The sequence below is a fragment of the Lotus japonicus genome, chromosome 2 (assembly GCF_012489685.1).
Source record: "Lotus japonicus ecotype B-129 chromosome 2, LjGifu_v1.2".
Lineage (NCBI taxonomy): Eukaryota > Viridiplantae > Streptophyta > Magnoliopsida > Fabales > Fabaceae > Lotus > Lotus japonicus.
Window position 1 is genome coordinate 27,182,227 of NC_080042.1, and position 72,089 is coordinate 27,254,315.

General features: G+C 39.0%; 1 protein-coding gene, 1 long non-coding RNA gene and 1 other non-coding gene across 5 annotated transcripts; 2 read left to right on the forward strand and 1 right to left on the reverse strand.

The window, feature by feature from the left end:
- Positions 1-16,199: 16,199 nt before the first annotated feature.
- Positions 16,200-16,662, reverse strand: LOC130736284 (uncharacterized). Its single transcript, XM_057588125.1, has 2 exons — positions 16,571-16,662; positions 16,200-16,451 (listed from the first exon to the last, which is right to left on the reverse strand). The coding sequence occupies exons 1-2, from the start codon at positions 16,660-16,662 to the stop codon at positions 16,349-16,351; spliced, it is 195 nt and encodes a 64-aa protein (XP_057444108.1). The 3' UTR covers positions 16,200-16,348.
- Positions 16,663-26,730: 10,068 nt separating this feature from the next.
- On the forward strand, positions 26,731-38,200 carry LOC130737860 (uncharacterized). 3 transcript variants are annotated; one of them, XR_009018988.1, is made up of 3 exons: positions 26,754-27,075; positions 27,900-28,021; positions 35,589-38,200. It is a non-coding gene; the product is annotated as an uncharacterized LOC130737860 (long non-coding RNA). The 3 variants fall into 3 exon arrangements; XR_009018987.1 differs by lacking the exon at positions 35,589-38,200 and adding an exon at positions 29,466-33,325 and having other exon boundaries at positions 26,755-27,075; XR_009018985.1 differs by lacking the exon at positions 35,589-38,200 and having other exon boundaries at positions 26,731-27,075; positions 27,900-33,325.
- TRNAM-CAU (transfer RNA methionine (anticodon CAU)) lies at positions 31,930-32,003 on the forward strand. The gene has a single exon. It is a non-coding gene; the product is annotated as a tRNA-Met (tRNA).
- Positions 38,201-72,089: the final 33,889 nt, after the last annotated feature.

Below are 72,089 nucleotides of genomic sequence, written 5' to 3' on the forward strand. Positions count from 1 at the left end.
GCTCCAGTCTCGCAAGCAAAGGCTCCTTCACTCAATTGCTTTGAAGTTCCTAAAGTTCCTTCAACTGAACCTCGGAGAAAACAAAGCAGAATCCAAACAAAATCGATTAGTTCGATCGCAGTACAATACATAAACGATAGACAAAGCATTAAAGCTTCAGAATACGACATCCGGGTACGAAAAGACAAGTTTTCAAAAACGAAAAACTCCCCCCCTAAAGGAATAGCCCACGGCCCTTAAGGAAAAAGGGCTTCGGCTCTTTTTCTTCGATCAAATCAATTCACAAGGTAGTTTTAGGGTAAAACTAAGGCAAAGAAACTGTCAGAACAATTTTCGGACAATCGGGTCGAAATACGACTATCCAGGGGCATTTTGGTCCAAAATAAAGGCTCAAAACTCCAAAGTTATCAGTTCTGAAAACAAATTCGACAGCATTGATCCTTATGACATCCGTGACAACAAATCCTAAAGGCACGAAGTCAGATTATAGCTTTTCGACAATAAAGTTTCGAAATGTGAGACAAAAAGGATTTTGAATCAGTTTTTCAGATCCTTATCTACTGGATCACAATCAGCGTTTACTGACAGAGGTTTTAGGCTCTTGGGAACCTAGAGAACATAACCCAACCAAGAAATCGAAGAAATCGGACCATTTTAGAAAAAGCTCAAAACTGTGAGCACATAAACGACTTCAGAAACGCAACAGAAACAGTAATCAGAGGTAGGATTCATGCTAGTTACCTCGATACCTAGAAAATCTCCTTCTCCCCCAAGCTCCTCAAACTCGCGGCTCCAATGGTGGGTTTTGGTGAGATATTTTGCTTTTTCGCCTATTTATAGGCGGGTGAAATCGCGAGAAAATGAAAATTTTGCGATTCCGATTTTTGCAGCACGTTCACCGAGGAATTCTAAGAGAGATTCTGGCGTCAGAATTCCCGAACTCAAAACAAATATCTATGATTTGGGAAAAACGATATCTAAAATCCCAAAGGCGGTGTAAGTTAATCTGTCCCGAAAAACTACTTTTTGCTGTGATGCTCAAACGACAAAACTTCCTTCTGAAGAAAGATTGGAAATGTCGAAACAAATCTGGCAGCGCGGATGGAAACTTTGTTAGAAGTCCCGAATAGAAAAAGTCTTCATTCATCGCTCGAAACTAGGGTTTCGAAGCAAAGAAATTAGCGTCGTCGGACTTCTGAAAAGTAAATACTATCATGCGTACAGTCCAGAGTTCCGAAATGAAACGCTGGTCGAAGGAAAAATAAAGTGAAACTTTAAATTTTCCAAGGATTCGAAATCTCACTTAAAACGTTACTCTAAAGCGAAATTAGCCTATTCCGTACACGCTCGCCTTAAGGCAGGTGTGCAGACGAATTTCCCTAACTCCGAAAGCAACTACGCCACATTCCTCAAGCAATCCCTGAACTTTCTTCTTCATTAATCTTTCTCAAATATCAAACTCCTGTCACGCTTACACTGATTCTACGCGTGAGCCGGAACTTAACTTGTTCTGAAAATCCAGGTCTTACACTGATGCCAGAACCGTGTAGATCATCATCCTTGTGATGAACACCATGAACATCAAGGAAGTGAAAATCAATTTCCCTTCCCCTGACTCCTAGCTCCATTTCTGTACCCAGAAGGCTTATAAAGCTACCCAAGAATGATTCTAATAGTTCAGAACCGAACTTATGCTGTCCTAGTGCCTTAGAATTGTCAAAATGTGCAGGTTTGAACTTTACTTAATCCAATTCGAAATTAGCTTACCTAGTGCCTAAAACTATGCTTTTCATGTCCTAAATGCTAAAATAGAGCTTAAAAATACGTCGGGGAAGGTCAGAACGAACCAGAATGGAGTTTCACGATTTTTCCGGCGAGAAGGCTCGCCGGAGAAGGTGACCGGAGCTTCGTTTTTCTCAGATTTTGAGGCATAAAATGACAGGGGCAGATGCGTCTCGTTTCCAGGAAGAGAATGGTGGTGGTTTCGTGGCGTGGGTCGATCGGAGGAGGAAGAAAAGAGCATTTACAGGTCGCTAACCCTCGCCGGAATCTGGGCAGGTTCGCCGGAGGAATTGCAGCTTCTTGTTCTTCGCGATTTCTTGACCAAAACTTCTCGAATTTTGCTCAGAATCAATCTATGATCTTTCAGAAACAGAATGGGACAGGTTTGGAGTGATTTGGATGAGAGGAAAGGGAGATTCGAAGATTTGAAGTTTGGAGCTTCAATCTTGAGCTAGAGAGGGGATGAGAGCTTCTCATTGATTCTCTCTTGCTTCTGAGCTTAAGTTTAATGTCCTAGGACCCCTGGAGCTTCAGAATTCACGAATATATAGGGCTGGAGTGATTAGGGAAGAAATCATGGTTATTTCCTTAAGCATGTTGCTTCACCAATGGAGTTACATGCAAGATCATTAGCATTAAGTGCTTGGGAATGGTGAATTCAGGTGGTGGAGAGGTGATATGCGTGGCACAAGCTTCAGAAGAGAATTTTAAATGATTTTCATGATGTATGGTCATGCACTTTGCATCATGATGCATGGATGTGGTGATGTCATCTTTTGTTGGTTTGTGAAAGTAATGATGAGGAGAATTAAATGCATGTTCAGAATTTTATGGTGAGAAAGAGGGGCTGGGCGTATGGCATAAGGCTTGGAGAAGGCTTGAATGAGTATTTTGGGGTATTAGACTACACACATGTGATACCAAGTCCCAAGAGTGTACAAATGAGGTTGGATGGTGATGTCATGGTCTTTTGGCCTTATTTGCATGTCAAAATGGTAATTAAATAGATGGTCACATGCATTGAGGAAGTTTGAATAAGACCATTTACCATGGTTGTTGAAAATGGGTGTTGAAAATGGTTGAAGATTGTTGATAGGTTGTAATGATTGTTGAAGATTGTTGAGGGTGATGAGAGAGAGGAGAAATGTTGAAAACTTTCAACATTGTTGGATTACCTGCGGTGTGCCACGTGGCGCGAGGCCAGTGGCCACCGACAGGCGCGTGCATGACACGCGCAGACAAGGCGCGTGACGCGCCTTGTCTGCAGGAGAGAGAGTGCTTTTTTTTTTGCTTTAACACGTGTCAAATTCTGACTGGCTCGCCGGATTTATTTTACCCTTATCTTTTGAACTCAATTATTTCATAAAAAAAAAATATTTTCTGAAAAGAAAAATTATACCAAAATTCATGATTTTTTTTTTCTCTATAAATAGAGACTTGGTTCGTTTGATTTGGACACAGAAAAAAAAAACCAAGTTTTTCACCATCTTATTATCTCTCTCACTATCTTATTATCTTTCAATTAGTCTTTGTTTTGAAATGGATCCCAACAATCACCATTACAACACCCAGAATTCTTCTAACTACCCAAATAACTACCAAAATCTCAACAATTATCCAGATCCAAATCATTTTCCCAACCAACGTCATCAAAATCTCAACGATTATCAAGATTCAAATCAATATTTCTACTCACGTCCTCAAAATCGCAACAATTATGAAGATCCAAATCAATTTTCCTACCCACGTCCTTAAAATCCCAACAATTATCAAGATTCAAGTCAATTTTCCTACCCACGTCCTCAAAATCCCAACAATTTTGCTTCAAATTCCAACCAGTCATCCTTTCATCCCTCTATGAGATATCCATCTCAAACACCCTCGTCTAGTGGTTATATGGCAATGGTGAATGAAAATTTTCCAAGTGTTGATGCACCTGAATTTCCCGAATTTTCAACACAAATGACTCTTGGTGGCATGACAGCTGCTAATCAATTCACTTCAAATCAAGAGGATACAACTCCTAAGAGCAAGAAAACCCACTCACCAGCATGGAGCACTGCACAAAATTTGGTGCTAATTAGTGGGTGGATTAACTGTGGAACAAGCAGTGTTGTGGGGAAAAACCAGAAAGGAGAAACATTTTGGAGAGATATTGTTGAGTACTGTAATGAGCATTGCTCATTCGATCCTCCGCGTGATGGAATTGCATGCTGAAACCGCTGGAATTATATGAACAAAATACTGGGTAAATGGATTGGCGCTTATGATGCCGCTAAGCGTCAGCAAGCAAGCGGTTGGTCGGAAAATGATGTTTTGGCAAAAGCGCGGGAATTATTCGCCTGTGGGAAGAATGTTCAATTTACTTTGATGGAAGAATAGATACAACTCCGTGATCTGCCACGTTTTTGTAGTCAAGTAGGAGGAAATAGTGGCTCAGCAAGTAGTGGATCTAAGAGATCTCACGACAGTGATGCATGTGGCTCAACCTCTATAGGATCAATTCCTCGTCCAATCGGTAGGGAGGCAGCTAAAAGAAAGAATAAAAAGAAAAGTTGAGAAGATCCCCTGGAGGAGGACAAAGGTTGGGGTTGGGATAAATACGAAAATATGAAGGAGAAAGATGTTGTACGATTGGAGAAGATAGCATCGGTGCAAGAAGAGACTAACCAATTGATGAAAACCAATTTGTATCTAAGGCTAACTTCCGAAGAGAACCTCGATGAACATAAGAAAGAGCTGTTGAAGAAGTTGTCCCAAGAGCTATTTGGGAATTAATTTCAATCGAGTATTTGTCTGTATTCGGTCAAATTTGTCAGTGGTGGCAAGTCTGTAGTGTTTGCTTTAATAACTTGTCAGGGGTGTCGAGTCTGTAGTATTTGCTTTAATAATTTGTCAGTGGTGTCAAGTATGTAGTGTTTGGCTTTAATGTATGGATTATTGTGTTTGAATATGTTCCACTCAATTCGAATCTTGTCCTTTTCCGATTATTAACACACGAAATGATAACTTATTTCGAATCCGCCAGTGGTGTCAAGTCTGTAGTGCTTGGCTTTAATGTATGGGTTATTGTGTTTGAATATGTTCCACTCAATTCGAATCTTGTCCTTTTCCGATTATTAACTCTAGTTGATAACTTATTTCGAATCCGCCAGTGGTGTCAAGTCTGTAGTGCTTGGCTTTAATGTATGGGTTATTGTGTTTGAATATGTTCCACTCAAATCGAATCTTGTCCTTTTCCGATTATTAACTATAGTTGATAACTTATTTCGAATCCGCCAGTGGTGTCAAGTCTGTAGTGCTTGGCTTTAATGTATGGGTTATTGTGTTTGAATATGTTCCACTCAATTCGAATCTTGTCCTTTTCCGATTATTAACTCTAGTTGATAACTTATTTCGAATCCGCCAGTGTCCACCATTCAATGTACTTATATATATGGATTCATAGATCCATTGATGTACCAATATCCCAAATCTCTTCCAGTCTACTTCGAATTCTTGTGAAAATCACAACAACCAATATCCCAAATATCTTCCAATTTCAAAACAAATGGATCCTTTTGAAAATCCAGTTCAAAATCCTTTTGATATGGCAACATACCTTCAAAATTCTGAACTTGAAGAAGCTTTTATACTCAACCAAGTTAGGGAGCGTCGAAACAAAATATTGGAAGATAGGGCACCTCGTAGCAGAAAATATGTCAGTAGAGATCATGCAGTGGCAAACCGAAGGCTAATTGGGGTCTACTTTGCCAATGAACCTACATATGACGATGCAATGTTTCGTCGTCGGTATCGGATGCAAAAACATGTTTTCCTTCGAATCGTTGCGGACCTTTCAAGTAGTGATAACTACTTCACCCAGTGAGTTTATGCAGCCTATGAAGAAGGAATATCACCCTTGGCAAAATGTACCACATCAATGCGAATGTTAGCATATGGTGTGGCAGCAGATGCAGTCGATGAGTACATCAAAATCGGAGATACTACAACACTGGAGTGTTTACGTAGATTATGTAAAGGAATCTTACGATTGTATGAGCACGAGTACCTTATAGCACCAACCGAAGATGACCTGCAAAAAATACTACATGTTAGTGAAATGCGGGGGTTCCCAGGCATGATCGGGAGTATTGACTGCATGCACTAGGAGTGGAATGGGAAGGTCAATTTACTAGAGGGGATAAGGGAACCACAACGGTTATTCTTGAAGCAGTTGCATCTCATGATCTATGGATCTGATATGCCTTTTTTGGATGTCCGGGAACGTTGAACGACATAAACGTTCTAGATCGGTCACCAGTGTTTGATGACGTGGAACAGGGAAAGGCTCCAAATGTGAATTTCTTTGTGAATCAACGTCCCTATAATATGGCATACTATCTAGCAGATGGTATCTACCCTTCTTATCCAACTTTCGTCAAATCGATTAGACTTCCTCAAGGTGAACCCGATAAGTTGTTTGCACAAGTTCAGGAGGGATGTCGGAAGGACATCGAACGTGCATTTGGAGTGCTTCAAGCTCGTTTTAAAATCATCCGTGAACCAACTCGTGTGTGGGACATAGCTGATTTGGGTATCATTATGAGGTCATGCATCATATTACATAATATGATTGTTGAGGATGAACGAGATTCATATGCTGAACGTTGGACCGATTTTGAGCAATCTGGGGAAGGTGGATCTAGTACACCGCAACCATACTCGACCGAGGTGTTACCCGCTTTTGCAAATCATGTGGGTGCTAGATCCGAGTTGCGTGATTCGAACGTTCATCACGAACTGCAAGCAGATCTAGTGAAACACATATGGACAAAGTTTGCAAATGCTTCGTGATGGAAGATGATTTGTATCGTACTAATTACGTTATTTGTGTGTTGTGTGCTTAGTTTGTTGTCTTGCATTTGAAGTTAAGAAAATAAAATAAATTATTGTGTGCTTAGTTTGTCGTCTTCCATTTTTAAGTTAAGGAAATAAAATAAATTATTATCTATATTAAAAGAAAAATTAATTTGTTAAGTGTTTATTGTTTAATTTAATTTAAAACAATAATTGTAATTTAATATAAATAATAAAAACAAAAATATAAAATTAAATAAAAATATGAAATAAAAAAGTGGTGGGGTAGGGTGAGTGGTGGGGTAGGGTGTTGAGAGAGAAAACCATTGGAGTGGGTAATTGTTGAGAGCTGAGTGTGTTGAATTGGAGAGAGAAGATGATGTGGAGTGTTGGGAAGAGAAAAAGTGGGGTTGAGAAGGGGTAAACAAAACATTTTTTGTTGAACCATTGCTCATGGTCTAAATATGCTATTGAAAAGTGGTGGAAGTGATGATGGGTTATCACTTAAGTAGTAACATTTTTGGCCATATGTGTTCTCCATTGGGTTATAAGGTAGAATGAGTCTATAATAGTGAATTTGGAAGGGAAAGATTCGTGCATGGGCTGCGCTTAGTGAGAAGTCAAGGTAAAAGTCTATATAGGCACTAGTTTCGACGATATAGAATTCCACTCGCTCGATCGACACCAAAATTTCCATGAGGATACCATATCGTAGTAGGGATTATTTTAAGGTCGATGAGGTAGTTGGAGAGGATATTGGATCACTTAAAATCAATTTAAGCGATTGTAAGACCCAAGATTTTAAGCTTAGAATAAGTGGAAGAGATTTCCATTTACGATTAGGCTTGATGTAATGTGAAGGGAAACCTGAACGAAAGTTTATTAAATGAAATATACTTATGAAGGAGAAAGTTCAGGAAAAGTTCAAGGATTGCATTATGATCGATAAAAGTTATAGCACGAACGTTTTACGCTTAAACCTAGGTCAGAAACCCTAGTATATAGCTAATTTTCACTTTCAGGCACGACGGAAGTTAATTCCAAAAATCTTCAGAGAAATGTTAGAACTTCTCTTTTTCCATATATCAAAATCGTTTCGAGGCGAAACTCTAGGATCTACGAACGTCCGATTCCAATCATCGGAAGTTTGCCGAAACCGGATCCCTGGTATTTCAAAACCCTAGAATTTCTCGACAATGAAGACTTTATCTATTCAGAGCATCAAATGAATATTCCACACGCGTACACCCATTTCTCTTGATGATTTCAATCTTTCTTCCGAAGGAAGTTTTCTATTCCGACATTCGGTGCAAAAAGCAACTTATCGGGTAAAATAGTTTTACACCGACTATGCATTTGTTGCCAAAAATATAAGGAGACCTCATCTTAGTTTTGGAATTCTTTCGCCAAAACATATCTTAGAATTCATGAAGAATGACGCCGGAAAAATCAGATTCGCGAAACTTTCATTTCGCCGCGAATTTCCATCTTCTACATATAGCAAGAAAGGTGAGAAAATTTACAAGAACTCCTCCATTTCTCTCCCAAACCCGCGAGCTCCATTGAAGAGGAAGGAAGAAGAGTTTTTCTTCATCTCTTGCTTGATCGTCGATTAATCAGTTGCTGCTTCAAGGCTTCGAGGTATAGTCGCTAATCCTTACCTCTGATCGCTTTTTCCATAGCTTTTCTGTAGACTTTTCTGAGCCGATAGTTTATGGGTTTTTGCAAAACTATCCTGAATCTTTCATTTCTGATTCTAAACCTCTTCTATATGTGCCCAAGATCACTTCTGCCGGATTAGATTTTCCGTTATGTCGCCGGAATTCCGCCGGAATCAATTTTAGCCTTAAATACCCATTTTTGGAGTTTTTGAGGTAAAGCTTCAACCTTTAGGCTAAAAACTATCGCCTTAGCTTAGTGTTAGTAGGATTAGTTGTCATAAACGTCGTTAGTAACGTCCCTGCAAAATTTGGTTTTTGGGATTTCAGTTTTGAAATTTCTAAGTTAAAAATCATGACCAAAATACCCCTGCGACAGTTTTTGATCCGATAATTTTTCCGAGTTCAGAATACCCTTAGTTACGGCTAATGAAAGCATAGGAACCAAGTTTGATCGAAGAAAAATCGAGCCCCACAATTGTGAAAAGTGGCCGAGCCCTATAGAGGAGGAGGGGGAAAATTCCTTTTCCGAAAACTTGTCCTTTCGCGCTAGATTATCGTACCTCGGAGTATGAACTACTTCGTGTAACCTTAGTGAGCATTGATAGCTTAGTTTCCGATAGATTTTGATAGAATTCTGTGGTTTTACTTTAAAGGTTCTTTTGAAGAATTTCCTGAAGATCAAGGAGCTCATTGTGAAGGAACGTTTGAGGAGAACGCTGGAATAACTAGAGGTAAGGGCAACTTACCTTACTAGCTAATGCTTTAGGTGTCGACGCATTCGTCTTGATTTACTGTTTATGCACTTGTTTGTGTATGATTGGGAAAATGTTTTCTGAGGCTTCGGCTGACAATGTAGATGATTCATCTACTTACTGTTTTTGAGATTGAATTATATGCTATGTGCTATGTGGGTAATCTAGGATGTGTGGTGCATGCCTTATATGCTAAGTGCTATGTGGTTATTGCTTATTATGTGGATATATGACATGTTGATTGATGGTGCTGAGTTATTTATGCTTTAGCAATGAAATCTGAGTTTCTGAATAGTGAGAATAGCGGGCAGGTCATGCCGATTTTATTTTGAGAGTTTTGAGAAAGTTCGATAGGACGAATGAGATTCGGGCCTTGTTATGGTGTTTATGGATCGAGACATTCTCTGGAGTCATTTGGGGATTTGGAGATCCCGAGAACTGATAGGATTTGCGATAAGACTAAAAGCATACTATTTTGTAAAGAAAACTCATAAGACATTAAACAACCTCTAAATCTTCAAATAATGATAATAGACTCGTTCGGGGAAGCTTGGGATGCAAATCTTAGTTTTTGGAAAACGAGAAGTGTCGTCGGATCCAAGTGTTGAGGAAGTTGAGAGGTTTTGAGTATGTTGATACTCTTGTGCTCTGGGAGCAGTTGTGTTGTTGGGCTATCTGAGAGATAAGCCGGGAAACGGGTAGTTTCCGAGCATGTTGATGCTCTTTGCTCGTTGAGCAGTGTTGACCATCGAATAGAGATGAGTCGGATGACTTGGAGATCATCATGAGATACCGTTTATGCCTTCGGGTACAGTTTATGCCTTCGGGTACAGTTTATACCTTCGGGTACCGTTTATGCCTTCGGGTACAGTTTATGCCTTCGGGTACAGTTTATACCTTCGGGTACCGTTTATGCCTTCGGGTACAGTTTATGCCTTCGGGTACAGTTTATACCTTCGGGTACAGTTTATACCTTCGGGTACCGTTTATGCCTTCGGGTACAGTTTATACCTTCGGGTACCGTTTATGCCTTCGGGTACAGTTTATACCTTCGGGTACCGTTTATGCCTTCGGGTACAGTTTATGCCTTCGGGTACAGTTTATACCTTCGGGTACAGTTTATACCTTCGGGTACAGTTTATACCTTCGGGTACAGTTTATACCTTCGGGTAATTCGGACATCGACGGGGGATATGATCGACCGTGAGGTTAGGATCGACCTGTTGATTGTCGGGCATAGCGGAGGGAAAAGTCGACCCGCAGGGTTAGGACTGATCCGGCTATGTCAAGGTTGTAAGTGACACTCCGGGGTTATGGTCGACACAATGCCAGTGTTAGGACCAACTCAAACGTGCCCAGCCTATTCTTTCTGGAACCGTCAAGAGTGACGTTGCATTGACATATCATGCACTCTAATTGTATCGTTATGTGTTTTGATGAGTTGATGTTGATAAACATCGTTATGTGTTTTGATGAGTTGATGTTGATAAACATCGTTATGTGTTTTGATGAGTAGATGTTGATAGATATCGTTATGTGCTTTGATGATGGAATTGTACTAGAGATTTGATAACATGCTATGTTTAAACCTTAGGGTAGACAATGCAGAACTTATATGTATGTAGACAACATATATATATATACCCCTTATACTTTATCTGGTGTCTTGTATTCTCTATCCTATATTCCGTAAGTTGACCCTTGCACGTGCTACCTGTGTTTGGGGGGCTATGTATGCCCTTTTTGTCAGATGTCGTTGGTGGATTCTTCCGTGATTCCTCGTCGTTCGGGGAAGACCCGGAGCGAAATGACTACTATTGAGCCTTCGACGTGGACCCGGACTTCATGCATGATCAGATGGGAGTCGATGATGGAAGTATGGGGGATGGGTGATTAGAGTCTATTAAGGTTGGGTGTTAGTGTCCTAGCTCTGACTTATTCTTATTTTTGAGGGCTTGTGTTGCTGACACTTGACCTATCACTTAGGGGATTGTACATTTTGCCTACGGGCGTTACATTTTTCTACTTTCCGTCACTGGAGGTTACTCGTGACGAGGTCGCTACTTACAGCGGGGAATGTTATATGTATTGTGTATTAGTTCTGTTACCTTTCGCATTTGGGTTTTATTCAATTCAGTCTTGTCTTAGTTATTATAAAAAAAAAAAAAAATATTTACGTTTTCCGCATTAAGTTTATTTTGGTTACTAAAGTGACGCCACCGAAATCGGGGTGTTACAGCGATCAAAGAACAAGGCACTTCATTGATATCGAGTCCTATAACTATCGGTTTGGCTTGTCCGCTCGTCGATTACCTATATACGCACTTGTCGTGCATATTTTCTAAGTAGGTTAAAGTGAGGGATGTTACACTCTACCCCCCTTAAATAAAATCTCGTCCTCGAGATTCCATTTTGAGGTTGAGAGCATCGGAGAGGGCATGACTAGCTCACATTGTCCTCGGATCTTACACTTAGACTAAGTTCAAGATCTCTAACCTAATTGTTAGAAGTTCTATACTCTTCCTTGCAATACCTTCCTTCTTACTTACGCTTCCGCTGCGAACTCTAGTACTTTAGTCCTACAATTTCCTCCCCACGACTTTCCCAAAGTCTGGTGGTTCTTCTACGCCTTATTCTCTACTCCAAGTGGCATGAGGCTGCCCTCAATCCTTCCTACATTCTATCCTTCTATTCCAAGGTTTCAGTTCTTGTCGGTACATATCTCTAATCTAAGTCTAAAGGCTTTCCAATCTGTTCCAGGTCTCTAGGGTCCTCTCTAGGGTAGGTTAATCATTCGGGTTGTCGTCTGTGACTTTGTCGAAGAGTCACTAGAAGCGCTTAACGAATCGTGTTCTTGGGATTTTAGAGACAAGAACATCATAAGGATGAGATAATGGTTAAATTGAGTTAGATCATGAGACTTAGATTCAAAATAGCACGATTAAGATTAAGGACATCGTCATTCATCCTTAACGGGGAATTCTTGAGATATCAAGCTTACATAAGCACGAGTAGACAAAAGAGTAAGAGGTACATCTAAAACATACTATGGTTCAAAAACTACTTTTGAAGATCTTTGGGGTCATAAGCTAGATGGCTTAAACCTCTTGGATTTCCCTCATCATCTATAAAGCCTTTCATCCAATTTATGAACCTTCCCAATCAATAAGTAAGATATATGATCGTAGACATGCCGAGAAAAATGCCAAGGCGTTCCAACTTATACTCCATGTCGACATCATAGAGCATCTTGAGGAAAACCATTGCAAGTATGAGAATTATATAGGTGCGCCGGCGATTTATCCACACGGGAAGACGCCTATTTCCCCTTCGCTCTTCTTCTCTTTGAACTTCTTCAATCTCCCGTTGGGGTTCAACAATTCGCTCAAAAGGTGAACTCATGATGACTCTCTCTACTTCAAAATTTTAGGCTCGAACTATCTAAATCACTCTCGCTTCCTACTTGCCTCACTTGTGATATTCCTACTAAGACTCTACGCCCATTTATACTCAAAATCCACTAAGAATGCTTGATGGTGATTGGTCGAGACATTGGAGCACGGATCAAGACAAGGAATGGTTGGGATTTCTCACAAAAAGTGATTTGAAAGGCTAGGATTTGGCCGAATACTACACAATGATCAAGGAAAATTTTGAATTTTCCCTCCTACTTTTCCTCTTTTTCTTTCGCGGCATTCCCTTTTCCACTTTAAGTGGGTTTTCTTTTGGTGTATTGCGTGTATGATAAGCTTCCTATGACGCCAGCTTCTGAGTTTCCTTGAACTTTACGTTTACTGCGTAAGTCCATATCTTGTTTCAGAAGTGTCGGGATTAATAAAGAAAGAGTTTTTTTGGGATTCTGGGCTCCTAGAATAGATCTAAAACGTGAATGAGGGTCGTCTATCTACGCATCCTATTCAGATTTTCTATTCTATCTAACTATATAACGTGCAAAAGATTGTTGCCATAGGGTTGGCAACTCAGAGTCCTAGTTCTACAAAAGATTATGGTAGATTAAGCTAACTAAATGGCATTCTAACACCGCACATTACTCATTATCCTATCATAAGTCGTCTGTCTAGGGTGATATAAAGCATCAACATTCCAGAAATGCACACAAAAATTCACATCAAATTCACAGAACACAGAATCATATTGCAATTCAACACTCATAATCACTTCAAGTGTTAGTATTGATACCTAAAGGTATCTTCAACAGATTGGGGAAAAATCTGTCGAGTGTTAGAGTATTAGTTGTTAGTCATTGTTCCTGTTGGGTTTTGCTACTCCCGTGGTATACCTATCTTAAAAATCAATTCCCTTTAGACCAATTCCCTTAATTGTGAACTCGAATGACCACTTAACTACTAGTAAGTTAAGTAGGTGAAAATGTTTCCTATCAATCCGCCCACTACTTACTGAGACTACTACAAGTTCCTTTGGAAGTGATAAGAAACCTTAAGGATCATAACTTATCCTCAGAGACTCATGATTAATTATCCTATAAACTTTCAGCACCAAGTATAGATCTTTCTTGTCCTAGCAACCTTCTATCCACCAAATCACTGAAAGTTCAACTATCCTCAGAGTATTCAACAGAAACGCACTAAACCCATTTCCCTTGACCCAAAACTTACCTATACTATCCGCAACCTAGGATATTTGGGACTTCATTTTGTCGAATGAGTTACCAGGTTGGCCAGGCCTGCAACCCATACCAGAACAATCAGAAATTACAAATTCCTACTAGTGGTCACAAAATCCTAAGCCATGTACACTAGACTCAACTCTCTCTATATACGGGTCACAGTCCGATTTGAACCGACCGCTCTGATACCACCAATTGTGACACCCCCTTCCCCCTTCCTGAGTAACGTCAACTCAGAGAGTGGAAAGAAGACGTCACGAATTTTTTTTTTTTTTGACTATTAACTCTCTTGACTAACTTCCTTAAGTACATCAAACTTTCAAATCTCAACTCAACTTGTTCTCAGGATTAAGGCGGAATATCATAATCCCTTTTTAAACTTCAAATCAAAGTAGACAACGTCTATGCCTAAACAACCTGAAACCTAATTCTACATCCTTACACTTAACTTTGCTTCTTCACTAGGTCCTATCCTCCTAACCACCGACAGCTACCATGGCTTAACTTTGCTTCTTCACTAGGTCCTATCCTCCTAACCACCGACAGCTACCATGGCTTAATAGCTTCGGCAAACAGCAACCAACTCGATCTAAGCCCATCTCAATCCTTTACCTGAAAATGTTAACCACTGGAAGGAGTGAGCTACCAACAATATAAGAACATGAATGTGTCAGTAGCACCGACTCGAGTCACATGCCGGTCGACCAAACACAATTCATATTCTAGATATATCAATATTATTATATCATAATATCATCACAAACCAATCATCAAACACATACAATATGATGCAGCGTGAGAGTTTACCACCTTATTACCCCTTCCTTCAGTCAGACTTCTCCCTCGTTGATCATGGGAGAAGAAGGTTCCTCGCCTGATCTTTTTAAATTATTTAGGTTGCATATGTGTGTTTTAGGGCCCGAAGCTTTTAGCTTCACAATCTTTGGTAGGTCGTCTCGGGAACATGGACACTCCTTACAGTCCACTCTTTACCGGACAATGATCGCTCAATAGCTTTTCCGACAGAAATACACGACTCAACTCTTTGCCTTAAACTTCTTGCTAGCCCGACCTCAGGGATCCACGTCATAACCGACAACAGAGGTGTACCGCCGTGTAAGTACCATGCCTATTCATCTCTGAACAAGGCCACCTTTGGCGTCTCTGTATTCCCACTCTCTCTAGTGGTAGTGACAGTACATTCCTACTCCTTATTGCTTCTTGTGTTTTCATATGCCATACATACGCCCCCTTATTTCATCTATATTATTCAAGGATATTCATAACTAAGATGAATTCCACAAGGCACACCTTTTGGTGCTAGTCCCCGACTTTATTGTGGCTCATGATGCGTCCCATTCCACATCATGTCCCACTCACGCCGACAACTAGTCCCTAGTACGTGGTAACTTGAGCACTATCCTCGGGGGTCCATCTATGCATTCACTTTTACCTTTACTGAAACCTTTTTGAACCAAAAACGATAACCAAAAGGAGTAAACCTAATCTTAAGGGTTTTATCAAATTGTAAGACCTGGATTTGCAGAACAAGTTAATTTCCGACTCACGCGTAGAATCAGTGTAAGCGTGACAGAAGTTTGATATTTGAGAAAGAGTAATGAAGAAGAAAGTTCAGGAATTGCTTGAGGAATGTTGCGTAGTTGCTTTCGGAGTTAGTGCGATTCGTCTGCACACCTGCCTTATGGCGAGCGTGTCCAGAATAGGTTATTTCGCTTCTAGAGCAACGTTTCAAGTGAGATTTCAAATCTTTGGAAAATTTAAAGATTCTCTTTATTTTTCCTTCGACCAGCGTTTCATTTCGGAACCCTGGAATGTACGCACGATAGTATTCACTTTTCGGAAGTCCGACGACGCTAATTTCTTTGCTTCGAAACCCTAGATTCAAGCGCTGAATGAAGACTTTTTCTATTCGGGACTTCTAACGAAGTTTCCGTCCGTGTTGCCAGATTTGTTTCGACGTTTCCAATCTTTCTTCAGAAGAAAGTTTTCTCATCCGACATCAATTGCAAAAAGTAGTTTTGCGGTATATTTTGAAGCATACTGCGTTCAAGCCATTTTCTCACTTAAATGAACCCGATGCAAGTATCGTCCTTTCTTGGATCGATACTTAGATTAATTGCATAATATGACAACGTCATATTTGTTCTAATTGTTTAACAGTTATTCTTTAGCTCAGTTTTTACTCATTTTCTTGTCGATGGATCGTTTTATTTTGCCCAAAGTGATCCAAATTTATATTTTATCATTTCATAGAGTTCCTCATAATTTTTAATATAGTAATATATCATGCTTATATTTTTCTCTTTAGCTCTATGAGTTAAATCCTACACTACCCATATCTACTCACACCCACAAAACTTGGAATATTCTTTTACCTTGGCTATGCTTACTCCACGTTTCACATTCTGATGATTACCACAAATCCATAGTATATACATTCAGGAAAAGATCTCAGCCCAGTCATCACCTGCATGGCACCTCCTGATTGGTTAATATATGAAAAATTCCTACATGGCATGCATTCCTTCATTCCTATTATCCTACACTTTTTTTTCTTAACCTACACTCACCTCTCTTTAATACCAATAATTAATACCAATTTTTCATTCATCAGCCGTTTCATTCTTAACCTATTCCTTTTTCATTCACCAGCATCTCTTCCTGTTTTTCTTCACCAAGGCCCTCCTCCTCTGAAATTTTCTCCTCCAGGAACGACATTTTCGCCCTCCTCCCCTGGAAGAATTAAGGCTACGGATCTCAGGTGAGATGCGCACATTATCTCTTTGTGAGTTTCTTTTTTCTCTGTAAACACTGATTGAACTCCTACCATTTTCTCTGTGTACTATTTGTTTTCAAATCTGCCCTACCCAATTATATCAGATCCGCGATGCATATGGAATTCAAGATTTGATTCGGAGCTTCCATTCTCAGGTACGAATTTCAGGCTCTTCGGTTTCATGATGTTTACAGTTAATGAGTTTTAGGGTTTTCATTGTTGTGCCGCCTCCTAATTCGTACCTAATTATTTTAATTTTTTGAATCCTGCTGTGCCGCCTCCTAATGGTATTGTTTACTGTCAATGCCGGCAAAGATTTCTGCATCAGAAATCTAGGACATTTCCACAAAAATACATCTTCTTGGTTCACTGTCCAGGTAAAGTTTTACTTCTATGTGTATGTATCATGTCCGGATTTTCCTTTTTCTAATGGTGCCCTGTCTGTGAAATCCTCCCTGCTGCAAATTTAAAATCTGTTGCAGCAGTCCCAATTCTTTTCATCAATTTTGGGAGGTATATTTTAAAACTTAATTTTTAAACTAAAACTGATGAAATCATCTAACATTTGTGCAGTCAAGCATGGTATTTATCATCTAGAGTCTAGAGGATTGGATGTTTGTCATATCTCGGCATTCAACTCATTACAAGGAGGATTGGTAAGCTATTTTCCTATTAAACTACTAATTGATTTATATTTTCTCCTTCACTTTTCATAAGTTTATTTGGTTTCTTGATCATTGTTTGATCATTATATTTTCTCCTTCACTGTTTGATTACATTTGAGTTTTTTTATAAGGGGAAATTATTCCCCTTTAATTTCTCCCCCCATTAAAGCTTCAAATTAGTGAAAATTTCTCATCGCCATCTCAGGTATGTTAAAAAAATTGGTGATTAATTAGTTATGTATTCGATGTTGTAACTGTTGATTAGTTGCCTTATCTCAGATCCTAGCCTTGATCCCTTTTTTTTTCTGACTTTCACAAGACAGGTGAAGATGGCCGAGAGCATAGGCCGTTAGAGTTCTTCTCCGGCAGAGATTTCGTGTGTACCGCAAAACTGTGGAGAAGGCAGCTTAATGGAGAGTCAAGGCTAACATAATGGAATCATGTGATACTGATATAAAAATACCATTTTTTTGCTTCAAGTTGTTGGCAGTTTGGTTTAAATTGAAAATCCCTAGCTGAATCGAGGAGTGATAAAAATGAAAATGATGGAGCACTTACAAGAATTCTCTATGTGCTCAAGAGAGTTCAATGTGCATTGTTTGATGTAAGTCACTTTCTCAAGTAAGTCTCTTCTCTTTTCTCTATTCACTTTTATTTCAATTTTTTGTATTTCACTAGCAGAATAAAAAAATAGATTGTGCTGTTTGACAATGAAAATATGTGAATCTACAAAAGAGAGATGACACCCCCAAAGCAGTAATCATTACTTGACAGCAGCAAGGAACTTTTGGGTCCTCCTAGGTGAGAATGTATTTTGATAACTTCATTTGTCAATTTCTTCATGCTATTGAACTTGATATTTTATTTCAATTACTATTCTGTAGTGTTGGACAAATGAGTAAGTTTGGATCATGGGTGAAAAAGTCAATTAGAATATGAAATCTTAATTATAATTGCTTTGGGCCAATCAATTTTATTTTCTCTGAAGAAGGCGACACATGATTGATAAACATGAAAGTTCTTCTTTATTACCCATTGAAACATTGAATTGTGTAGTAATGAGCATGATGTAGGAATCTTTTTCATCTCCTTTGATGGTTTTGTTGTAATTTTAGTAAATTTGAAACAAAATGTATTCATGTTAGGTGCCAATTAGCTAGACGAGAATTGTCAGTATACTGCCCTACAAATTTTGATTCAGTTCCACTTAGTTAGTTTAAGTTATCTCATTTTAGCCTATTAGTCAGTATACAGTCCAGCTGTATTTATTTTGAACCGTTTTGTATCCTTTTGTTATGAGGTTTGGACCTTAAATTTAACATGTTTCTCTCTTTGGATTATAGGGGCTCATTGGCTCATCTTCCTATCAAGTTAGAGTGCATTGAGTTGGGCCTTTGGATGTTAGAAAAAGATATTCGTGATAATGAAAGCTAAGTTGCTGCAACTTGGAGGCAAGGAACTATTTTCTGTGTTGAAAATTCAAGATAATGAAAACTAAATTTTTGTAGGATGTAATGTACAAGAACTAATAGCTATTAGGAAGATTACATACTTTGTAATTGGTATTTACTGAGTGAGTGAAGAGACAAGGCAGTTGCAATATGTAGTTATAAATTTTTACTTTAAATGTTATGATTAATTAAAGCATTGTTGTTGTACCTCTTTGTTATACTTAATGTGTTTTGGTTTCAAATCTGGAGAGGCCAAACGTGGATCAAACATGAATTCCGGATGAGTTTTTCAAACATGCACTTAGTCCTTTTTATTATAAAAACTCCAGTTCACTCATTGTGGATCTAAATTTCACAAGCCTCAATACATTTTGGTGCATTTAGATATGTCGATGTTGATTCATATTTTATGTATCATGTTCCTTCAAAAAGTAGATATTAAAATATATTCATTTTTGTGTTATATATTGTTATTAAAAGTTATTATTTCTCATCCAGTAGCATAGAAGAGTTTAATTTCTATGCACTGATGGAGTAAAGAATTGAAACATTTTTTATCCTATTTCCAAGTAACTAAAATAGCAAGAAAAATTTTAAAATAGCATAATTTTTGTAAACAAAAAAAATATACAACAAAAAAAATTAAACGTTCAAAAAAGGCCTAAAATATCAAATTTATTATTAAATTTTTAGTCCAGGACTTAAACCTAAAATCAAATTAGCCTCAAAATAAAATTAATGCTATGACTCTATAAAGTCTTCAAATTAGCCTTAGAAGTAGACCACGAATTAAACCCAAAAAATAGCTTTACAATTAGTATACGAATTTAACCTAAAATTAATACTAATAAAGTCTTCATGCTATGTCGTTCGGAAAAAAAAGTCTTCATGCTATTAAAATGGAAATTTATTACATTTTCGAAAAATGAAATCAATGCCTAATGACAATTTATGCATTGTAATTAAATCCGAAATTTTAATGTGAAAAAGTCTTCATGCTATCAATGATAATAATTAGTGTTTTAATCATTCAAAATTTAAATTTGAATTTTTACCCAACATTTAATACGAATTCTTAATAGAACAAAATTTTAAAATCAACATTTTTCATAAATAAATTATAATAAGAAAATGAAAACCTTTTAAAATTATTTAATTTCGAGTTTACATATATATGTTGTAAACTTTTAGAAATATTATATTATTATATCATATTATAATATAACATTACTAACATTAATATGTAATAATTATATATGCTGTCAAAAAAAAAATGTAATAATTATATCTATTAAGTCAATCATTACAAAGTTCCATCAATTTGAATTTTAGGTTTCGTACAAAAAAATTGAATTTTAAGTAAAAGAGGAAAATAATATCCTAATGAATGATATTGATTAAAACTTTAAATTTAAAACGAATAAAAGGAAACAATCTCAAGATAATGAGACTTGATGAGCAATTATGTAAATTTGTTTGGAGATGCCACGTACTAATTTAATCAGAGGATGCCACGTACTATAAATAAACACTATCAAAATAATTATTTTGGTCTTATAATAGGAAGGTAGTAACTAATAATTGATACACTTCAAGAATAACACATTCTACTCCATAAAAAAAGAATAATAAATTCTACAAACAAAAAAGCTTAATTCCTTATTTAAAAATTTAAATATTAAAAAAAACACATTACCTTTTGTCTTAAATCTATTTAACACGTTCAAAAAATATTATAAGTCTATAGATTGAATAAACACAATTATATGCCTAAATTTTAGGTTTAGAAAAAGATCTCAGCCCAGGAAAAGATCTCAGCCCAGTCATCACCTGCATGGCACCTCCTGATTGGTTAATATATGAAAAAATCCTACATGGCATGCATTCCTTCATTCCTATTTATATGCCTAAATTTTATGTTTATAAAAAATTCCATAAATATGGATGAAAGCTGCATAATTCAAAAAATAAATAAATTGAAATACCATAATTAATATTAAAATAAATTATTCAATAATTAAAACTCACCTTTATAAGTTATAACGGTTTGACCAAAATATAAATATCATAAATACAATTAAAATTTACCCAATTAACAAACTTTAATACAGTTTGACCAAAAAATAAATACTATAAATACAATTTAAATTTGTCCAATTAAGAATTTTCCCCATTTATAATTTTTCATTTATATACTCAATTATATACCTAAATTTTAGGTTTAGAAAACAGACCATAAATTTGCGTCGAAGCTGCAAAATTCGAAATGAAATATACCATAATTACTATTAAAATAAATCAATTGATTTCAATGACTAAAACTCACCTTTATAACACAGTTTGACTAAAATATAAATATAAATACCATAAATACAATTAAAGTTTACCCCATTAATAAGGTAACTCAATTAAAATATAATTACTATTTTAGAGAATATCTTTATAGATGATGTGACAGAAAAATTATTTATTAATTTATGTATTATTTATTTAGTTATTATTTTGTTTAATCTTCCAAGTTTATTTATTAATACTTATTAATAATTACTTATTAATACAAGTATGTATACTGTTGAGTTTCAAAAAAGGGAACTAGGATGAAAAACTGAAAACAGGGAATGACATTGACAAAATCATCTCAGCTGAGTTACCAGACCCTACTTTGTTTTCTTCTTTATCAATTTTTGTTTCCAATTTCATGATGCACGGTCCATGTGGTTTAGCAAACAAGTCTTCTCCGTGCAAAAAAGGTGGGCATTGTGAGAAATTTTCCCCGAAAGATTATGAAGATTCAACGAGAATTGATGGGGAAGGGTATCCAAAGTATATAAGTAGGCGAATTGGAATTCAAGTAACCACAAAAGGAGTGCAGTTGGATAATAGCTATGTGGTCCACTACAACCCTGAACTTCTTATGTGGTATCAAACTCATATCAGCATTGAATATTGCAACAAATCAAATGCTATTAAATATTCGTTCATGTATGTGAACAAGGGTCCTGACAGAATTTCTGTTGAGATTTATAACTAAGGTAAAGACAGGAACCAATATGAAGTTGTAGATGAGATAAAGCAGTATAATGACTGCACGTATTCATCCCTATGAGAAGCAATATGAAAAAATTTCCAATTTTATATTCATGATAAGTGGCCTCGAGTTTATCTGTTATCATTTCATCTGTCAAAATAGCAGTCTATCACATTCAGGGATTACGAAAGAATTGGCACAGTTGTTTGACGAAATGAGGATCTTGATACAATATTCTTAGCATGGTTTGAAGCAAACAAAAAATTTGAAGCTGGTCGAAATCAAACCTATGCAGAATATCCTCAAATGTGTTGCAAATATTGCAGTAGGAACTCAATAAAATTTCATTAATATGAAATTAAGATTACAATCATAATCACAATTGTGTGAGACATTTCACATTGACACTTTGACATTGTCCTCAAGAGTTTATTCACTAGAGATGCGAAAACTTCCCAGGATTCAACAGACTCTTCTAACCAATTGGTTAGGACTCGAAATTGGAGATAACGAATCACTGGAATATAAACCCAAATAAAATAACAAAATGAATTCATAAAAAGAAACAATTTTCTACTTCATCCTCACTCTGTGGCAGCTATCATCATATATATATACTCAAGCATTGAAACTTCACAGTTGTGCAAAAGGAACAAGACAATTAAAGCATTTATAACCATCAAAACCAATGAGAAGTATATGTTTATAATACACTAACGTTGAATCATAGTTAATATCAATTAAATGAATTTAATAGGAAAATAAAAGTATATAGTAACCATGGAGATACAATTATTTTTACTTTTAATTTAAGAAATACAAATATAAACTTATTATTAATAAAATATACAATAAAATATTCATTTATAACCATGAGGCAATGATGTGGAGCCTCAGGAAAAGAGACATATGAGACTTTTGGTCACTACCCAAATATGAGACTTTTGGTCACTACCCAAAAATGATGCACAAGTTCTAGATGAGACTTTTGGTCACTATCCCTCCTGGTTGTGGATAAATCTTTTTTTAATGAAACTTTTGGTCACTATCAAAAAAGGATGCAGGAGTTTTGATGATGTGAAGACAGTTTATGGATAACTATTTGAAACATTATGTGATGAATGTCATGCTTTGGGGTTTCTGTCCGATGAAAAAGAGTTTATATACAGAATAAAGGAGTAAAGCGAAGTAGGTTCAGGGCACCAGTTAAGACAATTATTCGCTACTTTTCTATTCATGTGCACAATTAGTAAACCGGATTTGGTTTGGAATGCTACATGGAGGATACTAGCTGACGAAGTTTTGTACGAAAGAAGAATACTTCAAATACCAGGTTGTATATTACTATTGATTTTTTGGGTTTTTTATTTTATTTTTTTCACTTTAATTATCTAATTACTCAATTTAATGTGTATTTTATTTTTTCTGTTCGGTTGAGATTGAAAAAATTCTCCAACGAAGTGCACGGGGATCAAGGATCTTAGTTGTTTACCATATTCGATATTGGATGATGTGGAAAAGTTTCAAAACAAGTTCATAGCGGAAGAGCTTAACTATAGTAAAGAAGTAATGACAGTTAAACATGCATCCTTTCTAAATATGATGACAGATGAATAGAATGGTGTGCATGACAGCACAATGCAGTTAGTGTTGTCTGATAATGGTTGACTTTTTTTTGTATGGATATGGATGAATTGGAAAAACTTTTGTCTAGAATAATTTATCTGCGGCCATCCGTTCAATGGGTATGATTCATTTGGGATGAAACCTCTATGTTAAAGAGGAATTGTTTCGAGGCACTGGATATGACTTTGAGAGATATCATGAGACAAGAAGATGAAAGCAACATGAACAAGCCATTTGACAGTAAGGTTGTAATTCTTTGTGGTGACTTCAGACAAATTCTTCCGACCATTCCAAAAGGGGGTAGGCAAGACATCGTATCTGTTGCGGTAAATTCTTCTGATCCTTGGAAGCTCACTAGAAACATGAGATTAGGAATGACAAGGTAACCTAAACAAGAATTAGTGATAAAAGAATTTGCTGACTGAATTCTCAAAATTGGTGATGGCAATTTTAATTCAAATGAGCATGGTGAATTAGATATTGAAATTCCAGCAGATCTTTTAATACATCATAGTGAAAATCCTCTTCTCGATTTCATTGACTTCACGTTCCCCAATCTATTTCAAAACAAGAAGAATGACAAGTTTTTGGAGGAACGATGCATATTGTGCCCTACCTTGGAATCTGTTGAGAAGGTTAATGACTTTATCCTTGAGTTACTTCCAGGTAATACTATGGATTACTTGAGCTCCGATAGCACTTTCAAATCATATGAGGACCGAGTTCTTAATTTCTCATGCTTCGGAATTCCGAATCAACAAATAACTTTGAAGAAATGTGGTCCTTTAATGCTTTTGAGAAATATAGATCAAGCAACCGGTTTATGCAATGGGTAGATCAAGCAACCGGTTTATGCAATGGGAAGTGACTAATTGTGGATGACCTTGGAACAAACATTATACATGCCACTGTAATAACACGAACCAACATTGGGGATGACATTTTCGCTCTAAAAATGGACATGGTGTCATCTGAATCAGGTTACCCATTTAAGTTTGAAAGACGTCAACTTTCGATCGGTCTGTGTTGTGCAATGACGATAAATAAAAGTCAAGGTCAGACACTATCCCATGTTTGCCTAGACCTTTCTCGCCCAGTATTCACACATGACCAATTTTATATAACTCTCTCAAGAGTAAGGTGAAGAAATTATGAGTTACAAATGTTGCTATTAACATCATCATAATGTCATGGGTTCGCTTACAAACGTCGGAACCGACAACTCATATGACCGAAATAGGGTGCTCGCAAAAATCAAAGAAATTGAGATTGAATTTGATGCTTATATTATTTATTATTTCACAAGAGTAAAAAATGGTTATATCCAGTGTAAAAATTTAAAATAATAATAGTTCAAAGGAAGTAAAGTTATTTATTCATTTCCTAGGTAAAAATTTAAATGTGTTTTGTTCGATGCATTCATCGAAAACTTCAACACGTTTTTAAGTAATGACGATGTCAAACATGTTGTTGTCATATTCATGGGAAATATGACTGTTATTCAAGGTACATTTACATTATTTTGTCTTCTACATACTAAAGCGACTTTTACATATAATAACACATATTTTACGCATATAAACCAGACTACAAAAGAAAAATCTCCAAGCGAATATCAGGTACAAGCTTGGTTTAATTTCACTAAAGTTATGTTTAATCCGAACGTTCCAGAAACAGTGTCTTACAAAGATAGGTAAGTGCCATACAAGTTTTTCATAATCAAGTGGCCTATCATGACCGCAACTGTCACACAACTGCATACTCTGATGGAGAACTCTTTTTTTGTCCAAACTGTGAACAACACATCAAGCCTACCACCAGGTAAACATCAATTAACTTTGTATTTTAATTAATTTGATTTATATTCAATTTGTTTTTGCATTCATGTTTTCTGTAGGTATAAGCTACAGATTAAAGTAGTTGATAATATTGGCTCTGCATCATTGATCGAGGTCGTACCCGATGCAAATAATTAATTAAGAAAGCTGTAGTAACTAGGAAGTGACTCATAGGTTGTCTCCCAATGATTATCGTTTGAACAAAGATTCAATACTTCAAGAACGCACACACACTAGGGGGTTATGATTCAGTTACAATAAGAAAGCAAAAGATAGTAAGCAAATTAACAAAATCAATTAAAACAGACGAACCCCTTTGTTCAGTATATCGTTGCTCAATCATTGGTACAAAAGATGAATTCTTTCTGATTAATTCCCTAATTCGTGAGAACTAATTAACTAAGCGGAAATTAATTCACAATTTCCTAAAGTAAGCGATTAAGAAACAGTTAAGAACAAACATGAACTAAGCGATCATGAATCAAACGTTATTTCTAAAACTACGGAATTAAGCAAACCCTAGATCAAAAACAGAGATAAAGAAGACTAATTAAGAACGAATTCTACATTAAGAACTATACTTCAAGAGTAAGATATACTTTGTAAATGGATTCAATCCAAGGAAGTTAGCCTTCCATGGATGGAGCGGAAACAACAAAAATATTAGAGAAGATAGGGAGTAAAAGCATAAACCCAAGCAGAATCATAATAGTTAACTGAAAATTCAAAATTGTATTCAATAGAAAAAGTAGAACGTTGAAGGTAGAAGGTAATTTTTGTCTCAGCACAACTCCTTAAATAGAGCTGAGATCAAATCCTAAAAGATAAAATCCTAAAATAACAAACATAAATAAGATAGAATCTTAATATCACGAAATTAAATCCTAAAATATAATCTAAAATACAATCTTCACTTCAGCACAAATACAATCTTCATTCAGCAATTCCAAAAATGCCCTTAATGACAAATATGACCTGAAAATAATAATAAACTTAATTAGACTACATAATAAAAATTCATTCCAAACAAAGTCAATTAAGCACAAAGAACCATCAATAATGGCAAATTAAGGTTATGAAAAGTGGGTAAAATATTGCTCATCAGTCGTTTGTCATTTTTGAACGAGATGGTTGTTCTCTTCTCAATCAAAAAAGCAAAGAAATTATGAAAAAAATAGAAAATTTGAGAATTTCTTTATCCGCATAGAGAATTTCTACTTTTTGGGTATATTGACCTCGGTGGTCATTTGAATCATTTTGACAATTTTTAATATTTCATATATTTACCACGGTTGTCAATTTTCAATAAATCGTTGTATGTTTGAAAATCTTCGTGCAGAGTTATATAATATGTGCTATTCACCCAAAAACAAATTGCTATGAAACAACCACAGAACAATTGCCCATTTTTTGGTACAATAAACCTATACACTAAACTAACAAAATAACAACCAAAATTCTTTAAAAAAACATAAAAAAACAAAGAACATAACTGTATTTAATAAATAAATATTAAAAAATTTGTTCAACAAATTAAAAAAAAAAAATCGAGAATAAATTCCCCCGTGCAAGGCACGGGTATAAAACTAGTATTTTATAATTCTCTCTTACTAAGTTCCTTATTCTATTCTTTCTCAATATAAAACTAGTATTTTATAATTCTCTCTTACTAAGTTCCTTATTCTATTCTTTCTCAATTTCTGACTCATGACCCACGGCCCCCCACTTGTTCATGAAAATATCTTCCCCAGCATATCACCTTACACTCTCGTTTCTTTTCTTTCTCCCAACGCCAGACCCATTTTCTTCTTCTCTTTCACGTTTTCTTTCTTTCTTCAGCAGACCCATTTCTGCTCCTTCTTCCTTTCTTCTCCATGGACAACCAGCCATGAGCCACCACCACCACACACAAAAGCTCCAACCATGGCCACTCCAAACAGCCATGGACACGCGAGCACCACAGCCACCGCTGGCCACCATCACCATAGGTTGCTTCTAATTAATACTATTGGCTTTTGTTTTGGTATTAAATCCTTCTAAAACAGCTCCTAACTTCTATTGTTTCTAGTTTTCCTTTACTGTGTGGCTATTTCTCTTTTAAAGATGGTTTTGCTCTTTTGATTTCAAAAGGGCTGATGGTAATAGTTTCATGTGGAGAAAAAGTTGAGTTTTGAAAAGTGTTCCTTTCCCAGAAGTGATTATAAACTTTAAAACTAGTTTTCCTCATGGTTTTTGCATTTGTCTCACTTGTGTACTATTAGTTTTGGAAGAAATATTTACCTTGACATTTAAAGAAAAGGGCCGAGAGCATCATGAGGATTTTAAGTTTGGAATTAAAACTTTTTATGAGTATATTATTTTTTGAGCTGAAAGGTTTTATAAACTATTTGGGGATCTAGTTGTGAATGTGTTTTAGGGATGAAAATTGTATGAAAATAATTTTAGGGCCTAAAATACAATATGCTTAGAAGTTTTGGGTTAAACTTGTGTTTTAAAAGTCTTTGGGGTTTGTTTGATAAATTTATAAAAGATTGAGGGTTGAAAAAGAACTTACTTTTATGTGATGACCTTTTCGTGATTATGTGCTTATCAAGGGACTAGGGTTGAATTATTTAAGAGTTGAGGAGTTGTTTGCGAAATGTGTTTTTAAGGACCTTTCTTTAAAACTCACAAATATTTTATCTTTGGACTTTAGTCCTTGAAACATAAAGTTTGTGCATTTAGCCTAAGTGAGCTAGAAAGATTGGCTAAGTTTGTTCTGGAACTTTAGATGTGACTTTAGAGGCTAAGTTTAGTATGTGAACTTGTGAAGGGTACGAAGGACGGAAGCGCTTGACGACGAAGCCAAAGAACAAACGGAAGTGAGCCAACACGAGAAAGCAAAGATATGACTGGATTTGATTTGAGTCGCAACTTAGTAAGGAAAGCGCGAAGGTTAGGGCAACTTACATATTAGCTATGATTGCATGATAGGCGTCGATCAATTCGACTTATGCTTTATCCGATATTGATTATGATGATGAGTTGTTGTTATGATGTTTTTCCATAACTTGTGATATTGTGATATTGTTGGATTTGTGCGTTTTGACGCGACTTCGGAGTGGAGATTCATTGATCTGGTGATCTTTGATATTTCGGGTTGGATGAACAACCCTAAGTAAGTTCAAATGTGGGGTTTGAGATTTAGCCATTTGTTGGGATTCTTTTAAATACTTAGACTTTCCCCGGGAAACTTCTTTTGGCGGGTTTTTGGAAACTTAGAATGATTAGACTTTCGAAAATTAGAGACTTTGGGAGACTTAGACTTTGAGAAATAAACTCATAACCTGACTAATCCAATTCGAAACGTTTTTACTAAACGAATAATTATAGGGAACCTAAAGGAGAAAATGATTGTGAAAGACGGGGAAAAGTCGACTTTTATTGTGGGTTTTGGACTTGGGGAAAGCCACTAAGGTGAGCTATGGTGATGATTGAAAGTCACCGAGTACTGTAGTACTCTTATTGTTGGGGTTGTGTTGTATTGACCGACACTAACTCTAGGTTTTGGGTGTTGGAGTTGTGTTGTATTGACCGACACTAACTCCGAGTCGTGTTGTATTGACCGACACTGACTCTGGCTTTGATTTTGGGTTTTGTTGTTGGAGCCGTGTTGTATTGACCGACACTTAGTGCTCTTGTTGTTTGGGCTGTGTTGTATTGACCGACACTAGACCCTTGTGTATTCTTGTTGGTGGAGTTGTGTTGTATTGACCGACACTTACTCCGAGTTGTGTTGTATTGACCGACACTAACTCTTGGGTTTGTTGTGAGTTTGGGTTTGAGCTAGACACTTATGTGGTGAGGACGATTCGATGTTTGGCTAACCATATTGCATCAATCGGGTGAATAACGGGAATGGTTCACCTGTGCATTTCATGGTGGATAACGGGAATGGTTCACCTTGCATTAATGATGAATAACGGGAATGGTTCATCATATGGTGAATAACGGGAATGGTTCACCAAGGATGAATAACGGGAATGGTTCATCCAGGATGAATAACGGGAATGGTTCATCCATAGTGAAGAACGGGAATGGTTCATCCATAGTGAAGAACGGGAATGCTTCACTTGTGGCGAACGGGAATGCGTCACAATCCGGATCATAATTGCATTTCACGCATACATTCATTCTGACTGGGATTGTGTGCTGTTTGATTTATTGAAGCTTCGTTAGAGCCAATAACATGCTAGGATTATCTATATGTTTATATAACAACATATATATCTATACCCCATATCACATGTTGAGTGTATATCTACTTATTTCCGTGAGTTGACCCTAGCGCCTTGGCTTTGGTTTCATGTTTGTGTTTGGGCGGTCGACCTGCTGCCAGATGTCGACGGTGGATTGGGTTTCGACGGTCTCTCCCTCGGGGGGATCAGGTTTGAGTTGGTGGATCGACATGCCCCACCGCTTGGGTGATCGATGTTGTGGGTCATCGAGCGACGTACCGGGGAAGGGTCATGGAGGACCGGACTGACGAGCGTGAACATCTGACGAAAGGAGTTCTACGACGCATGGAGCTGAGCTTCAACTTGCCAACTTTAGTTCGCAGTGGACTTGGTACTTGGAGGGTAGGTTTAGGCAGGAGTCATATTCTGTGTAGAGCTCTGATTCGTTTTGCTTTTGGGACAGGGTAGGTTCCCGACGCATGGCTTTTCGTGTGGTTCTCTTATTGAGGGATCACAGTGAGTTAGTCGGACTGTAGGGGTTCTGCTTAGGCCATTTTGAGGCCGACTTTCTACTAGTGGATTGTAGTTACAACTTTCTTACTCAAACTTCTGGGTCTGTATTTATTTGCCTAGGGCACACTACTTTGGAGTCACTGCGAGTGCGCGTGACATGGGAGTGCAGCTGAGGCTGTACATGTTTATATTTGATGTATATTGGTTAGTTTAGTGGTTGGGTTATGTCTTTACTTTCTATTGCTTTATTTAAAAGGAATCAAACGAAAAAAATTACGTGTTTTCCGCGTAGAGTTTATTTTTGGTTACTAAGGTGACACCCGGAAATCGGGGTGTTACACAAATCTACCTAACATTTCAAATGAGAATCTCCTGAAGATCACGACTACTATTTCAAAAGAAATCTTTTTGGATTGCATAGGCGTCCATTCTTGTGAGCTCAAACTATAATAATTCCCTCGGCTCAGGTTTTCACTATGCCACACTCTTTCAATGTCCAAGCCAAAGGCTTTATCCCCTAAAGTACCACTATATCCCATAGTGGTATGATCTTTCTATCAAGAGAAGATCGGGAATTGCCGCTAGGCTTTTCTTTTAGCTCTCACTCATCCCGGGCTATTCTTATTATTCTTGGCCACTAAGGAGTAGTAGTGGCTTTTGACCAAGAGAACGAGCTAGACAGAAAAGGTACCACCGAAAGAAGGTCGACCTCACCCCCTTTGGTAAACCGAAGCAGAGAAAGAGGAAGAAGCAAAGCTAGGCCATTCGATTAGGGATGTTCTCACCTGTGCGTACTATCTTTAAGAAGGAATATACAAAATAACCTTCTTCTTTTTCGCATCTCCCAAGTTCGAATGCTTTTATGCTGTTAAAAGAAATCGAATACCATTCGTGACCCAATTCAAAAACGGAGTGACTGAAGACCTCCTCCCCCTTTCCCGCAAGAGAGGACTCGTTCTGGCTTTAAAGAGCCTCTTTTTTAGCAGTCTCGCCCATAAGATAAGAGAAGATTGACCATCTCTTCTTCCAAGCTTCTTCTTGGCGTAACGAAAGAACTAGATGAGGAGAGGCCTCTGGTTTAAAATCCCTACCTTACGAGGGCGCCCTAGGCGGATTCACTTCCGACGGGTCAATCAAGCCTTTGAAACTAGTTCAAATAGTCGTCACAGTCTTCGTTCCTGCTTTCAACGTGACTTTCTTAGCTGCATCAGCTTGTAAAAGTCTCTCTCCTTCACCAGGAAAAGGGAGAGCGGACAAAGTACCAGACGATGTTGGGTTGGGTAAGAAGAGCTGACGAGAAGAGTAAGCAGACGATGTCGATAGAAGACGATTCGTGGGATCTTCCTCAAAGTCAAAGATAGATAAAAATGAACTAAACTAAACAAAGCCAGCCCATGAAATTAGATGTCGAATGAGTACGATTTCGAGCATAAAGAGAGAAGGAAAAGGAACTATTTAGCAAGAATCTAGGTTTAGCAAGATAGCTGCCAGAAAGACTGAGCTTAGGTGCATAGCGCTTAAATAAGTGGTTGAAGAGTAGCTTTCCATCCCGACAATGACTACTGACTTTCCATTTTTGGGATTTCACTTAAAAGACTGGACTTCAAGCAGCAATGAGAACAAAGGCAAGGAATTGATGCGCCAATAATCGAAGAATGGGGCAAGGCAAATTTCCAGACAATGGTAAGTGTTTGAGAAGGAGCTGTGAAAGAAGGGGCTGCTAGAGAATAGGGATCTCTTGAAGAAGAAGGGATTGCGGGGTGAACGACATTCTGTTGTACTATTCACACTAGCTGTACTAGAGTAGTTTAGTAGCGCCTTTTGAATCAAATAGGCGAACCTTTTCCGAATCCGAAAGGAAACAGCCCGCATTGCAAGCAAATAGATAGCCCCCGCCCGTTTGAGTCGTTGCGAGCCGGAAAGCGTACCGGCAGTTTGAGTCACGAAAGGGCCGCTTGCTTAATCTTGATTTTCTTATATTTATATATAGAAGAAAATCATTTTTTTATCCAATTGTTCATTCCTAGGAAGAGGAAGAAGCAGATAGAGCAAAGGCCTCCTCTTTCCGTCCACTCTTCCCGAAGTGAGCGAATTGCATGTAGAGATCCGTAGGGGCTTATAGTTTAATTGGTTGAAACGTACCGCTCATAACGGTAATATTGTAGGTTCGATCCCTACTAAGCCTACCACCCCCTTATCTTCACCCTATACAAGAAGGCAGTCGAAGTCCCCTCCACTCTTCATTTTTTTTTGGGGGAAGACATCGCGTTCCTAGTCGATTTCCCTCATTGCACTGTCCCCTTAATGCTACGAAGTGAAGCAGGCATAGAGACCAACCATAGGGTATCTATCCTGTGATCTTTCATCAACCCCGGCTCGGTATCGGTAGTCTCAGTCTTTCCCTGCCTGCCCTGGTATGAGTAGAGAGTATAAGAGGGAGTCTTATTCTACTCTAGGCTCACTCCACCCCTGTGTTGTCTTATTTCAGGAGGGACTGGATTGTTAAAAAATCCCGGACTCTGTCTTTGGGCTAAAGTCTATAGTTCTCTCCTCACTAACGGAAGTCTCTTAGTAAGTAGCATCAGCTCTTCCGGGGGAAAGCCTGACGTAAGGAGTATTCGCGGGCTATCCACAAGCATTCTCCCCCTGACCTGCCTCCCAACCTCAAGATCATCAGCGGACGACGCCTTCTTCCGAAAGTCCTCCCAAGGCTTTGCCCCAGCGAAAGAGACTGAAAAAGATCCTTATCCGATTCCTCGGGTCTTGCTGCGTCAGCTACCGTAGATAGGAGGCTTTAGCCTATAAAGAAAGCAGCTTAGTAGTAGGAAGGAAGCAAAGAAAAGTATGCCCTACATGTCAACAGGGTGGAAGTTCAAAGCATCGAAGATGAGTACATGGAAGCACCAATGAAGAAAGTCCAGAGTGCAGATATAACCTTCTCGACATAAGACATCTTGCTGGACAGGAAGAAGCATACATAAGCGGCCTCTTTATCTCACCGGTGACATCGGCGAAAGAAAGAAGGCTACCGCGGGTAGAGATCGACCTTAGGGCCTCCATCAACGTGATGCCACTGCGGGCCCTAGCCGATCTTGGAATTAAATCCTACGAGCCGGCTAAGTCAGACCAAGGTGACTATTCCGGGGTACAATGCCGACTCGCAAAGAGCCATCGGCAAGATTAGTCTCTTGTGTGTGCCAAACATGGGATCTGAAGACTGAGGTCACTTCTTATGTGATTGACGGTGACATCTCCTAAACTTCCTGCTTGGATCCACAGCGTGGTACGTTCCACCCTTCATCAATGCTTCAAATACGTTGATGAGAAGGGAGAAACTGGGTATTTGCCGACAATAAGCCCTTTTTTAAAGGAGTCTAGGCATATTGTCTGTACGGATGCGCGTCTTTACAACGACGGCCCAGCCTAGACAGTGATGGATGACGAAAGCCCGCCAACGAAAGCCGAAGCACAGGTTCGTAGACCTCTCCGAATCCCTCGAAAGCTAAGGAATTTACGGTCAACGCTATCTCAAAGAGCATGACCCTGTTGACGAAATCTCTAAACAGGGGCTGGGGGAATTACATCAACTCTCGGTAAAGATGCCACTTCCTGCATTACAGAAACCTTCTCAGGAAGAGGACCCTAATGGAGTGGAGCGACATTCGTCCTCTCAATGGAAGGTTTTTTTCCTTATCTTTCACAGGGTAGCCCGGAAGTCTTCTTCTACGCTGGAAAGAATTGTCACCGATGGTGAGATAAGAAAGAGAAAGTACAGTCCGATTGCAAAGAAGCGAAGGACTTGGGCTATGACCTTGAGGAGCCTGTCGGGCTGAAGTGAAGAACGGTCGAGGCAGAAAAGTACCCCTCGAGCCGCATCTAAGTGAAGAAGAAAGGGAAGCTTGGCTTGCCGGCCAGTAAGTCGATCTCAGAAAACATAGGCGTCGGGCTACCTGCCAACTCCGCTCCCTGCGCCTAAAACTTTGTCTGACGCTGAAAGTTCTGGAGATCTCTTCCAATTGTCTATAAACTCTGTCTCCGTCAAACAAAGAGACGAGAGTCAATTCAAGAATAGGATGTAGAGCCTGTGCCCCCTACAGAGGACGAGGTCAAGTAAATGGATCTCGTGTTGACAATCCTCGCCCTGTATTCCTAAGTGCAAGCTTCTCAAATGAAAGAGATTTGACAGTAAATGGATCTACTCAGAGAATTATTTGATGTTTTCGCTTGGAGCTACGCCGAACTAGACCAGACCGAAAGAGAAATGAGTTAGCTCAGGCTCAATCCCTTTCTAAACAGTGCAACATTACAATCATGCACATCCAGTCCAAACAAGTCAGACATTTGTTCATCACAATCAGCATTATCATATGGCATATTAGACATACATTCAATAAGCATGTTATTCAAACAATCATTCATTCAAGTCATGCATATATCAGACAATCAATTCAATCAACACATAATCCAACCAAACACATAACCAAAGTAAGCACTAAAGCTACACTCAAGCCCTTATAATGAAGGTAAACTCAGTCCTCCGCTGACCTGGATATCCAATGCATTTTAAACATAAGTTCGGAGATTCCTCGTCTTGGCGTCATTTCCTTCATGATACCTAGTGACGATCTCTTTGATTAAGTTCTCGCAATTAATCCCACAATAACATTAGTCATTCACCTAATTTAATCACCTTAACTAATTCATTACTTAATTCCTTTTCTACTATCATCTAATCTGATTTAGTCCTTACATTATTAGGTTTTACCAGCAATTATCATCCGTTAACTTAATTAAGTCTAATCAACCACAATTAGCTATATTAGTCCTAATTAATCAAGATTAGCTACTCTTAACATTATTCATTTTCCTTAATTAATCCTCTAATGATCCTAATTAAGCATGTTACTAATCTCAACTTAATTATTTTCTACCAAAACCTCATATTAATCTAGTTTAGCCTCACCTAATCATGTTCTATTATACTAATTACTACCATTAACTTAATTAAGTCTAATTAGTCACTAATTAACCATATTAACCCTAACGAGTTATGATCAGTAACAATTAACACTTTTCTTTTTCATTATAAATCTGGTTATGGTCTTAGTAACATTAAAACTATTCTAATCTATTAACTAACAATTTTCTCAATTAATATACCATTACTAGTGTTTCTTATGACTTAAGAATGCAATTTCATGACAAAACCTTAGGCCTAATTTATTCTTTCCTACTTTCAGACTTATATTATTATCATTCAACAAGTCTATAGTGCGGTTGATGCCAGAACCGTGTAGATCATCATCCTTGTGATGAACACCATGAACATCAAGGAAGTGAAAATCAATTTTTCCTTCCCCTGACTCCTAACTCTATTTCTGTACCCAGAAGGCTTATAAAGCTACCCAAGAATGATTCTAATAGTTCAGAACCGAGCTTATGCTGTCCTAGTGCCTTAGAATTGTCAAAATGTGCAGGTTTGAACTTTACTTAATCCAATTTGAAATTAGCTTACCCAGTGCCTAAATGATGAGAACCAAAGGGGGTCACTTGAAGATTGAAGTCCAAATAAGAAAATCATAAATTTTCTATTTTTTCTTTCAATTTTCGTATGTATTTTTGGGGTGAATTTTCTGATAACTTGAAATGGTGTGTGTGGTGCATTGAGCTGAATGGGGCGGGGGGGGGGGGGCATCTCTCTCTTGATACTCTTTGCTTGTGTGGAATAAATCATCAATGGTTGAATGATAAAAGGGCTGAATATGATCCAGCAAGAGACAAGAAGAATGAAGGCTATCAACACAAGAAAAGGAGTTACAAAGACAAAAGAGTTAATTGCATAAAGAGCATTGAATGCTTGGTTCCCTAACCATGACGGACAATCAAGAAGGGAGTTACAAGATGCCTTCAGCCATTGTACATGGATAAAGGGGCTGAACAAAGCTTTCATTTTCTTTTATTTTGTGTAACTTCCAGAATAGGATTCTCTTAAGAGAAATTAGACTTAATTATTTTAGGCTGATTTCTTTTCCTATAAAAGGCATTTCAACCCATTGTAATTTTCAGAACATGAATGAATTAGTATTTTTTTTCTGAGTGATTCAGATTTGTGAGAGTGATTCTCATAGTTCTTGAGTGATTCAAGAATTAGGCTTATCAAAGGTTTGCCACCACCTTTGTGTGAAGTCTTCATCTTCCATTTCACTAAAACTTCCCCTCTTTTCTGTCCATTTCCCTTCTATCACGAAATTCTTCTTCTTCTTTCTCACATTTCAGAGTTCTCGTCATCCAAAGATCAATCCTAGACGATCCATTTCAGCCCTTGCATCAACTTGGGGCGTATCATTTGGTATTCAGAGCTCCGGTTCTAGGATTTTCTATTCTTTTCTTCTCTGGAATTTTGTCTATTCTAATCTGTGTGACCCTACACAAATTTGGTGGCATAATTCTTTGTGTGAGAATTTTTGAGTGAAAAAAAAAAACAAGAGATTGTGAGAATTTTTGAGTGAAAAAAAAAAAACAAGAGATGGTCATCACACAAAAGCGAATTTGAGTTAGTGGAATCATCCATTGGAGTGTAAACATGTGAGAAGTGTGGTCAGGTTCCTTTTTTTGCTTTCACTTTTGTTTGTTCTTTATGAAAATTATGACAGGAACAAGCCCTCCTCTTGTGGGAAATAACAAATTGTTCTTGGAGGCTTTTGACAAGATGTTGAAGGAGCACAATGGGAAAATATTGAAGAGGCTTGAAGAAATAATGAGGAGAAAAGGTTATGATGATGATGCTAGAGAGGAAAGAATTAAGAAAGAAAATCTTAGCATACAACCTTTCAAAGGGAGGAATGATCCAGAAGCTTACATTCAGTGGGAGATGAAAATTGAGCAACTCTTTTCATGCCACAAATACACAGAAGAAGAAAAGGTAAATATGGCAGCCATGAAATTGAGTCATTATACCTTACTTTGGTGGGATAAAGAACAAAAAGAAAGGAAATGGTATAGAGAACCATTGGTGAATACTTGGGAGGAGATGAGAAAAATGATGAGGAAGCGTTATGCACATTCTTATTATCTTAGAGAACTCCACAATAAAAAGAAAGAGTTCTTGAGAGAAAAAGAAAGTGAAAAGAAAGAAGAATTGAGAGAAAAAGAAAAGAGAAAAAGTGAAAAGAGAGAGGATTTGAGAGTGAAAGAAAAAGAGAGTGAGAAGAAAGAGGAATTGAGGGAAAAAGAAAATGAGAGTAAAAAGAATGAAGATCTGAGGAAAGAATAAAATGAGGGTGAAAATAATAGTGATGGTCAATTGTACTCTTGCAAAAAAGTTGATTTAAATTCTAATGATCTTTCTTTGTCTAGAGGTGCTGAAATTATTTTGCAGGGTCAAGAATCATGTGATCTTACATCAACATTGAGGATTGAGCATCGTGTTGGTCTCATTCCAAGTGCACCATTAGCTACTAAGCCAACATTCATGACCAATCCTCAAGAGGGGGAGCAGGAAGTTGTTTATGTGAATCTGACTCACATGGATGATTGTTTTAGTATTGGTGATAAAGCTTGCATGCTGAGTGCGTCTTCACATGTTTTTCAGTATGTCACTAGTTTAAGAGGTTATGCATATACCCTTGGTGGAGAAATAGAGACAACTGGTTCAAATTATGCATTCAGAAGAAAATAATTTTTTAAATATCTTGATGAATATGGCTATTTGCAAAGTGTGTGGCATGCGGATAGGGATAGCTTCTTAGCTTTTGAGTTCATTGAACACGAGTGTTTTATAAGTTGGTTTGCGTTCATGAGATTAGTCTTTGATCCCGGAGGTAATCAAGAGCTAAATTCGAGGGCGAATTTTCTTGAAGAAGGAGGGAATGATGAGAACCAAAGGGGGTCACTTGAAGATTGAAGTCCAAATAAGCAAATCATAAATTTTCTATTTTTTCTTTCAATTTTCGTATGTATTTTTAGGGTGAATTTTCTGATAACTTGAAAGTGGTGTGTGTGGTGCATGGAGCTGAATTGGGGGGGGGGGGGCATCTCTCTCTTGATACTCTTTGCTTGTGTGGAATAAATCATCAATGGTTGAATGATAAAAGGGCTGAATATGATTCAGCAAGAGACAAGAAGAATGAAGGCTATCAAGACAAGAAAAGGAGTTACAAAGACAAAAGAGTTAATTGCATAAAGAGCATTGAATGCTTGGTTCCCTAACCATGAAGAACAATCAAGAAGGGAGTTACAAGATGCCTTTAGCCATTGTACATGGATAAAGGGGTTGAACAGAGCTTTAATTTTCTTTTATTTTGTGTAACTTCCAGAATAGGATTCTCTTAAGAGAAATTAGACTTAATTATTTTAGGCTGATTTCTTTTCTTATAAAAGGCATTTCAACCCATTGTAATTTTCAGAACATGAATGAATTAGTATTTTTTTTCTGAGTGATTCAGATTTGTGAGAGTGATTCTCATGTAAGATCAAGTTTTGATCTAGTAGTACAACTCTATGTTTTGATGATTACAAGTTAACCTTTTGATATGAACAATTGTGGTACTCTAACGTGTTTTTCTGAGTGTGCTATTTGCAGGCTCTGACCTCAACTCAATCTCACACAAATCAGAAGCACTGTGTATAAAGAGCAACCCAAGCAACGCTTTCGCATTCACCATGTTCAGTATGAACAGTGGAAAAGCTTCAGAAGTTCTGAAGTTATACAAACTCTGATGTGGACTCAGTCACTAGAAGTTCTGAAGATCCAGAAAGTCTGATAACCAAGAAACACTGAAGGCTCAGATGTTCTGATGGTGTAGAAGACTCTGAAGATCCAGAAGCTGATTAGTGAAGTTCTGATGTCCAGAAGCAAGATACTCTGAAGACCATGTTCTTCCCTCTGAGTTCAGAATCAGAAGAAACAATGGTCAGAGGATCTGGGCTTTCCCTCTGACTCTGATCAACCGGCTTCACAAGTTCCAATATGAAGCATTCCCCTGATCAGAAGTCTCCTAGGTTTAAAGGTCGCGTCGCTATCCAAGTACAAAAGCAACTGTACCTTCCTGACGACTTACCTAACAGTCTCAGACACAGCAGAAGCTGGATTTTCCAGAACTGCCCTCCAACGGTAGCATTTCCCATGCAACGCTCAACCCTAATCCTTGGAGTATATAAAGAGGCTGAAGACTGAAAGAAACGGCTAGAAGCATTCACATACGCGCAAGACAATCTTAAATTCTTCTAAGCTCTCTTTCATCTGAAATTCATTGAGTTTACTATTAGCTTTTTAGAAGCAAATCTCTTGTAAACAATTCTTTGATAAACAGTTTGTTTAGTTCCTTTAGGAGATCAAGGCTGATCGGATCCTAGAGAAGACTAAGAGAGTGAATCTTAGTGTGAGCTAAGTCAGTGTAATTGTTAGTCACTTGTAGGTTTCAAGTGCAGTTGTAACTCTTACCTGATTAGTGGATTGCCTTCATTCTAAGAAGGAAGAAATCACCTTAACGGGTGGACTGGAGTAGCTTGAGTGATTTATCAAGTGAACCAGGATAAAATCCTTGTGTGCTTCTCTATCTCTTATCTTTAGCACTTAAGTTCTCGAAAGATTTGTCAAAATCTTTAAGGTGGAAGTTTTATACTGAAAACGTTATTCAAACCCCCCCTTTCTACCGTTTTTCATACCTTCAATTGGTATCAGAGCGCAAGTTCTGATTACCACACCTAACATTGTTCAGTGATCCGGGCCGGTGTGAAAAACAATGGCTGCCACCACCAGTGAAACTCAAAGAGATGGTTACAATGCAAAGCCTCCTATGTTCGACGGTCAAAGGTTCGAATATTGGAAAGATAGACTGGAAAGTTTCTTTCTGGGTTTCGATGCAGATCTCTGGGATATTATTGTGGATGGCTACGAGCGTCCAGTTGATGCAGATGGCAAGAAGATCCCAAGGTTAGAGATGACTGCAGATCAAAAGAAGCTGTACTCACAACATCACAAAGCAAGAGCAATTCTTCTAAGTGCTATTTCCTATGAAGAGTACCAGAAGATTACAGATCGTGAGTTTGCGAAAGGCATTTTCGAATCTCTGAAGATGTCTCATGAAGGAAACAAGAAAGTCAAAGAATCAAAGGCATTGTCTTTGATCCAAAAGTATGAATCCTTCATCATGGAGCCAAATGAGTCCATTGAAGAAATGTTCTCCAGATTTCAGTTGCTTGTAGCTGGCATACGACCTCTCAACAAGAGCTACACAACAAAAGATCATGTCATAAGGGTCATCAGGTGTCTTCCTGAAAGTTGGATGCCTTTAGTGACTTCAATAGAGCTCACGAGAGACGTTGAGAATATGAGTTTAGAAGAACTCATCAGCATTTTGAAATGCCATGAGCTGAAGCGCTCAGAGATGCAAGATCTGAGGAAAAAGTCCATAGCCTTGAAATCCAAATCTGAAAAGGCTAAGGTTGAGAAGTCAAAAGCTCTTCAAGCTGAAGAAGAGGAATCTGAAGAAGCATCAGAAGATTCTGATGAAGATGAGCTGACTCTGATCTCCAAGAGACTCAATCGCATCTGGAAGCACAGGCAGAGCAAATACAAAGGCTCTGGAAAGGCAAAAGGAAAGTCTGAATCCTCAGGTCATAAGAAGTCCTCGCTTAAGGAAGTCACATGCTTTGAGTGCAAAGAATCAGGGCACTACAAAAGTGACTGTCCAAGATTGAAGAAGGACAAGAAGCCAAAGAAGCACTTCAAGACGAAGAAGAGTCTGATGGTGACATTTGATGAATCAGAGTCAGAGGATGTTGACTCTGATGGTGAAGTCCAAGGACTCATGGCTATTGTCAAAGACAAGGAAGCAGAGTCAAAGAGAGTTGTTGACTCTGACTCAGAATCAGAAGGAAATCCTAACTCAGACGATGAAAATGAGGTATTCGCTTCTTTCTCTACCTCTGAACTGAAACATGCATTGTCTGATATTATGGATAAGTATAACTCCTTATTGTCTAAGCATAAGAAGCTGAAAAAGAACTTATCTGCTGTTTCCAAGACTCCTTCTGAACATGAGAAAATTATTTCTGATTTGAAAAATGATAATCATGCCTTGATCAATTCTAACTCTGTGCTTAAGAACCAGATTGCTAAGTTAGAAGAAATTGTTGCCTGTGATGCCTCTGATTGTAGAAATGAATCTAAATATGAAAAGTCTTTTCAAAGATTCCTAGCTAAAAGCGTGGATAGAAGCTTAATGGCTTCAATGATCTATGGCGTAAGCAGAAATGGAATGCATGGCATTGGCTATTCTAAACCAATTAGAAATGAGCCCTCTGTGTCTAAAGCTAAATCCTTGTATGAATGCTTTGTTCCCTCTGGTACCATATTGCCTGATCCTGTACCTGCTAAAGTTGCTAAAAACCCTCTTAAAAAGGGATCCTTCTCTATGACTAAATATCATGCAAATATTCCTTTAAAATATCATGTTGAGACACCCAAGGTGATCAGAACCTCTGGGGTAACTAACAAGAAAGGACCCAGAAAGTGGGTACCTAAGGACAAGATTATCTATGTTGCAGATATCCTTGATAGCTCCACTGAAACACCAATCATGGTATCTGGACAGTGGATGCTCGCGTCACATGACGGGAGAAAGGCGTATGTTCCGAGAGCTGAAACTTAAGCCTGGAGGCGAAGTTGGCTTTGGAGGAAATGAAAAGGGTAAAATTGTTGGTACTGGTACTATTTGTGTAGATAGTAGTCCATGCATTGATAATGTGTTATTGGTAGACGGCTTAACACATAACTTATTGTCTATAAGTCAATTAGCTGACAAGGGTTATGATGTTATATTCAATCAAAAGTCCTGCCGGGCTGTAAGTCAAATCGATGGCTCTGTTCTGTTTAACAGCAAGAGGAAGAACAACATTTATAAGATCAGATTATCTGAGTTGGAGGCTCAGAATGTGAAGTGCCTTCTGTCTGTTAATGAAGAGCAGTGGGTATGGCATAGACGGTTAGGGCATGCCAGTATGAGAAAGATTTCTCAGCTGAGCAAGCTAAACCTTGTCAGGGGCTTACCCAATCTGAAGTTCGCTTCAGACGCTCTTTGTGAAGCATGTCAGAAAGGCAAATTCACAAAAGTCCCTTTCAAGGCAAAGAATGTTGTCTCAACCTCAAGGCCGTTAGAACTTCTGCATATCGACCTTTTTGGACTAGTGAAAACTGAGTCTATAGGTGGCAAGAGATATGGGATGGTTATCGTTGATGACTATAGCCGCTGGACATGGGTAAAGTTTCTAACCCGCAAGGATGAGTCTCATGCTGTGTTCTCTACCTTCATTGCTCAAGTGCAAAACGAGAAGGCTTGTAGGATTGTGCGTGTCAGAAGTGACCATGGTGGAGAGTTTGAGAATGACAAGTTTGAGAGTCTGTTTGATTCCTATGGAATTGCACATGATTTCTCTTGTCCCGGAACTCCTCAACAAAACGGTGTTGTTGAGAGGAAGAACAGAACTCTTCAGGAGATGGCTAGAACCATGCTCCAAGAAACTGGCATGGCTAAGCACTTTTGGGCAGAGGCAGTAAATACAGCATGTTACATTCAGAACAGAATCTCTGTGAGACCAATTCTGAATAAGACTCCTTATGAATTGTGGAAGAACATAAAACCCAACATTTCTTATTTTCATCCTTTTGGCTGTGTTTGTTATGTTCTCAATACTAAGGATAGATTGCATAAATTTGATGCTAAGTCTTCTAAGTGTCTATTACTCGGTTATTCTGAGAGATCTAAAGGTTTTAGATTTTATAATACTGATGCTAAGACTATTGAAGAATCTATTCATGTTAGATTTGACGATAAGCTTGACTCTGACCAGTCAAAGCTAGTTGAAAAGTTTGCAGATTTAAGCATTAATGTCTCTGACAAAGGCAAAGCTCCAGAGGAAGCTGAGCCAGAGGAAGATGAACCAGAGGAAGAAGCTGGTCCCTCTAACTCACAAACTCTGAAGAAGAGCAGAATCACTGCAGCTCACCCTAAGGAATTGATTTTGGGCAACAAAGACGAACCAGTCAGAACCAGATCTGCCTTCAGACCCTCTGAAGAGACCTTGCTCAGTCTGAAAGGATTGGTGTCCTTAATTGAACCCAAGTCCATAGATGAAGCTCTTCAGGACAAGGATTGGATTCTGGCCATGGAAGAAGAATTGAATCAATTCTCCAAGAACGATGTTTGGAGCTTAGTGAAGAAGCCTGAGAGTGTCCATGTTATTGGAACGAAATGGGTATTCAGAAACAAGCTGAATGAGAAAGGAGATGTAGTCAGAAACAAGGCAAGGCTAGTTGCTCAAGGCTACAGCCAGCAGGAAGGAATAGACTACACTGAAACATTTGCTCCAGTAGCAAGACTGGAGGCAATCAGACTGTTGATCTCTTTCTCAGTAAATCACAACATAGTTCTACATCAGATGGACGTAAAGAGTGCCTTCCTAAATGGTTATATCTCAGAGGAAGTCTATGTTCATCAACCCCCAGGTTTTGAAGATGAGAAGAAACCAGACCATGTGTTCAAATTGAAGAAGTCACTCTACGGTCTGAAGCAAGCTCCCAGAGCATGGTATGAGAGACTTAGCTCATTCCTTCTGGAGAATGAGTTTGTAAGGGGTAAAGTAGATACAACTCTTTTTTGCAAGACTTATAAAGATGATATCTTAATTGTGCAAATTTATGTTGATGATATTATATTTGGTTCTGCTAATCAATCCCTATGCAAAGAATTTTCTGAGATGATGCAGGCTGAATTTGAGATGAGAATGATGGGAGAATTAAAGTACTTTCTGGGAATACAAGTTCATCAAACACCAGAAGGAACATATATCCATCAGAGCAAGTACACTAAAGAACTTCTGAAGAAGTTCAATATGCTGGAATCTACAGTGGCCAAGACTCCAATGCATCCTACATGCATTCTGGAGAAAGAAGATAAAAGTGGTAAAGTATGTCAGAAGCTCTATCGTGGCATGATAGGTTCACTTCTATACTTAACTGCATCTAGGCCAGACATACTATTTAGTGTTCATTTATGTGCTCGTTTCCAATCAGATCCAAGGGAAACCCACTTAACTGCTGTTAAGAGGATCCTAAGGTATCTGAAAGGCACCACTAACCTTGGCTTGATGTATAAGAAAACATCAGAGTATAAGCTTTCAGGTTACTGTGATGCTGATTATGTTGGAGATAGAACAGAGAGAAAAAGTACTTCCGGAAATTGTCAATTTCTGGGAAGCAATCTAGTCTCATGGGCAAGCAAGAGGCAATCAACCATTGCACTATCAACTGCAGAGGCAGAATATATCTCAGCAGCAATATGCAGCACTCAGATGCTCTGGATGAAACATCAGCTGGAGGATTATCAGATCCTTGAGAGCAATATCCCAATCTATTGTGATAACACTGCTGCAATCTCATTGAGTAAGAATCCTATCCTGCATTCAAGGGCAAAGCACATTGAGGTAAAGTATCACTTTATTAGAGATTATGTACAGAAGGGCGTACTTCTTCTGCAGTTTGTTGATACTGACCATCAATGGGCAGACATCTACAAAGCCCTTAGCAGAGGATAGATTTAATTTTATTCTGAAAAATCTAAACATGGACTTTTGTCCAGAGTGAAGATGGATCAGAACCTCTGACTATGATACTTCTTGATCAGAAGATGTCTAGTCCAGAAGGTAACTCAATCAGAGTGTGTGTACCCACTGGTACTGACTCTGAAGCTGAGACAGCAACATGTGTGTCAGTATTTCTGATGCATAGTTCCTTGTGCCCGTGTGACAGTCTGTTATGATTGCGTGTAGATGTGCTTCTCTCCTGTGTGTGATTTGTGTATTTACTGTTACTATCTATCTTTAATTTTCAACCGTTGATCTTAAATTGCTTTTTGAATCAACAACGGTTATTTGTCAAAACCCACTATACACACACGATCTCTTTCACTTCCGGTTTTTACTCTCGCTCTCTCTGCTTTTCAAAAACCGCTTATCCTCGATTTCTCTCTCGATCTCTCTTCATCTTTCAACCTTCATCTTCTACCTCAAACCTTCAACCGCTTCAAAAATGGTGAGTCAAACCAGAAGATCTACTGCAGATGCACCCCAGTTCCCTCACATGGTAGTTGGTCTAGCAACGGGTCAAAGGGGCCCTGAGAATCCGACACAAGATCAAGGTCAAGCTCAAGAGCAGATTGTTCCAATTGCAGAACGGGGCTGTGCCGTTCACTGCGTATATGCTCCTGCGGAACTTCAAGTCCTGACAGAATGGAGATTCGACCTCGACAACCTGGCTACAAATGGGTATGATCTTCGTCCTGAAGTCCAAGTTCAAGGTTGGGGAAATTACTTCAACAGACTTCGAGGACCGGTGTATGATAGACTGGTCAAGGAATTCTGGAAGCACGCCGACTGCGATGATACTCAGGTGGTATCTCACATTCTTGGAAGAAAGATCATCATCACAGAGAAGTCTTTCGTGAATTTGCTGGGTGCAGACACTGCTTTTGGGTATCGTTTCCAACTCACGGAATCGAAGCTGAAACCCAGCACCAAGGATACAATCAACCAGGCCCTGTACACCAATTACAAACCGGGGAAGACGAATTACAAGGTGATGGACCTTCATCCCAAGCTCAGGATCTGGCACAAAATTTTGCTCCACTGCATAAACCAGAGACCAAAGGGCAGTTCTCCGGACTACATCAACTTCAACCAGAAGGTGATGTTGTTCTTCATCCAAGACCAGAAGAAGATCTGCCTTCCCTACTTCCTGTTCTCCTACTTGAAGGAATGTATCCGGAAGTCTCGTACCACTGCCTCCATCAAGTCAACGATCAAGTATATTCCCTTCGGGAGACTTTTGTCTGATCTCTTCATTGAGAGTGGCCTCGTTCAAGATCTGATAAATGCTGGATGTGTAGAGGATCTGACCACCATTGTCAGTGATGTCTTCACTGCAAATTCTCTGAAGAAGATGGGTTTGGTCCAGAAGAAAATCGTCCCTGCTCGTGAAGACACATCTTCTGAGATCAGAAGTAGAAGGATGCCTCTGCATGACTACCCTCTGTGGACACAGGCAGACAATCCTGACGCCATTAGGTGCTATGTTGAAGACCTAAGGGCTCAAGGATTCGAAATTGATCTCGATGATTTCTTCAGCAGACTGCCGCCAGCTCCAGAATTTCCTTCTCCTCCCAAGAAGAAAGCTCAGAGGAAGATGATCCTAGAAGAATCTTCTGAGGAATCAGATGTCCCTCTGGTCAAAAGGAAGAAGAGAAAGCCTGATGATGGTGATGATAGTGATAATGAGGATGGTCCTCCTAAGAAGAAGAAGAAGCAGGTCAGATTCGTGGTGAAGCCTACTCGGGTGGAACCAGCTGCTGAAGTGCTCCGAAGGACTGAACCTCCTGCCAGAGTGACTAGATCATCAGCACATTCAAGTAAGTCTGCACTTGCTTCTGATGATGATTTGAATTTATTTGATGCACTCCCTATATCTGCCATGCTCAAACACTCCTCAAATCCCCTCACTCCTATTCCTGAATCCCAACCAGCTGCACAAACCACCTCTCCACCACATTCCCCAAGATCTTCATTCTTTCAACCTTCCCCTACTGAAGCATCTCTCTGGAATTTGCTTCAGAACCAACCCTCTAGGTCAGAAGAACCTACCTCTCCCATTACCATTCAGTACAACCCATTATCTTCTGAACCCATCATTCATGCACAACTAGAGCCTACCCACACAGAACCTGAACCCAGAACCTCTGATCACTCTGTCCCAAGAGCATCAGAACGTCTGGCTCTCAAACCCACGGATACTGACTCTTCCACAGCCTTTACACCTGTATCCTTCCCAACCAATGTTGCTGATTCTTCTCCCTCCAATAACTCTGAATCCATTAGAAAATTCATGGAGGTCAGAAAAGAAAAGGTGTCTACCTTAGAAGAGTATTACCTCACTTGTCCAAGCCCTAGGAGATATCCTGGCCCTAGACCTGAACGTCTAGTTGACCCAGATGAACCTATCTTGGCCAATCCTTTACAAGAGGCAGACCCTTTGGCTCAACAAGCTCACCCTGCCCCAGACCACCAAGAGCCTATTCAACCAGAACCTGAACCCGAACAATCAGTGTCTAACCAATCCTCGGTTAGATCACCCCATCCTCTGGTTGAAACTTCAGAACCTCACCTTGGAACCTCTGAACCCAATGCTCAAACTTATAACATTGGCTCTCCACAAGGTGCCTCTGAAGCTCACAGCAGCAATCACCCAGCCTCTCCTGAAACCAACCTCTCCATAATTCCTTACACTCACCTCCGACCCACATCTCTCTCTGAGTGCATCAATACTTTCTATCATGAAGCTTCTTTGATGCTACGCAATGTGCACGGTCAAACTGACCTCAGTGAGAATGCTGAACGTGTGGCTGATGAGTGGAACAATCTGGGCACTTGGCTAGTGGCTCAAGTTCCAATTATGATGCAGCTCCTGCATGCAGAGGGAAGTCAGAGCATTGAGGCTGCAAAGCAAAGGTTTGCTCGAAGGGTGGCTCTTCATGAACAAGAACAGAGACATAAGCTTCTTGAAGCTATTGAAGAAGCCAAGAGAAAGAAAGCTCAAGCAGAAGAAGCTGCACGTCAAGCAGCAGCTCAAGCTGAACAAGCCCGATTAGAGGCAGAACGACTTGAGGCTGAGGCTGAGGCTCTTAGATGCCAAGCACTGGCACAAGTAGTGTTTACTTCTGCTGCTTCTGCTTCCATTCCAGATCCTCAAGCTGCTCAAAATGTTCCTTCCGGTTCTGCTCAGTCAAGCTCATCCAGACTCGACATCATGGAACAGCGTCTTGACACTCATGAATCCATGCTAATTGAAATGAAGCACATGATGATGGAACTTCTGCGACGAACTGATAAACCTTAGTTTTAGGATCTCTTCGTTTTTCTTTTTCTTTAACGTTGTTTTATTTTTGTTAAACTCTGTTTCTTTTTATTTACTTATTCTACTTTGTTCGTTTGTGATTATCTATGCATATCTATATATATTTGTGTCACATATGTTTGCAAAGATCTTTTTATTCATCATATCTTTATGTTTACATCATACATTCTTTCCCTAAAGTCTAGAATGGAGGATCCCTCCTCATTCTTCTGCACTCCTGGCGCTGCTCTGACCTATCCTTCTCCAGACGCTCCAGTGCATGCTGGATGTTGTTGAGCCTGTCCTTTAGCTCATCCCTCTCCAGAATCTCTTCTGCGGTCTTGAGCTTCTCTTCCAAACTCTCTTTTTCTTCCAGCAGCTTGAGTTCAAGCCGACTGAGTTCTTGCACCTCCTCCACGAAGGCAAGAAATTCCCTCAGGTCTCTCTTCACCTCTGGACGCAGGTCCTCTTCCAGCAGTGTCCGTGTCAGCTCCGCGATGGTCGTTGTACCCTCTGGATGCCTGATGTTCAGGAACAAGTCCTCCTCAAAGGCCTTCTTCCTCAGCTCTTCTAGTGCTACGATGTATGATGCCATTTTTTTTACTAAAAATTGTTCGAGGTGTGAAGCTTACCTTTCTCTCCAACACTTTATATAGGCTTCACCTTCTCTCTGAAAGTTAATGCTCCTACGGTTTCTCGAGGTTAAGTTCTTGGTAACTGACCCTTCTCTTTACTCACTTGACCGGTGGTAAACGTTCTTCTCTTGCATTAACTCTTCTATTTATTTCGCCTAACTCTGATTCTTGCATCGTTTTCATTTCCTTTAAACTTAGACCTTCTCTAAGGGGGAGTACCTTGTACTTCAAGCTAAGTTTTTCACACCCCAAGTTTTTTGCTTATGACAAAAAGGGGGAGTAAACCCAGTTTTTGATGTGTAAGATGTGTTAGTGTGATTTATTTTTTCTTTTGGAGAATTTAAGAGTTCCACCTTCATGACCATAGATGTGTCACTGGGCAAATACAAGGAATACATTTCACTTCTTCTGAAGTGATTCTAAGTTGACTCTGATACCCAAGACTCTGATACCCTGTCCGTGACTCTGATTACTTATGCGCTCTGATTACTCGATTTTCATCTATGTCATAAGTTTTTCACTCTGAACTCTTATATCATTTAGCTCAGAATCTAGACTTTACTAACGTTTTCATCAAGTATTAGATTCAGGGGGAGCTAAGCTCAGAATCAAGCAGTGACTTGAATTCAGAATGAGCAAGATAAACTATTCACATCAGGATAAGTATTATTCTATATCTCTAAACTCTGAGTGAATTCAGTTTAATGTTTAAGAATTGTTCATCAAAAATCTTAGTTTTGTCATCATCAAAAAGGGGGAGATTGTAAGATCAAGTTTTGATCTAGTAGTACAACTCTATGTTTTGATGATTACAAGTTAACCTTTTGATATGAACAATTGTGGTACTCTAACGTGTTTTTCTGAGTGTGCTATTTGCAGGCTCTGACCTCAACTCAATCTCACACAAATCAGAAGCACTGTGTATAAAGAGCAACCCAAGCAACGCTTTCGCATTCACCATGTTCAGTATGAACAGTGGAAAAGCTTCAGAAGTTCTGAAGTTATACAAACTCTGATGTGGACTCAGTCACTAGAAGTTCTGAAGATCCAGAAAGTCTGATAACCAAGAAACACTGAAGGCTCAGATGTTCTGATGGTGTAGAAGACTCTGAAGATCCAGAAGCTGATTAGTGAAGTTCTGATGTCCAGAAGCAAGATACTCTGAAGACCATGTTCTTCCCTCTGAGTTCAGAATCAGAAGAAACAATGGTCAGAGGATCTGGGCTTTCCCTCTGACTCTGATCAACCGGCTTCACAAGTTCCAATATGAAGCATTCCCCTGATCAGAAGTCTCCTAGGTTTAAAGGTCGCGTCGCTATCCAAGTACAAAAGCAACTGTACCTTCCTGACGACTTACCTAACAGTCTCAGACACAGCAGAAGCTGGATTTTCCAGAACTGCCCTCCAACGGTAGCATTTCCCATGCAACGCTCAACCCTAATCCTTGGAGTATATAAAGAGGCTGAAGACTGAAAGAAACGGCTAGAAGCATTCACATACGCGCAAGACAATCTTAAATTCTTCTAAGCTCTCTTTCATCTGAAATTCATTGAGTTTACTATTAGCTTTTTAGAAGCAAATCTCTTGTAAACAATTCTTTGATAAACAGTTTGTTTAGTTCCTTTAGGAGATCAAGGCTGATCAGATCCTAGAGAAGACTAAGAGAGTGAATCTTAGTGTGAGCTAAGTCAGTGTAATTGTTAGTCACTTGTAGGTTTCAAGTGCAGTTGTAACTCTTACCTGATTAGTGGATTGCCTTCATTCTAAGAAGGAAGAAATCACCTTAACGGGTGGACTGGAGTAGCTTGAGTGATTTATCAAGTGGACCAGGATAAAATCCTTGTGTGCTTCTCTATCTCTTATCTTTAGCACTTAAGTTCTCGAAAGATTTGTCAAAATCTTTAAGGTGGAAGTTTTATACTGAAAACGTTATTCAAACCCCCCCTTTCTACCGTTTTTCATACCTTCATCTCATAGTTCTTGAGTGATTCAAGAATTAGGCTTATCAAAGGATTGCCACCACCTTTGTGTGAAGTCTTCATCTTCCATTTCACTAAAACTTCCCCTCTTTTCTGTCCATTTCCCTTCTATCACAAAATTCTTCTTCTTCTTTCTCACATTTCAGAGTTCTCATCATCCAAAGATCAATCCTAGACGATCCATTTCAGCCCTTGCATCAACTTGGGGCGTATCAGGAAGATCCAGACTCTAACGATGAAAATGAGGTATTCGCTTCTTTCTCAACCTCTGAACTTAAATGTGCTTTGTCTGATATCATGGATAAATATAACTCTCTCCTGACTAAGCATAAAAGGTTGAAAAAGGATTTCTCTGCTGTTTCTAAGACTTCTGCTGAACATGATAAAATTATTTCTGAGTTAAAAGAGAATAATCATGCTTTAGTAAACTCTAACTCTGTGCTTAAGAACCAGATTATTAAGTTAGAAGAAGTGGTTGCTTGTGATGCCTCTGATATTAAAAATGAATCCAAATATGAAAAATCTTTTCAAAGATTCCTAGCTAAAAGCGTAGACAAAAGCTTGATGGCTTCAATGATCTATGGCGTAAGCAGAAATGGAATGTGTGGCATTGGCTATTCTGGACACAGTAGGAATGAGCCTCCTATGACTAAGGCTAAACCTCTGTATGAACATTTTGTACCCTTTGGTACTATATTGTCTGAACCATTTCCTGTTAAAGTTGCTAACTGTAAGACCTGGATTTACAGAACAAGTTAATTTCCGACTCACGCGTAGAATCATTGTAAGCGTGACAGGAGATTGATGTTTGAGAAAGATTAATGAAGAAGAAAGTTCAGGAATTGCTTGAGGAATATTGCGTAGTCGCTGTAGGAATTAGTGCGAGTCGTCTGCACACCTGCGTTATGGCGAGCGTGTCCAGAATAGGCTAATTTCGCTTCTAGAGCAACGTATTAAGTGAGATTTCAAATCCTTGGAAAATTTAAAGGTTCTCTTTATTTTTCCTTCGACCAGCGTTTCATTTCGGAGCCCTGGACTGTACGCACGATAGTCTTCACTTTTCGGAAGTCCGACGACACTAATTTCTTTGCTTCGAAACCCTAAATTCAAGCGCTGGATGAAGACTTTTTCTATTCGGGACTTTTAATGAAGTTTCCATCTGCGTTGCCAGATTTTTTTCGACGTTTCCAATCTTTCTTTAGAACAAAGTTTTGTCGTCCGACAATCACAGCAAAAAGTAGTTTTTCGGGACAGATTAACTTACACCGCTTTTGCGATTTTAGATATCGTTTTTCCCAAATGTCAGAGATTTGTTTTGAGTTCTAGAATTCTGTCGCCAGAATCTCTCTTAGAATTGTTCGGTGAATGTGCTGCAAAAATCAGAATCGTGAAATTTTCATTTTCCCGCGATTTCACTTTCCTATAAATAGTTAAAAATTCAAAATACCTTCATTTTCTTCCATTTGGGGCCGCGGATTGAGGGGAGGAAAGGGAGAGGAGATTTTCGCCGAAACTTGACCGATCTTCGCGCAGTTCGTTCCTACTTCAAGGTATCGAGGTAACTAGCTTGATTCTTAGCTCTGATCATCGTTTCTACTGCGCTTCTTTAGTCGTTTCTGTGCTCAAAGTTTCGAGCTTTTCGTAAAACTGTCCGTTTTTCCTGATTTTTCTGTTGGGGTATCTTCTCTACGTGCCCAAGAGCCTAGAACCTCCGTCGGTATTCGCTGATTTGGACCGAGTTGTCCAGGATCTGAAAAACTGTTTCAAAACCCTTTTTGGCGCACATTTCGAAACTTTACTGTCGAAAAGTTGTAATCTGACTTCGTGCCTTTAGGATTAGTTGTTACGAATGTCGTTAGGATCATTGCTGTCAAATTTGTTTTCCGAAGTGATAACTTTGAGGTTTTGAGCTTTTATTTTGGACCAATACGCCCCCGAACAGCCGTATTTCGATCCGATCGTCCGAAAAATTTTCCGACAGTTTCTTTGCCTTAGTTTTACCCTAAAACTACCTTGTAAACAGATTAGATCGAAGAAAAAGAGTCGGAGCTCTTTTTCCTTTTTGGCCGAGAGCTATGTAGTGAGAGGGGGAGTTTTTCGTTTTCGAAAACTTGTCTTTTCGTATCGGATTGTTGTATTCTGAAGTTTTAATGCTTTGTCGATCGTTTATGAGTTGTATTGCGATCGATCTAATCGATTTTGTTTGGATTCTGCTTTGTTTTTCTCCGATGTTCAGTTGAGGGAACTTTGGGTTCTTTAGAGCATTTGAGTGGAGGAACCTTTGACCAAGAGATTGGAGCAGCTCGAGGTTAGGGCAACTTACTATTAGCTATGATTGCATGATAGGCATCGATAAATTCCACTTATGCTTTACTTTGATGTTGCTTATGTTGATGAACTGATGTTATGATGTTTTCCATAACTGTTGATGTTGAGATGTTAGTGAATTGTGCGTTTTGACGCGACTTCGGAGTGGGGACTCATTGAACTGGTGTTATTTGATATTTCGGGTTGGATGAACAACCCTAGGCAAGTTCAAACTTGGGGTTTGAGACTTAGTCATTTGTTCGTATTCTTAGACTTTCCCCGGGAAATTTCTTTTGGGTGGTTGGTCTTTGGAAACTTAGAATGATTAGACTTTCGAAAAATAGAGACTTTGGGAAACTTAGACTTTGAGAAATAAACTCATAACTTGACTAATTCAATTCGAAACATTTTTATTAACGAATAAGCATAGGTGAACGAAAGGGGGGAAATAATTGCGAAAGACGGGGAAAAGTCGACTTTTGTTGTGGGTTTTGGAATTGGGGAAAGCCACTGAGGTGAGCTACGGTGATGATTGAAAGTCACCGAGTACTCTAGTACTCTTGTTATTCGAGTTGTGTTGTATTGACCGACACTAACTCTTGGGTTTTGTTATTGGAGTTGTGTTGTATTTACCGACACTAACTCTTGGGTTTTGTTATTGGAGTTGTGTTGTATTGACCGACACTAACTCCGAGTTGTGTTGTATTGACCGACACTAACTCTTGGGTTTTTGATATTGGGTTTTGGGCTAAACACTTGTGTGGTGAGGACGATTCGATGTTTGGCTAACCATATTGCATCATGCATCATTTGGTGAATAACGGGAATGGTTCACCAATGCATCATTTGGTGAATAACGGGAATGGTTCACCAATGCATCATTTGGTGAATAACGGGAATGGTTCACCAATGTATCTTTTGATGAAGAACGGGAATGCTTCATCATGCGGTGAATAACGAGAATGGTTCACCAAGAGTGAAGAACGGAAATGCTTCACTAGTGAAGAACGGGAATGCTTCACAATCCGGATCATATTGATTGCATTTCACGCATACATTCACTCTGACTGGAATTGTATGCTCTTTGATTTATTGAAGCATTGTTAGAGCCGATAACATGCTAGGAATATATTTTTATATATATATATAATGACATATATATATATATCCCCAATCACATGTTGTTTGTATATCTACTCTATTCCGTGAGTTGACCCTAGCGCCTTGGCTTTGGTTTCATGTTTGTGTTTGGGCGGTCGGCCTGCTGCCAGATGTTGACGGTGGATTGGGTTTCGATGGTCTCTCCCTCGGGGGGGATCAGGTTTGAGCTGGTTGATCGACATGCCCCCACCGCTTGGGTGATCTATCTTGTGGGTCATCGGGCGACGTACCGGGGAATGGTCATGGAGGACCGGACTAACGAGCGTGGACGTCTGACGAAAGGAGTGCCACGACGCATGAAGCTGAGCTTCAACTTGCCAACTTCAGTTTGCTGTGGACTCGGTACTGGAAGGGTAGGTTTAGGCAGGCGTCATATTTTGTGTAGAGCTCTGATTCGTTTTGCTTTTGGGACAGGGTAGGTTCCCGTCGCATGACTTTTTGTGTTGTTCTCTTACTGAGGAATCACAGTGAGTCAGTCGGACCATAGGGGTCTTTGCTTAGGCCATTTTGAGGCCGACTTTCTTCTGGTGGATTGTACTTATAATTTTCTCACTCACACTTCTGGATCTGTATATATTTGCCTACGGGCACACTACTTTGGAGCCACTGCGAATGCGCGTGACGTGGGAGTGCAGCTGAGGCTGTACATGTTTATATTTGGGTGTACATCGGTTAGTTTAGTTGTTGGGTTATGTCTTTATTTTCTATCGCTTTAATTTAAAAAGGAATCAATCGAAAAAAAAAATTACCTGTTTTCCGCGTAAAGTTTATTTTTTGTTACTAAAGTGACACCCGGAAATCGGGGTGTTACATTAACCCCCCTCCTAAGAAGGGAAATCTCTCTATGCCTAAATGTCATGCTCAAATTCCTTTACATTATCATGTTGAGAAATCCAAGGTTGTCAGAACCTCTGGGGTAACTAATAAGAAAGGACCCCGAAAATGGGTACCTAAGGATAAGATTATCTATGTTGCAGATATCCTTGATCACTTCACTGAAACACCAATCATGGTATCTGGACAGTGGATGCTCGCGTCACATGACGAGAAAAAGGCGTATGTTCCAAGAGCTAAAACTTAAGTATGGAGGCGAAGTTGGCTTTGGTGGCAATGAGAAGGGTAAAATTGTTGGTTCTGGTACTATTGGTGTTGATAATAGTCCATGCATTGATAATGTTCTGTTTGTAGATGACTTAAATCATAACTTATTGTATATAAGTCAATTAGCTGACAAGGGTTATGATATTATCTTCAATCAAAAGTCTTGCCGGGCTGTAAGTCAGATCTATGGCTCTGTTTTGTTTAACAGAAAGAGGAGGAACAACACTTATAAGATCAGATTATCTGAGTTGGAAACTCAGAAAGTTAAGTGCCTTCTTTCTGTTAATGAGGAGCAATGGGTATGGCTTAGACGGTTAGGGCATGCCAGTATGAGAAAGATATCTCAGCTGAGTAAGCTTGACCTTCTCAGGGGCTTACCCACTCTGAAGTTCTCTTCAGATGCTCTTTGTGAAGCATGTCAGAAAGGAAAATTTACAAAAGTCCCTTTCAAGGAAAATAATTTTCTTTCCACCTCAAGGTCGTTGGAACTTCTGCATATCGACCTTTTTGGACCAGTGAAAGCTGAGTCTATAGGTGGCAAGAGATATGGGATGCTCATTGTTGACGACTATAGCCGCTGGACATGGGTAAAATTTCTATTCCGCAAGGATGAGTCTCATTCTGTGTTCTCTACCTTTATTGCCCAAGTGCAAAACGAGAAGGCTTGCAGGATTATGCGTGTCAGAAGTGATCATGGTGGAGAGTTTAAGAATGACAAGTTTGAGAGTCTGTTTGATTCCTATGGAATTGCACATGATTTCTCTTGTCCTAGAACTCCTCAACAGAATGGTGTTGTTGAGAGGAAGAATAGAACTCTTCAAGAGATGGCTAGAACCATGCTTCAAGAAACTGACATGGCAAAGCACTTTTGGGCTGAGGTAGTAAACACAACATGTTACATTCAGAACAGGATCTCTATCAGACCAATTCTGAATAAGACTCCTTATGAATTGTGGAAGAAAATAAAGCCCAACATTTCTTACTTTCATCATTTTGGTTGTGTTTGCTATGCTCTGAATACTAAGGATAGAGTGCATAAGTTTGATTCTAAATCTTCTAAATGCCTATTACTTGGTTACTCTGATCGTTCTAAAGGCTTTAGAATTTATAATACTGATGCTAAAACTATTGAGAAATCTATTCATGTTAGATTTGATGATAAGCTTGACTCTGATCAGTCAAAGCTAGTTGAAAAGTTTCCTGATATGAGTATAAATGTTTCTGATAAAGGCAAAGCTCCAGAGGAAGCTGAGCCAGAGGAAGACTCTCTAGAGGAAGTTGGTCCCTCTGATTCACAGCCTCAGAAGAAGAGCAGAATTGTTGCCTCTCACCCTAAGGAGTTGATTCTGGGAAACAAAGATGAACTAGTCAGAACCAGATCAGCATTCAGACCCTCTGAAGAGACTTTGCTTAGTCTGAAAGGAATATCCTTAATTGAACCAAAGTCAATTGATGAAGTTCTTCAAGACAAAGACTGGATTCTGGCAATGGAAGAAGAATTGAATCAATTCTCCAAGAATGATGTTTGGAACCTTGTTAAGAAACCTCAAGGCGCTCACATCATTGGAACCAAATGGGTTTTCAGAAACAAGCTGAATGAAAAAGGAGATGTAGTCAGAAACAAAGCAAGGCTAGTTGCTCAAGGCTACAATCAGCAAGATGGAATAGATTATACGAAAGTTTTGCTCCAGTAGCAAGATTGGAAGCTATAAGACTGCTGATCTCATTCTCAGTGAATCACAACATAATTCTTCATCAGATGGATGTTAAAAGTGCCTTCCTGAACGGATACATCTCAGAGGAAGTGTTTGTGCATCAACCTCCTGGTTTTGAAGATGAGAAGAACCTTGACCATGTTTTCAAATTGAAGAAATCTCTCTATGGTCTGAAGCAAGCTCCCAAAGCATGGTATGAGAGACTTAGCTCATTACTTCTGGATAATGAGTTTGTAAGGGGTAAAGTAGATACAACTCTCTTTTGGAAAACTTACAATGATGATATCTTAATTGTGCCAATTTATGTTGATGATATTATATTTGGATCTGCTAATCCATCTCTCTGCAAGGAATTTTCTGAGATGATGCAGGCTGAATTTGAAATGAGTATGATGGGAGAACTCAAGTACTTTCTGGGAATACAAGTTGATCAAAAACCAGAAGCAACTTACATCTATCAGAGCAAGTACACAAAGGAACTTCTGAAGAAGTTCAATATGACAGAATCAACAATTGCTAAGACTCCTATGCTTCCTACATGCATTCTGGAGAAAGAAGATGCCAATGGAAAAGTATGTCAGAAGCTCTATCGTGGAATGATAGGTTCACTTCTATACTTAACTGCATCTAGGCCAGATATTCTGTTTAGTGTACATTTATGTGCTCGTTTCCAATCAGATCCAAGAGAAACTCACTTAACTGCTGTTAAGAGAATCCTCAGATATCTGAAAGGTACCACTAACCTTGGCTTGATGTATAAGAAAACATCAAAGTATAAGCTTTCAGGTTACTGTGATACTGATTATGCTGGAGATAGAACTGAAAGGAAGAGTACTTATGGAAATTGTCAATTTCTGGGAAGTAACTTAGTCTCATGGGCAAGCAAGAGGCAATCTACTATTGCATTATCCACTGCAGAGGCAGAATATATCTCACCAGCTATTTGCAGCACTCAGATGCTCTAGATGAAACATCAGCTAGAGGATTATCAAATCCTTGAGAGCAATATTCCAATTTACTGTGACAATACTGTTGTAATCTCACTCAGTAAGAATCCAATCTTACACTCAAGGGCAAAACACATTGAGGTAAAGTATCACTTCATTAGAGATTATGTTCAGAAGGGCGTACTTCTTCTGAAGTTTGTTGATACTGACCATCAATGGGCATATGTCTTTACAAAGCCCTTAGCAGAGGATAGATTTAATTTTATACTGAAAAATCTGAATATGGACTTTTGTCCAGTATGAAGATGGATCAAAACCTCTGACTATGATACTTCCTCATCAGAAGTTGTCTAGTTCAGAAGGTAACCTCGTCAGATGCTAAGTACCCATTGGTGCTTACTCTGAGACAGGACAATAAACGTGTATCAGTTTATTCTGATACCTTGTTCCTTGTGCCCTTCGGATAATCTGTTGTAATGAGTGTAGATGTGCTTATTCTCCACCGTGTGTTTTGTGTATTAACTGTTCATAATGATGTCTTTAATTTTTAGCCATTGATTTTACTTTTGCTTTACAATCAACAACGGTTACTTTCTAAAAAACACTATGCACACACGTTATCCATCACTCTTGTTTTTCGCTTCTCTCTCCTGTTTGCAAAAACCCTTATCTTCTTCGATTCTCTCTCTCTCTCTCTCGTTCATCCCTCTTCTACCCAAGCCTCCAACCTTCAACTATGGTGAGATCTGAAAGAGCTGATTCCGATGAAAGGTCTGATTCCGCCGATGGAAGAGTGTTCCCAAGAATGGTCGTGGGTCTTCCAACAGGGCAAGTAGGTCCAGTTCTTCGTCCCAGATCGACAGAGGCTGCTCAAGCACAAGTTCAAGATGCTGAGGATGTTGTTCCTCTATCTCAAAGGAGTTGTGCAGTTACATGCGTTTTCCCTCCAGAAGAACTTCATGTTCTTGCTGAATGGCATTTCGACCTGGACCACATTGCTGCTAATGGGGTCGATCTTCGTCCTGGAGTACAAGCTCAAGGCTGGGAAGGATATTTCAACAGACTACATGGTCCAGTCTATGACAAGCTGGTGAAGGAATTCTGGAAGCATGCTGATTGCAATGAGTATCAGGTTGTGTCCTTTGTTCTGGGTAAAAGGATCATTATCTCAGAGAAGTCTTTTGTAAGGCTTCTGGGTGCAGATACAAGTCGTGGCTACAGATTTCAGATGCAGGAGTCAAAAGTCAAGACAAGAACCAAGGAGATGGTCAACAAGGCTCTATACGTTACATGGAAACCGGGCAAAACTGATTGCAAGACAAAGGATTTTCATCCTGACCTGAGAATCTGGCACAAGATCCTACTGAACTGCATAAATCAAAGACCAAAGGGAAGCTCTCCAGATTACATAAATTTCACTCAGAAGGTGTTGTTTTTCTTCATCAAGGAGCACACAAAAGTTTGTCTGCCTTACTTTCTATTCTCCTATCTGAAAGAATGCATCAGAAAGTCAAGGACTACTGCTTCACCAAAGTCTGCCATCAAGTACATACCTTTTGGAAGATTAGTATCAGACTTCTTCATTGAGAGCAAATTGATTTCTGCTCTGACCAAAGCTGGATGCACTGAAAACCTAACAACAATTGTTGGAGATGTCTTCACTCCTACATCTTTGAAGAGAATGGGCTTTGTAGAAACAAAAGTTGAGGTTAACCCTGCTATTGCAAAGGCTAGAGGAAGAAGAGTCCCTCTGAAGGACTATCCTCTCTGGTCAAAGGCTGATGATCCAGAGGCTATCAGGTTCTATCTTGATGATCTGAAGCAGCAAGGCTCTGAGATCGATGGGGATGAATTCTTCAGAAATCTTCCAGAACCTCTGGACTTTGAATCTCCCAGGAAGAAGAAGACCAAGAGAAAGCAAGTGGAACCCTCTGAGACAAAGGATCCCTCTGATGGTGATGATAATGATGATGATGAACCACCGCCTCAGAAGAAGGCAAAGAAGGTCACAAGTGCAACACAAGTCATTCATCTGGAACCAACTCTGGAGCCTACTAGAGCTGCAATCACTACTAGAGTCACAAGGTCTGCAGTCAAAGCTTCAAGTAAGTTTGTTGCTCTTTCTGATGAAGATGATTTAAATTTACTTGATGCAATTCCTGTTGTTTCCAACCCTGAACCCACACAAATTGATCAATCAACTTCACACGTTTCACCACCTAGGGCTTGATTCTTCCAACCCTACATTGAGGAAGAACCCCTCTGGAAAATGTTCCAAACTCCTAAGTCCACCAAACCAACCTCACCCATTATACTTCCATACACTCCACAAACCTCTGAACCACAAGTTTCTGAGACACAAGCTCTAGAGATACCAACCACTAAAAAGTCTAACTCTGAGCCTCAACCTTCTGATTGTGGCGTCCCCTTCCTTAAGTGACGAGTTCTCCCTAACTCCAACACTCAGGAGTGAGCACGCTACGTGAAATAGTGAACTTTTTTTTTTCTACTTAGGGTTTCCTCATTAGGTCGGGATCGCAAGAGTAAAGAGTACTCGAGCGTCTCCCTTAACATCCCCAGGCATTTCGACCTCCTAACTTAAGACTACGGAGAATAACGATATAAACCACACAAATCATACATAGCATGCATAGTTGGTGGACGAATCCACCGCATAAGTCTACAGATAAGAAGACAACACATAAAGAGGACACAATGCCCTCAAACACAGTCTGGTACAGGTAATCAAAATACAGAAACAGAACATAAATCATCATCATCATCATCATCATCATCAGAAACTCGGACCATATGGCTTCATCCCCTCGGATCTTCCTCCTCCAGATCCTCCTCACTGACTCCCCCGCTGGCTGCTGGCACTGACCCTGGCTCTGCTGTCGGACCCTGCTCTGACTCCCTGACTCCGGACGCCTCGCCTCTCTGAAATCTGCGACGGTAAATCCTGGCATCTCGGGAGAATCTAGGGGATCTCACTCGCTTGCGGGCTGTGACCCGAAAGCAAGACAAGTTCCTCCGGGGTGGAGGAGATCCCATAGACTCCTGGGTCTGCGGAACTCTCTGATCTGGGGATCCCGGTGGGCTCACCACAGTGACTGGTACTGCTGGGATAGGCTCTCCGGTCTCCATAGGCTCACCTGCCTATGGATATGGCACCTGTGGACTGCCTGGACTCTGCGGACCTACGTGCTCAGCGTGGGTCGGCAAGGAGAATGAGAACACCATCGGGAGTGTCACTGGAAAACCGATGTGTCCTGCTCCTGGATCCCTGCACCACAAAATTGTGAGTCCCTGATAAAAGCAGTATCCGGTAACTGGGTCAACATGCCAGCCAGCACGGGACGGGAAATCAGCGTGGATTGCGAGGACTGGAGGGAAGCTCATTGCCACACCTGTTATCTGCTTTTATAAAAATAAGTGCAAGGGTGAGTCATACGCGACTTGCACAATAATACACATCAGATAAGATAAGCGTTAAAACATAAGCCAACATATCATTAGTCACACACATGTTAACAAACACAAGTAATAATGCAATATGGCTAAATCAACTTTATTCCTCCGTCCTTCGAATTGACTTCTCTCACTACTTCGTAGGAAATGGTGAGTTCATCGCCAACCTTTTTATTATTTTATTTATCATGTGATTAGTATAATTTAAGGGCCCGAAGCTATTGCTTCGTTATCTTCGGAAAGTCGTCTCGGGAACATGGACACTCCTTACAGTCCACTCTTTACCAGACATTGATCGCTCAGTAGCTCACAGATAGAAGTACACAACGCAACTCTTTGCCTTAAACATCATGCCAATCCCGACCTCAGGGGTCCTGCCGAGACAGACATGAGAGGTGTACTGCCGTGTAAATCCCGGGTGAATTCATCTCTGAACATGACCACCTTTGGCATTTCTGTATTCCCACTCTCTTAGTGGTAGTGACAGTACTTTCCTACTCCTTATTGCTCCTTGAGTGTATTTTCAAATATCAATCATCTCCCCCTTATACTTCCATTAAGTTTCTAATAAATTAGAAACAAGCATCTGCTGCCTTACTTAAGGTAAGTACACCATAGTAATTATAGAGGTGGGATCTTTGATAAGATCAAGTAGTTCTAGGAATACAAGCGGGAGTTCTAATCCGCCGTTAATGGTTATGTACTTTTAATTGCTTAGAGAAAAGGGTCCACTTACTTATTCTACTATCATTATTCATTTTATTATTCTACCTATCCTACGGTTAATCCTAAGGTGTTATAGGTGGTTTAATTTTCAAAAGCAAGTATCAATAACACATTAAATCAGGGATTATCTTTTCCCTCTTCCCACTACCTCAGATGCTTAGCGTATCAGGAACAATCCTAATACCAAGTCACTTATAATCCTAAGTACCACTATATCCCATAGTGTACTATCATCCCTTTCTACTGTGCATCACTTCAATCATGGATCACAGTCACAGCAATTCAGCACAATAATTCATCCAACATTTACTCTTCAAGCACAACATTTAATCATGCATCCAATAACAAATAAGCAAGTAATAGTATGCTTTCTACCGTAATAACGTTCTACTTATTAGTTGTGTACCAAGACAAGGTCTTGTATAACCCCCCCTTACCTTTAACCTTTACCAATAGAGGATCGTGTGTGTCTGAGATAGCTCCCTCTGCATCATTGATTATGCTTGGGTCAAGATAAGCTAATCGAGGCATTAAATCGTTCGTTACTATTATTATTATTATTATTATTATTATTATTATTATTATTATTATTCATTTTTGCTATCAAACTAGCGTCATTCTAACTTAGCCTTGATCTCAACTAACTAGGGTGTAACCTATATTTTGCATGTCCATTAATCTGACCTAATTAGTTTTAAGTCACTAAATCATCCACTTAGGTTAATTACTAATTTAAAAACAACAACTTAATCATTTAGTTATATTATGCAAACTAATTTCATTTTCTAATAGCTAATTCCTATAATTCTTTCCATGTGACCATTTCTGTCCTCATGTCCTATACATCCTCATAATCTGATTTCATTATTTCTAAGTCATTAATCTAATAATCTAACTTAAGCTAAAATATTTCTACTTAATTATTTCTAATTACTTAAGCCATATTATGTAAATTAATTCTATGACTAAGTTACAATTCCTACGTCTTTACCTGGTTATTATCCTACTGGTTTCAGGTTCTATTAAGCTCATTTTACTGTTCTCAGCTTAAACTCAGGTTCAGAATCACTTATTTTAAGCACTTAATTCAAAGTCTACTTGCAAACTAAGAAATCTATAAACTAAGCCTAATGTTAACATCTAATAGTCTATTCCTATAGTTTTCTACCTTCTGAGTTCAATGGAATCATCAATTTCAACTTCTGGACACTCTAACAGTGCCAATTCGCGATTTCAGAGGCTGCCTACAAGGTGAAATTGGGGTTTTCCTCTTAAGGGCTCTAACACTACAATTAACAATCCTAAAAGCTCCTATGACGTTCCAGAAGCATAAACTAATCCATTTTGCAGGCCAATTCACTCTCAGAAGCTCAACCCGATAGCTTCTTCGAGCTCCAAAGACCTTGGACCGGTTCTCATTGATTCCTAACGATTCATGGCTCTAAACTAGTCTAAAGCTTCCTATCTATGTCCTAACATGCTCAGGGGATCAATTTGGGTTGAAAACAAGCTAAAATTGGCGAGTTTCAGAAGCTACCTTGCCAGAAGTTGCAGAACTCGCCGGAGAAGACGATCGGAGGATCCTAGATTGTCACCGTCGTGCTACTCCGGGTACTGGAACTTGATCTACAGGTCGTGGGGAGTTGAATGGTACTCATGGGTGTGGCTGAAGTGCTCGGTGATGAGAGAAAAGGTGCGTTACAGGTTGAGGGATTGTTGGTAAATCCGCAAGTGTACGAATCCACCCGGTTTTAATTATCGAACCACAGGGATTGTGAGTGACTAAATTCAGCTTAAGCCTGGAGAATGAAGGTTTGTTTTATTGAAACAAAGATATGTCGAAGTAGTAATAAGGAAAAGGAAAAAATAAAAAGACAATTCAAAAAATAACATGCTTTGGGTTCTTGTTCAACTAGTCAATTTAAGCACATCATTCTAAGCATATGAACTCATGAATCTCTCCTTGATGATATAGCCTAGTTACTCACTTATTGATTCCTCACATAAGCAATTCTCCTATACTAAAAGCTAAGCCCAATTCCTTGTGTACTTAGTCATTTATATGAGGTTTTAGATCATGCAAATTCAGGCCATCAAACCCCAACCCTTCCTCTATTCCTAGTAGCAAATATAGAAGGGGTAATCCCAAATCGGTTCCATAATCTATAACAAACTTCCGTTCTGATTATAGAGAAGCATAAAGCAAGCATGCATACAAGCTTAGATTGATATTAAGAAAATGAGATACAAGGAGAGAAGAAGAACATGTGGGAAAGAACTTAAGATTATAACTCAAATATGAAAAGTCTTACAAAGGAAACCAAAGCAATAAAAGAAAGATTAGCCAAGCATGACAAGAGCCATGCTTGGCTAAGAACCTGAATTACAAGCTTGGAAGCCTTCTCTCCCTCTCCTAGATGTTCTTCTCCTTCTAAACTTATGTAAAAATGGAATAGATATCCCCGATTCCAAAAGAAAATGACTAAAATCCTATTTATAGGCAAAAATCACGAGTTTGGGCTGTTCCGGGCGCTCAAGCGCCAATTCAGAGCGCTTGAGCGCCAATTCCATGCTAAAAAAATGCCTCTGGAAGGTAATTGGCGCCTAGGCGCCAATTCAGAGCGCCTAGGTTAGGGATATTTTATGTGTTATGAATATTTCCTGACTGATGAACCATGGGTCGCTCACCTAGCTGTAATTCCCATTGGTGTTGTGAATATCTATTGTCGTTATGTTTATTATTTGTCGTTAAAGTTGATAAGACTCTAGGACTGACTTTAGAGCCTTAAATACAAAGAGAATGAGATATAACTCGCTTGTAAAGAAAAAAATGTGATTAATCGGACATAGGTCTAGTGAAGACTATGGACCATGAGAACGATGGTGCCGTTAGAGACAAACGGTAGCTTGCACGCGAGGGATATTTTGTGGATCGGTGGATCCTCGTGATTTGGTCGACTGCGGTCACCGTGAGAATTGTGAATTGTGGATCATTGCGTATCCATGTGATTGTACATCTGCAGATGTATGTGATTGGCCAAGGAGTTTTGGTGGGTTGTGTGATGTGAGGAAACGTTAGTCTAACTGAGAAGTAGGTTACTAACTCAATTAGTGCTATTAATACAAGAGAAGTTATGACAAGTGGTTATGTTCATATGATGAAAATTTTTATGAGATGTGATTATGTTTATGCATGATTTGTTGTGGAACCTGACACTTGCACTACTTGTTTATGTGTTTATTTGGGGGGTAGATGGTCGTGAAGATAACAGCGACGACTCATTCTTGGGAGCTGATACTACGTGACGAGCCACTACCGGATGACGACTATACTCCTGATGAAGAGGAAGAAGATAAAGAGGAAGGGGCCAAGGATATGGTTGGGTTGAGAGAAATCCATTTTTCCTTTTGGGTTGAGAGTACCGAGTTTTGGAAGCATTGAACCATTACTTTATTTTAGTTGGGATATTTTAACTTGATGTAATTTACTTTGAAGTTTTCTTTCGGATATTTATTTCATACTCTTTTCAATGATTAATAAAGGTTGAGGTTTACGTTGATGATTATTTCCGCAAGTTCGAAATGGTTAAGTTTCAAGAATTTTGTAAAATTGAACTTTTGTCACTAATTGAAGATTATTTAATTAATCGACGAAAATTCTTTACGAAAATTGGATTAATTGGTTACTGTGTGATACTCGAGAAATCGGGGCGTTACATTGTGGTATCAGAGCTCCAGTTTAGAAACCAGAGTACTAAGGGTTTTGGGCTTACGAGTTTCCGAACTCGTTGTGTTTTGTTTTTGATAGAGGTGTTTTCAAAGCTTCGCGGTGAGATTTGGGTAGACTTGTTTGCTAAGATGTTTGCTTGGCTGTGAGATTGTCTGTGATTAGTATCATTGCCGTGATACTTGAGATTAAGTGTTTGACTCTATGTGAAGATATTTTGAGGAAGTGGATCTTGGATGAGGGTCATAAGAGTAGATTGAGTATTCATCCGGGAAGGACGAAGATGTATCAAGACTTAACTTCATTTCTGGTGGCCTGGGATGAAGAAACGAGTAGTCGAGTATGTATCAACGTGTTTGACGTGTCAAAAGGCGAAGGTAGAAGCTAAGGATGAATCTTAGTGGAATGACATATGAATTCCAGAGATGAGATGTCAAGGGTACATAATTTTTGAGGTTGAAGTATTAGAAATTGAAACGATTGGATAGGACCTCAATTTATGTGACTACTGGATGATAGGGACTCATTGACCTTTCCAGTGGTTTTTTTCTAAATTTCCATCTTTGACATATTAAGCCTAATCGACTTAATATTGAAGGGGAGTGATATTCAGAATTATAGTTGGTGATAGACCATGATAGAAAGGTTGATAGGAATTGATAGATGTTGGTCAAATCTGAGAGATGAGTTTTGTTAGGTATTTGATCCCTTTGTGAAGTTGTCGTGGTGCTAAGAAATGAATATTCATCTAACAAGTGTTGAAGAATTAGAGGACATTATTGGTGCAAACTCGGTGAAGGTTTAGATTTTAAGTCCATAAATTCTTGTCCTAATTGTGTAGGACTTAAAGTTTGTTAGAATTGGATTGAGAGATTAAGAAGTTGATTGGTGTGATAGTGATCAAGTTAGAGAAAGAAAGTTTTAGCATAAGTTGAATACATGAGAGTGTTGATATGTATTTCAGAGAAATGTGCTAGGATTACTAAGTGAGATTTACTAAGATGGATTAAAACCTTTGGGGTTAAGATTGTCCTTGAGAGTTAAGAGACACGTATGAATAAGAGATTTAATGGTTTTAGTTGTGACAATAGCAGTTGAACCTATAAGTGACTCACCAACAAAAAAGAAATATCCAGTCAAATAAGTGACTCACCAACAAAAAATCAATATCCAGTCACTGATCTCCTTGTATCTACACAACCTCCCCAATCTGCATCACTAAAACCAACTAATTGTACTGCTGAGTTTCTTGGAAAGAACAACCCTTTGCCTGGACTCCCTTTTAGGTATTTCAAAACTCTGTGAGCTGCATTGTAATGTGCTCAGGTTGGTTTTGAAAGAAACTGACTCAGATGTTGGACTGCATAGGTAATATCTGGTCTGGTTGTGGTGAGATAAAATAACCTCCCAATAAGCCTTCTATATGAGGAAACATCCTCATAGGATTGCCCCCCATCTTGAGACAACCTGAGGGATGGATCAAGAGGTGTATTGACTGGTTTGCTGCCCAGAACTCTTGAATCTTGTAACAGGTCTAAGCAATACTTTCTCTGACATAAGAAGATTCCCTTAGTCGAATGAGCTACTTCTAAGCCAAGAAAATATTTCAAGATGCCTAAATCTTTGATCTTGAAGGAAGTATCAAGTGTTGTTTTGATTTCTGCAAATTCTTCTAAGGAATTCCCAGCCAAAATGATATCATCCACATATATGAGTAAGACAGTGAAGCACTCACCCTTGTTTTTGGTGAATAAAGAGTGATCAGAATGAGCTTGTGTATAGCCACAAGCAACTAATAAGCTAGTCAACTTAGCATACCACTGCCTACTAGCCTGTTTATGCCCATATAAAGATTTATGAAGCTTGCAAACCTGTCTAGAATCAGTACAAGATACTCCCTCTGGTACCGTCATGTACACATCCTCATATAAATCCCCATGAAGAAAAGTGTAAGACCCTAATCTTATTATTGTATTATTTATGTGAAATAAATAATAAATGTGAAGTTTTGGTGAAGTTTGAGTTGATTGAGAATCTGTCTATGACCTTGTATGATTTTTAGAGTGGTCTTAACGACCTAATCTGGAGAAGCTTTCTTCATACGATTTGTAGCTCTCTCAGTTAGCTAAATTCTCCCGTTGATTTCATGTCATTTCGACCTCTGTAGCTCGAGTTATTCAAGTTTGGGTGAGCAGAGGTCAGGCTGTACAATCCTTGCGATTTTGCTATAAGAATGGGTTTAATTCCGAAATTATTTTCAAAATTCAAGGAAGGGGGGGCTATTTAATTTTAATAATCAGTTTTATTTTATTTAAAAGCTGGATAATTAAGTATTTTCAAATAATAGAAGGTAGAATTTGAAAATAAAACCCTAATGGGCCTTGGGGGCCGCGGGTTTGCATGGGAAAAGAGGGGGAAGGTTTCAGCTTTGAGTGAACAAAAGGGGGCTGAATTAGAAACCCTTCCAAACACTTTTCACGTTGAAAACAAAAGAAAGAAGAGAGAAAAGAGAGAGAGGAGCCGCCACCATCAACCCTAAACGCCGCCGCCGATTCGTGGAGGAAGAGGAAGAAGTGCGGCCGAGAGAGGGAAAAGGAGAGGAAACGCGTGTGAGGGGGAAAACAGAAAGGAACTATTCTTCATCTTCATCTTCTTTCAAGTTTTAAGGCCAAGGTGAGGGTGGTTCTAGTAAAGGGTAGAGTCTAGGTTTTCTTGATGCATGAATTGTGTTGTTCAATGTGATGATGATGCCATGCTTGTCTCTAGTACTTGCAAAGCTTTTCTTGATATTTTAGAGCCTTAAAGAACATGGTTAGGGGCTGGAGTTTTCTGTTTTAATATGCCCTATGCTTGATCTTGATGATTTTATGTCAAAACCTTGCCATCTTTGCTCTATATGCATAGTTTTGGGTTTTGGGTTTATGGTATGTGTTAGATCTGATTTGATGATGGTATTTAGTGTTAAAACCCTACTGGAAAATGAATATGTAAGACTTGATTTGCATGTATAAAAATTTTGGAAAGCCCTAGGCCAAAGGAGGCCACGACCAAACCCTAAAATTGGGATTTCGACGAACTTTTCTTGTAAGGCCCAAGTTTTTAAACTTATGCCAAGTAAATAAAATCCTATTCACGATTAGGGTTGATGTATCATGAAGGGAAACCTGAACAAGAGTTTACCAAATGAAATAAATTTATGAAGGAGAAAGTTCAGGAAAAGTCTAAGGATTGTACCAAAATCGATAAAAGGTATAGCACGATCGATATACGCTTAAACCTAGGGCAGAAAACCTAGTAAATAGCTAGTTTTCACTTAAAGTCACGATGGAAATTAATTCCAAAAATCTTCAGAGAAATGTTAGAACTTCTCTTATTCCTTATACGACAATCTTTCGAGGCGAAACTCTAGAATCTACGAACGTCCGATTCCAATCATCGGAAATTTGCCGAAACTAAAACCCTGGTAGTTCAAAACCCTAGAATCAACCGACGATAAAGACTTTTTCTATTCGGAACTTCAGATGAAGATTCTACACGCGTACACCCATTTCTCTTGATGATTTCAATCTTTCTTCAGAAGGAAGTTTTCTATTCCGACATTCGATGCAAAAAGTAACTTATCGGGTAAAATAGTTTTACACCGACTTTGCATTAGTCACCTAAAATACCAGGAAACCTCTTTTGAGTTTTGGATTTATGTCGCCAAAACCTATCTTAGAATTCATGGAGAAGGAAGCCGGAAAAATCGGAATCGCGAAACTTTCATTTTCCCGCGTTTTTCCAACCTCTATATATAGCAAGAAAGATGAGAAAAATCACAAAAATCTTACCCATTTTCTCTCCAAAGGCCGCGAGTTTCACAAGAGGAGGAGGAGAAGAGATTTTCTTCATTTCTTGCTTGATCGTTGATTCAACCGTTGCTGCTTGAAGGTATCGAGGTATAGTCGCTAATCCTTACCTCTGATCGTCTTTTCCATAGCTTTTCTCTATGTCTTTATGTGCTCATAGTTTTGAGGTTTTTGCAAAACTATCCTGATAACTTCATTTTTCTATCTAAACATCTTCCCTACGTGCCCAAGAGTACTTCTAGCGGATTAGATTTTGCTGAATGTCGCCGAAATGCTGTCGGAATCAATTTCTATGAGAAATACCAATTTTTAAGCAAAGTTGCAACCTTTAAGCTGAAAACTATCGCCTTAGCTTAGTTCTAGTAGGATTAGTTGTCATAAACGTCGTTGGTGACGTCCCCATCCAATTTGTTTTTCGAAATTTCAGTTTTGAAATTCTGAGCTAAAAATATTGACCAAAATACCCCTGCGACAGTTTTCGATCCGATAATTTTTCCGAGTTTAGAATACCCTTAGTTACGACTAATAATAACCTAGGAACCAAGTTTGATCAAAGAAAAATCAACCCACCTAATTACCAATAGTGGCCGAGAGCTATAGAGGAGGAGGAGGAAAATTTCTTTTTCAAAAACTTGTCCTTTCGCGCTAGATTATCGTACCTCGGAGTATATACTACTTCGTGTAACCTTATTGGGTATTTATTACTGAGTTTCTGATAGTTTTTGATGGAATTCTGTGGTTTTACTCTAAAGGTGTTTTTGAGGATTTTCCTGAAGAGCAAGGCATTGATTGTGAAGGAACTTTCGAAGATCACCCTGGAGAATCTACAGGTGAGGGCTACTCACTGAATCCTTAGTTAATGCTTAGGGTCGATGCTTTCGACATTGATTTACTGTTTATGCACTTGTTTGTGCTTGATTGGAAAAATGTTTTCTGAGGCTTCGGCTGACAATGTAGATGATTCATCTACTGAATGTTTTTGAGATTGAATTACATGGTACGTGCTAAGTGGGTAATCTAGGATGTGTGATGCATGCTTTATATGCTAAGTGCTACGTGGTTATTTTAGAATGTGTTGATATATGACATGTTTGTTGATTGTGCTGATTTAATTATGTCTTTGCACTGATATCTGTGATTCTGAGTAGTGAGAATAGCGGGCAGGTCATGCCGATTTTATTTTGAGATTTTGGGGAAAGTTTGATAGGACGAATGAGATTCAGGCCTTGTTATGGTTATAATGGATCGAGACATTCTCTGGAGTCATTTGGGATTGGGAGATCCCGAGAACTTATAAGATTTGCGATAAGACTAAAAGGATATTATTTTATAATGAAAATTCATAAGACATTAAACAACCTCTAAACCTTCAAAATAATGATAACAAACTCGAAAGGAAAAGCTTAGGAGTCAAATCTTAGTTTTGGAAAGCGAGAAGTGTCGTCGGATCCAAGTGTTGAGAATATTAATAAGTTTCTGAGTATGTTGATACTCCTTCGCTCTTTGAGCAGTTTGTTTAGCCATCCAAGGGATGAGCCGAGAGGCTTCACTGAGGCGTGAGACCTTGTGAATGCGTGATACTTCACTGAGGCGTGAGACCTTGTGAAAAGCATGGATCTTCACTGAGGCGTGAGACCTCGTGAACAGCATGAAACTTCATTGAAGCGTGAGACTTCGTGCAAGTGTGTAAATTCACTGAGGCGTGAAACCTTGTGAAAGCATAAAACTTCACTGAAGCATGAGACTTCGTGATTGTATAAGACTCCACTGAAGCGTGAGACTTCGTGGGAGCATTGATGACTCGAAGAGTTATCGTGAGTGGTTGCACTCATTTTATGATTAATTGTATTTTGTCGCAGAATCGACTTTTACCTTAGGGTATGCTTTTAGAGACAATAAGTTAGCTAGAACACGTGGCGACGTGTTGAGTGAGGTCGGAGACGTTGTTTGGCTAATCACTTTGCATTCATGCATACATTTTGAGGTATTAACACGAGACGAACTTCGGACCTCGGTGGATTCCAAAATGGTCATAAGACCCGGATTTCCGCGTAAGAGCGCTATTAGGCGACTCTTAGTAGCAGACCGAAATGGCAGACCTTCGGGTTCACTGCTGATCTGGCTACCTTTGTGTGGTGTAAGAGGCACGCGGGCCGAAATGGTCCCACCGTGGCTGGTGTTAGGGCTGATCCGTTGATGCCCATCCTTTTTCCGGAATGCATTTGGTTAACTGGGTTAACCGTCATTTGCATTTCATGCAACATGCATACTGACTTAGTTGCTGAGTGTGTTTGATATTTGTTAATCCTACTTGATGCATGCTATCTGTCATTACTGTCGTTTATATTCATTGTGGAATATGCAACCCTAGGATGTTATCTATAACTATAAGCCTAAGTGGCTATTATCTTATTTGTATCTATTGGTGATATTACTTACATAATTCTTTGGAGTTGACCCTCGCGTCTTCTGTGTGTGCTTTGGCGGACTACGCCCTTTGTCAGATGTCTTTGCCGGGCTGGTTCACGACGGTTCACCCTATGGGGGGAACTAGGGTTGAGATGCTGGAACAGGAGCGCATCGCGGTCGCGAGAGGAGGACGGATGGTGTACATAGACTAGGTCGTCCTGGATTTCGAATTCGGACGACGATCATGCTAGCACGTAGGTTTTAGTGCTGGTGTGAGCTCCTCGAGATAGGATTAGTGTAGG

Coding starts and splice junctions, on each gene's coding strand:
- LOC130736284 (XM_057588125.1), bottom strand. CDS start 16,662: ATGAAACCGAAGAGCCTGAAATTCGTACCTGAGAATGGAAGCTCCGAA. Junction 16,452..16,570: donor CGCGGATCTGATATAATTGG/GTAGGGCAGATT, acceptor TGAGATCCGTAG/CCTTAATTCTTCCAGGGGAG.